This window comes from Chroicocephalus ridibundus, chromosome 2 (assembly GCF_963924245.1).
Source record: "Chroicocephalus ridibundus chromosome 2, bChrRid1.1, whole genome shotgun sequence".
In the NCBI taxonomy this organism is placed as follows: domain Eukaryota; kingdom Metazoa; phylum Chordata; class Aves; order Charadriiformes; family Laridae; genus Chroicocephalus; species Chroicocephalus ridibundus.
The window spans coordinates 137,300,825-137,372,913 of record NC_086285.1 but is presented as its reverse complement, the minus strand read 5'-3'; the positions used below and the strand labels follow the sequence as shown (position 1 = coordinate 137,372,913).

The 72,089-nt window shown below is 41.7% G+C and overlaps 1 protein-coding gene across 1 annotated transcript; it reads right to left on the bottom strand.

Annotated features, from left to right (window-relative positions):
* Window positions 1–18,370: 18,370 nt before the first annotated feature.
* On the bottom strand, window positions 18,371–58,210 carry STMN2 (stathmin 2). The gene is made up of 5 exons (XM_063327094.1): window positions 57,939–58,210; window positions 31,555–31,650; window positions 30,750–30,922; window positions 22,626–22,817; window positions 18,371–19,716 (listed from the first exon to the last, which is right to left on the bottom strand). Exons 1-5 carry the CDS (start codon window positions 57,955–57,957, stop codon window positions 19,657–19,659), a joined length of 540 nt encoding a protein of 179 aa, XP_063183164.1. The 5' UTR covers window positions 57,958–58,210; the 3' UTR covers window positions 18,371–19,656.
* Between the last annotated feature and the right edge of the window lie 13,879 nt (window positions 58,211–72,089).

The window sequence follows — 72,089 nt, the reverse complement described above, 5'->3', positions numbered from 1 at the left end:
TCAGCCTTTTATTTAAAAGGTCTGACGTTATTGTACCTAAGAAAATCAATTGTTAGAGTGGATGACATTCTTCCACGAGCTGCCTGTGCTTCCCAAAGGTGGGGCAAAGTTGAAGGCATTGGTAACAGGAAGCTTGGGCTCCTTAGAGACTTTCATGTTTTCTGGAGCACGCAATGACAAAATTACTCTTTTTCTTCACGAAAATAGCACCAGGAATAATAATGATTAAACTTTACCCTGTTAAGAATTGGAATAGGTGGAGATGCGAATGGTGCACATACCTGTTAGACAAAAACAAATATCCATTAAGTTGGCGTGGGCAGGGGTAAGGTGCATTACTCAGCGGTGTGTTGTGAAGGCCATGTAAGCAGAAAGAGCAGATCTTTTGAAGACAAACCCTTCCCTTCCATTAGGTTTCTGAGATCTGGCCCTCTGTACTACAGCTCCAGCTGCACAGACCTTTTCCACTGCATAAACCAGTACAGGTGGAGCAAGGGGCAGGTGCAGCCCCCACCTGAAGCCAGGGGCTGAACTGCTGCGTGGCCGCAACTGCGTCCCAAGATTTGGGGCACCACATCAGCCAAGGACACTAAGAGGTGTGATTGTAGACCTAAAGCTAAATGGTTGTCACTCCCTCACCTGTTAAATCCGTGCCTGTTTCAAAGGAAAGGGTTGAAATCCCACGGATCCACCCTCCAGCCCATCAGCCATGAAGCTCTGAGAGCCCTGAATGATACTCATTGAAAAAGCAAAATCTCTTATGGGGCTTTAAAAATCCTTGGGTTATTGTTGTTTTAGGCAAAGTTCATCTGATTTTTATCTCCTCCCTGGGAAGTAAGAAGAGAAGGCTCCCGGCTTCTTCATGGTGCTGACAGAGATCTGCAGGACTCTTTACGCAGCCCCCTCAGGCCTGAACTCATCCTGCCAGTTAACAGACTGAGGCCTCATTTTCCGACCCTGCAGCACAGCAACATCCGAGGCTGAAAGCACAGCGTCAATGGCAGGGCTGGCTGAGAGCCACAGGGGGCCAAGACTGGGAATTCCCATGGTCTGCCCCCAGGGACAAAGCTGAAGGAGTGACGCATCAGGTTTCCGGGTAGAAAAATCCCTGCCCTATTTTTTTTTTTTTTTTTTAACAGCATCAGTATCCTCATAATGTACTAGCCAGACAGTCTGACTTTGTGCATTTTTTAAGCAAAGAGGGAGCAATAATGAAATTATTCTTTAGCTTTCATTTTGGCTGTATACTTTCTAATGCAAAAAAAAAAAAATGTTTCAAAATCCCTTCTTATTGCCAGGCCCTGTGCTAGGAAGTGCAGCCGTCCCTCCATACTATTTTCATTGCCTTGGGTGAGATAGAAACCTAGGCTGTACCAAACAGTTGCTAAGAAAGCTGTGATTCAAGTTTTATATAATGAAATACTTTTTATATCAAAGTCTATCGGGAAACAGCCTGTTCAGCTCAGCTATCTGCATTGCATTAACTTTTATAACCCAAAACTCCCATCAGAAAGGAGACTTTTACGTGATTGTATTTGACACATCCCAAACAAAGTTCCTTTAACAACTGTGTCTGACTGACTGAAAAAGGCTAGAGAAGACTTTGCCAGGGGCTAGTGCCACCTCAGATTTCATTTTCTGGCAACAGTGTCTGCTCCTCACTCATTTGTACTGGAGGAACAGTTGCAACACTGCTGTTAATCCTATGGGACAGTGAGAGATGATGAAAATAAATTTGTATACCAAACTTGTAGCCGGCATCTAGCCTCGCTTTGTTCCAAGATCATAGGAGTTGCAGAATTAAGCGTATTCCGGGGTGTGAGTAGGGCACAGGGGAAAAGCTGAGTCCCCTTTTATCTTGAAGCCTGACTCTAAAGAGAAGATTGTTATTAATAAGCCTCCTTCTCCCTATCCCCAGGGCTTCTGAGTCTCAGCACTACTACATTTCTTCCCCCAAAGTTACGTGATATTTGCAGTGTCCTGTGGAGGTGTAGCACTAAGTTCTGGCCGGTGGGACTCAGAAAGTTGAAAATCAAATAGTTGATTGAGTTGCTTGTCTGAAGTGTTTCAAACTGGGTTGTTTTTTTCGTCAGGACTTCTGCAACAGTTCCTGGATTCAAAGCACAGCTGCTCCTGACTTTCTGGAAGCCACAGAGGGCGAGTACTTCTTCACGTCAGACTGACCTACTTCCCATGTCAGAGTTTCAGGCAATGAGGAGCACTGGGAACTTTTAGGGAGCCTTCTGCTAGTCTCCTACAGCACTTAAGCAAATGGAAGTGAAAAACCAGAAGAATCCAGTTCCCACAGTACCCTTCAGTACCCTTAGCTGTAAGACTGTATTTCACGCTCCAAAGTCTCTTAACACATTCAACTATTTCAGCACAGCAACAACTAGACCCCTCACTACTCCCTGATGAAAGAAAATCCAGCCAGTGGTTGGAAAGAAACAGATTTCTTAGGCAAAATGAATAGTCCCCTTAGATGTGTTTTTGTGTGCTTGACTTCACAACTCAACATTGTATTTTTAACACAGTCTTTTGTGTATAATGTACTAGGTCTTAAATAAATTATTTGAAGACACAGCTTCCCTGATGATGTCTCAGATGTGTAGGGTTCATCAGTAGGGCTGAAGGTCTCGGATTTGTTACTTAGACGCCTTCAGCTGGGAGGGGTAATTGAACACATGTATGTTATCTTCCTGTGGACCAGATCTAGAGAAGAGTGGTTTAAGGGGAAGAAAAGTATCCATCTGAGGAGCTCTGTGTGGGGGCAATGGTGGGGGCTGCACAGCTGAAGGCTCTGTTGAGATGGCACAGATTGCCAGTGTGGCGCTGGGTCATGGTAGGGATGTGGTGCAAGCTGGGATCCCAGTGGAAAATCACGCAGTGACAAAAATATCTTGGAGGTGAAAATTGGCAATTAGACTGCAGCTTTGGGAGGAGTTAAAGGCATGAAAAGAAACTGGTTGGGACTGTGGAAAGAAGTTAGGGTTGAGGAAAGGCTTGTGTGTGAAGGGGGAGGAAACTCCTCTCAATCCTCTTCATTTGCCAGAAATGTCATGGTGGTTACCAACCCTGCATGACTCATCAGTAACTGGGACACGAGAGGTAGCATCACCATCAGTTGGGCTGGACCTTTATTCTGACTGAAGCTGCCTCTATTCATGAAATGAACTTAATTACCTGGATGAGAAGCTGGCAATAAAACATCACTCCTTTTGCACAAGGTGGCCCAGAACCTGAATTCCCGCAGACACAGCTGTACTCTTACAGCCTTCCCTGGGCACAAGCAGTACTGTAGTAGATAATTTTTCCCCTGACTAATTGATTGTTTCCCTTCTGTTGCCTCTCTAGTTCTACTGCCTGATACCAGGAACAATCCTTTGTAAGGAGAGAAAGACTATATCTTCTTAGAGCAGGTTGGAAAACTCTTTTCTGGAGGACGCACAAAAGTACATCGGTTAAGTCTCTTTTTAGGGAGTGTACAGAAAACGCATTACAGATTAGTGTCTCTGGGACAATTTTGGTTTATGCTCTGGCTTTCACAAGACGGAGGAGGAAGGCTGTGAGGCAGCAGAGCAATTGCTGTATTCAGCAGCGTGGCCCATGGGAGCGAAGGAGCACCGTTTGGGGCGGGGGTCTTGGCTGCACAATAGCGATGGAGCTGTTTGGGAAACACTTTCTCACAATTTTATGAGAGAGAGAAAATAGACGCCTATAGAAATAACTTTTACAGCTCTGTTGATTTAAAAGAGAATGAGAGTGCAATGAGGGTGCTTTTGTTCCAGCAGAGGACTTTATAGCCTGTATTGTCTCCTGATGTCTCTGTGGCTTTCTCCAGGTTGGGGTGCCGTGGGCTGACTCCCCTTGGTTTTCCTTCCTGTCCCTCTAAGGCCAGCAACTGTGGCTGGGCTCAGTTCTAACATGTAGAGCACAAGGGAAGGAGGATTTCCTTAAAAAATCCCAAACCAACCAACCAAAAAAACCCACAGCTGTGCAGAGGCTCGGCACAATGGGTAACAGTTACAAGTTTCACTCTGCTGCCTTCATGGCCTTCAGGGGATGAGGTCCCTGTTGCAGCCCGAGTGCCGTTTCTTCCTGTGACCTGTGGGATTAAGGGTTACGTGGTCAAAACTGCAAAATAATAAGCACTGAGCACTGAGAGATCCCTTACAGAAAATAATCTAGTGTCAGAAAATATCTTTCTGCTCTGGAGCTGTACTGGCATCTCTGGAGCAAGAGCATTACACTCCTGCAAATGCCTATTCCAAATGAGAGGTTATATTTATGCTCTGGTGAAACAGTCACTATTAATAGGTTTGAATTAATTGTTATTAAAAAATGAGAAAATAGTACTGTGAGGCCCAGTCTGAAAAGTGGAATGTGGTGGGCACACTGAACTGTCGGAGTCCCGCAGGCTCACATACACAAGCATACCTAAAAAGTAACAGCAGTTGCAGGCATCACTGCAGATCCTCCCTCCTGCCCCCTGAACTTTCTATGATCTCACAGATAACCCAGCCTACGCATCACGTGCAAGGGATGACACACACACCTCTAAGGCATCCAAATGAGCAGGGAAGGACCAGCGTTAACCTTTATTTTCCAAACAGATGCTTCATTCTGGACAAATTGTTGAAGAAGTGAGACACAATTCAAACCACGTACACTGTTGGTATCGAAAATAAACCAAGTCGCTTTGACTTTTAAGAGGCAGTGATGCCTGGACTAGGGATGAAACCTGATGGCAAAGTGCAGCGGTGCTGGCCGGAGGATTTGCATCTGTGACACCTCTCATGTCGCTAAACTGCTAGAAAGTAAGCCCATGCTTCTGGGAGGGAATGTTTGCCATCTACTTCCCTCTGTTGACTGAGTTACTGTAGTACACTAAACTTGGGTGAACTGAAGGCAAACCTCACGGACATTAAAGTGGGGTTGAAAGGCGGACAATAGGCCAGATTCCTGGCATTTGTGATCTGGTGGAGCTTAGCTCAAAATATTGCAACGGCTGAGGATCAGCCCACTTTGCTTTTAGTTTAAGCAGCCCCTTTTACATAAGACTATGCTCTCAAAAAGAAAAGGCGTCTTAGTGTGTACACACTTTTGCAGGTGCTTCATCTTTTTCATGTCTAAATAATACCACCCCAACCTAAACTTTTCTTTACATCAAACTGTCAGTCATTGCTAGTACTTGGCTTAAAATCAGGGAGGAAAATGAAGCAGAACTATGGTTTTCTTGTTCCAATGGTGTTTTTAAAACAACAGCTTTGTATTAGTCACCACAGCTACCAAATGTGGGCAGCGGTTCAGGAGAGCTTTCCAAGAGTATTGCTTTCTGTCGCTGAAATGTTGGTAAACTCACACTGGCTGGAAGGCTGAGTTTCCAGTCCTTCCTGGAGTGCTATGGAAATGCAATGTGCATTATAGAGAGATACCTTTATTAAACCCTAACAGCTCATTTGCACTGGAGTCAAACTGCACAATATCTATCATCCTGTCCTGCTCTGCCTTGACCAGGGAGTATACATTTCCCTCTTCTGGGCAGGGAGAAGTGGCAGCAGTGACTCATGTTTGACGCTTATGTCATTTGACATGAAAACAATTTCCACTGGAGACTTGCAAGACCCTGGCTTGTAGTTTCTTTTGTTTTCTCACTACTTCTCTGGCATTCTCCTACGTGACATTGTGTTTGAAAATGCTAAAAGGGGTGCTCAATCGGCATAATATCCACATGATTTATTTTCTGCTGACGGAAGAGTGTTACTCAAAGGGGCTTCAGCTCTGTATAAAGCACCCCTCAAATTTGAACAGATTTATGTTTGCACTGGTTGCCTGAGACGCACTGCAAAACAGCATGTCTGTGCCCAGAAACAGATTTCATCCGTGACAACGGCACCTTCATGGTCTGACACGATCCTTCCTCTGGGCCTAGGGATGGCTTCAAGGTGCCCCCTGAATTGGTCAAAACAGCAGCATAAGCTCTACCTTTTAAGAAGTGAGCTGAAGTTCCCCATCACCTGCTGGACACTTTGTTGCAGCTTACCCTCTGCTGAGATGCCACTGTCTGTGAGAAAATTTAGAAATACTGTGGATCTCTTTAAGAGAGTAAATCTCTTAAAGCTTTTTGGCAACAAGACGTGATCATCTGCCTATCTGCAGAATATATTGTCTGGCCACTGCATGGTAGTTGTCAAAAATAGCTATGAGATCTCCTGAACGTGCCAAGGAATGCTGCAGTTCTTGCTTGGTGGCCTTTGATCAGAGGCACCAGCTCATGATTTGCTTGGCTCTGTTCAACAGATATATGTTTTAGGATTCTGGTTTTAACTGTCATCACCAGGCATCAATTGTTGTTATCTTTACTTCAGGCCTGCTCTGGTACACGCAACTACCAGTGGCTTTGCTCAAAGGTCAGTCATTGAGCAAAGGTCAGTTACTGGGATGAACCAGGTTCTTCCTTCATTCAGCTCCTGCATGGTGCTGGGCTCACTTCGGGTACCCTGCCAAAATCCTAAACAATCCTAAATGATGTGGGGTCACTATTGAGTTCTCCTACTCCTAGCAGTTTCTTCTGGTTCCCTCTAATGTTCTGGCTGACAGTCCACTGGGAGCACGCCCAAACACATATATCATTAAATCAAGTGAGCATAAAGGTTCTATCATTTACATCTCTCTCCAAAAGGGTTGATAAAGAAACTCCTCTTCAGGATGGATTAGAATAGATACAAGTCATCTTTACAGTCATCTTCACAGATGCCTTACTACAACCTATACAACATGTCCTTGACTTTAGGTTTAGCACCTAACATGATGGGGTAATTAAACAGGATGTACAGGGATGTGGCCTGACTTATTACTTTGAGGATAGGTTGGTTTGTCGCTGGGAGTTATGGTAAAGCAGACAAGCTCCTCCGTGCACATCTTCTTGCTGTCAACATGAGACCAGCGTTGCCTGCATCCAGCACACGAGGACTTGCCCTTAATACATGCCATGTAGGTCCTTTGTTGAGGTGTAGAGTCTGTTATTGTTTGTACGTCTTGTACCAAACCTACTATTCTGATGGCTTCATTAATAGCGTGACAAGGTTTGATAAACTCATGAGAGCTCTGGCAAGCAGGAAGGTAGGCAGGTAGCCCAACCAGAAAGTTCATCTGAATGGAGGGATGCAGCTCCTGAGCTGAGTCCCACATGGGGTCACAGGTACTTAACCAGGTAACTTTTTCTTTCTTTGTAGGAAGCCAAAGACAGTATTTCCTTTGCTGATACTGCTTTTTTCAGTTTGCAGGTTTCAGTCAGGTACTATTTGGGCACATGTGATGAATGAATAAATGACTGCCATAGTTTTAGATCGAGAGCAACATACTTTCCATTTTAGGGAAAATTGTGCCATAGAATCTAGATAAAAAGAGGATGTTATCTGAAGGGTCGTAGTATGTGCCTTTTCTTATTTACTCAAGTGACTCTAAATGTTTCCTTTTTACAATGACTCAGCTTTTCAACTGTGAGGTTTTGAGTGATCTATTTGGAGCCTGATTCAACATTTACTGACATTGTGGAACAAATTTGTGTTGGTATTAGTGAATATTGAGGTCAGATCCTTTATTAGCTGTGCAAAGATGAAATGAATGACCACACCTCTTAAGTGCTATTTTATCATTTTCTATGGAGTTTACAAGTTTACAGTTAATTTTGAACTGTGGTGGTTTTTTTTTTTTTTTTTTAAAGTATGGTCAAAAGACAAAGGTTTAAATCTATAACTAAAAAGATTTTACTTTGAGGATGTATTTATTTGTGACTGTTATAGCACCATAAGTTTCTCTTTAGGATAATAAAAACAGATAACACTTCAACACCAAAAATTCATTCAGCATTCTCTCAGGGATGAAAACATGAATGATTAAAACCAATTAAATGCTAACGTAATACAAAACATTCGCAGCACTTACTAGTGATGCCCAGTTAAAGAATTCCATATATGGTCAGAATGCCACAGCCGTTTCATTATAATCCATTCTCTTTTAATAGTCCATGAAAATGGTCCAGGTTTAAGTAAATCAGATTGTGATTAATGGGAAAGAAAAGGAAAGAAACTTATCCTGAAGTAATTTTGCAGGTCCACATCTGGTTTTTGAAAGGCAAAGTTAATTCTTCACAAAGTAAAACACTTCTTCAGTTTGACAACAAGTATTGGATTCGGTGCAATTCCTTGCGTGTGACTTAAACAGGTTTCCACAGGGTAAGCACTGGGCTGTTTTAAGAAGCGCACATGAATTGATGAGGTCCAAACACTCAAAATGATGTGTTACCTTATTATGTATGTTGTTTCATCCCTTCGTTCAAATCCCAAAGAATGACCTGCATTTGCCATGAAACACTTTTACCAGGACTTGTGAGTATTATCTTATTTTATGCTATGGTGAACAAAATACATAATACAGGGTAAACCAGACATGTTTTAGAAACTGTCTGCCTTCTCCTTTACATATTTTTCTCTACCATGGCCTCTGAGACCTTTTTTGCGAGAAAATATTGAGCAGTTTGTAGTAAGAGGGGGATGTGTCCTTTCTAAGATGTTCAATAGCACTTGAGAAGTTCATGGATTCACATTCTCTTATGACTGCTGTACCAAATGAAGCCAGTGCCACGCTCAGGCTTACTCAGAGGATGGGTAGCTTGTAAGGGTAACTAGGGCAGTTGCCTGGAGGACTTGGGTCACAAGAGAGGCCCAGAGGTAGCATGTGAGTCATCCAAAGCGGGAGTGAGAAGACAAAGTTAGAGGAGCTTTAATTTCTGTTTTGAGTTGCCTTGAATTTAATACTATTTATAGGAACAGTGTCTGTGCTTCCAGCAACTTTCCAAAGGCAGCTTAAAATCTGTCAGTGGTAGCCAGGTAATTGCAGCTACCTGAATGCAGGACATTTTCACCAGAAGCATGTACCTACCTGGCCCACTGTTTGCAGGAGTGGCCATTCTGTGACTGGCAGGTGCCCTCTGCTTCTTGAGGAGGCTGTTTCTGTGCAGGACTATAAACTATTTCTCCTCTTCTGCATGAAGAATCTTCCTTGCTGGTCCCTTGTCAGAGGGTACTTTTTTTCTGCAGCTTTTTTGATAATTATGTGATAATAATTTTATGATTCCATGTGGAGTTCTTAATGCTTCATAGATTGTGGTACTTCAGTGGCATATCATACCCAAGGCCTATGAAGACATGTAGGTAATGGTTTCTCCAGTAGCAGGCTAAATGATACACTTGCTATTGAAATTTGTAATTTCATAGTGGAGCTGTTCTTCAGATGTAAAAAAATATCTGTAGTTACCGACATGGTTACCTCTGTCGATGTGTAGCAGCTACCTTTTGCAACGCAATGAATACCATGAATATTCATAGTACCCACCCACATACCCACTTGCTTTTGTCTTGCTAAAGTCTGTTGCTTCATCGATGCTATTTATCTCCATCCCCAGTCATTTTCTCAGAAATAGCCCTCAAGATTAGCTAAGATTCATGAGTCTTAGCTAATTCTGAGAAAATCGTGGAGTTGTTCCAACCCTTCTTCAAGCATTTTGATATCTCAAATTCATAGTCTTTCTCTCAGACCAGCTGCTGAATAAAATTGCAACTGCTCTAGCTACTTGCAGCTGTATTTCCAGCCAGCCCTCGTCTGGCCAAGTATAATGGAGATAATTTCATATTTCATTTCTGTTTGCTTTCTTTTAAGACCACTGTAAACATAGTGGTCATTTGAAGAACGATACTGTCTTCATAGTGATGCAAAGATGTGAAATCATGTTTTAAGCCTTTTTCTTAGTGAGATAATATGCACTGTGCAAAAGCTTTTCTGTGCTTCAGTCAACTATAGCTTCTACTAAAAGGCCAGTGGAAAGAAAATAAGTCATTGTTAACACCAGAATAACGAATAAATCACTGAGCAGAATAAGGAGAAAAATCGTGTTTTTCCATGTTACACAAACCAAGAAAGATTCAGTTTATGGGTATAGCTATGCTGGGATTCAGTATGAGTTTTTGTGCTTGATTTCCACTGCAGAAACCAACATATGCTTAGAAACGTGTTGTGTTTCTTTTTTAATCATGCATTTTTGTTTACTCTCCCTAATCTGTACATCATCCTATGCTGGACTTTAGAGCTACAAAATGCATACAGTGCTTTTCAGCAAGCTAGAATACTTACTTGATTTATTGTTTTTGTCCTGCCTTAAAGTTCATTGGAAAATAGTCCGAAATGTGGTGGAATAAAGGAGACATACAGGCTACACCTATGCACTTTATTCCCCTGGGAAGCAATTATCTTTAATTTAGAAACCTCTTGCCTTTCTCTCTTTGCCTGGAGAATCCACAGAAGGCTACAGGTAAAATAGTATCTGACTGCATGGTGGTCCCCCTGTGTTACAGGACAGGGGAACGCAGGGATCCCCTTCCAGTGTAGGGAATTATTCTCCTCTGAAATAAAAAAAGGCTAATTTCTCTTGGAAAGGAGTAAAATGGGAAGATGAAAAAATATTCCCTATAGTTTATTGGTCCAAAGAAAAAGAGAGGATTTTTTCCAGTATTAAAACATAGAAACAAATTTATCCAGTTTTCCATACAATTTGGGACAGTGCTCCATACTTAGAGTAGTAAGCAGTAGCATCTCTGGGTGACCTGTGCTAGCTAGGAGGGTTTCCATGTGGCAGCTTTTCACCTTGGGCCAGAAGCTTTGAAAATATGAAGTGGGTATCCATTTCCAGTGAGTCGGAAGGGTCACTCCACTTCTGAGACCCCACATGGAGAGACACCCTCTCCTTAGGGAAAGGACTACCCTTTGGCTGGTGACTGCCAAGAACAGGAGCTGCCTTGTGCAGGTCAGGAAGGCACATCTCTTTGTCGGTTGTGTACTGCTGTGGAGCATGTCTGCTAAAACAGGCTGATCCTCAAGAGTTACGGTCCTTAAATGGGGAAGAAATAGAATAATTTGGGAACATAAAGACAAGTAAACTGTGCTTTTGAGGGATGGCTCTGCCTTCACGCTGGTGTTTGAGTAGGCGGTGTTTGACTAGGGTTTGGGGAGTTGAGGAGCTGCTGGTCTGGAGGAACGGAAGAACTTTGTCCAGGAAATTTCCGTTCTTTGCCAACAAATTCAAAGTTTCTTGCCTGTCTCTCTTTTTGTTTTGGAAAGAACTGATGAGCTTCTTGAAGATGTAGCAGATAGCTGATGTCAACACCAGGTGAAATCAAACGCCTGTGATCCTCACAGTCATGGGATGTTACAGATACCAGAAGTTTGCATTGGCCTCAAAAATTAATTAGACATATTAATAAAAGAAAATATCCATCAGGGACATTAAGCGTACTAAGTAACTCTTGCTCAGGAAGCTTCAGGAGTGCCTGTTGTTGGAGGCTGGAGAAGCATCACCATGTGCCCATACCGTTCTTACATTCATCTTTGAGCATTTGCCACTGCCCACCAGCAGCAGCCGAGTACTGGGCCAAATAGGCACTTGGTCTCGCCCAGTGCAGCTGCTCTTGCAAGTGAAGGTTCAAAAGATGTAATGAGGCAAACCTGAAAGACATCATTCTTGCAGTCAGGTACTTGCTTAATTCAGAGGCAAACAGCAGGAGGAGTCTGAAAAAGCTTGAAAAATTGGTGAATGCCTTAGGGAGCCCTGCTCAGAGCTACAGGACAAACCTGCAAGTCCTGCCTGCACCCTTCCCTTCCTATCTGCCTTTGGTAGAGGTGTCAGTGCAGAGGTGCAGCAAAGGGAAGGAAGTGGACAAGTGGCTTTGGAAGTCAGCCTCAGCACCACGGCAGCCTACTGGAACTTCCCTAATGCCTCCTGGAGGAGAGAGGGAATCAAATCCCTGTTAAAGAACACTCAAGGACTAACCCAAGGACTAACTGGGCTTTAGTAGGCAGGAGCAACCAGCTTGCTTGCAGGAAGAATGGGGAACCATGACATGGGAAGCCTAGACCAGAGGAACATGCTGCACTGGGGGAAAAATAGATGGAGTTTGGTGGAGGACTAAGTGCCAGGTTTGCCTTGACTCCAGGGTATGCAGGGACCTGCACAGCCATGGTGGGTCTGCCTACCCTCCATATCGGCTGAGCCCAGCCGGCATAGAGCTGGAGTCCATGTAGCTGTGCTACAGCAGCTGGGTGCTTGCACTGGCGTGTCCTGGGACTCCCAGCATGGAGTTGCTTGGCAGGGGAGATTCTGTTTTCAAGCTGGCTGAACTCAGCCGTCCCGGAGCCCAGTCCAGGGAGCTTAGGGCTGGTTTGGATACATCATTGCACATCTACTGGAGGAGCCAGCAGATGCCTTGGGCAATGCAAAGGACTTTGTATAGCCAAGACTGCTTGCTACATCTATGAGCATTAAACATGCCTCGGCATGGAGGCCAAATGGTGTCTCAGTAAACAATCACAGTGCCCAAACAGTGCAGCTGCGCACAGGCTGCCTGGTAGGAACGTGGGGCTTCCCAAACCTGCCTGGGACCTGCCAGGTACAGCAGCAGCTTGCCCCGGCCAAAAGTGTGCCTGGCAACACTGTAAAGTCTGCATGTTCCGGAGCTCTGGAAGAAGATATTAGGTGTCTTTTTTATTTTTAACGGTCTCCTCCTAGTCCTCCACAACTATGTAGCTTTGAAGGAAAAAAAAATCTGTCTTTGGCCTTGATGTGGAGAGACAGACCACCTTGGATAACCCAAAAATAAAGGTAAATAATGAGGAAGAATCTGTCTAATTACAATGTTGTAAATTCTGGCTTGGTTTGCTGATGAGCTGTATCAAAACTACAGAGGTAGTCTCCTGAGAGAACAGAGATGCTACCTGCCTTTTTGAATCCTTTCACAGAAAAAGACTAACTTTTTTAAAACTAGCCCAAGTGTTCGGTTATTGCAGAAAGCAGGAGGGTAAAAACGCACTGAAAAATAAAAAAGTAGTATAATTTCTACAGTCAGCTCTATTATGGAGCCATCAACTGGCCAGGTCACGCAGATAACGCCCAAGGCTGGTGGCCTGCTGTGAGCTGGGGAACACAGGGGCACACACCCATGTGGTGGTGTCAGTGCTGCAGAGCATCTTGGATGGCTCCAGAGTGCAGCTCCCAGCTTGCCCCATGACCCTGTGCAAGGCACACCTTCCCACAGGACCCTTCCTGAGGTCCCAGAGATGGCGGGGGGGAAACTCAAAGCAGAAGCGGCACCCCCGAATTTGCCCTCGCCCTCCCCCAGCCCTGGTGCTGCTGCCAATTTTCTGCTGTCTCCCAGAGGCAGCTGGCAGCCTCCTCCTTCTGTTCAGTTCCCAGGGGATGTCTTCTTTCACTCCAGCTCTGCTGCCGGCTGTGGCTGCACGGGCAGGCACCTGTGCTGACACACCAGGCTGGGTCGAGTCAGGCTCCTTCCAGCACTGGTAGGGTGTCCTAGGAGCGTGGCACAAGGAAAACTGTTCTGATCCCTCATGAGGATGTCTCAAGGTCTAAGAGAAACTGTTAATTGAGGCGCAGGCTGTGTTTTGCAAGCAAGCAGCTCTGCTGCTTCCAAACCTCTCCCTGGAGGTAGAAGACATGCATTTATCCGGTGCTGCTCTCAAGCTAATACCTGTGTCAGAAATAATCTTCAATCTGGGTAACAAGTTCATGGTTCATTGAGAGCTGTTCATACGCCACTGCGCTCCACCAGTTTTTAAATCATTTGGAAATGCGTAAGTGTAAAATGCAGTGCAGGAGGGGAAGTCCCAGCTGCTGAGTCTGGTTGCCTCTGCTGTGAGCACCACCCTTTCCTGGCCTGCTCGGAATCCAGCTGAAAAGCAGTGAGGTTTTCCTGCTTCCATCCTAGTTCAGACTCCCTGGCGGGTAGGATCCATCTTCTAAACTCCAGACTAAAAGAGCAGCTAATTTTAACCTGTTTATTCATATGACTACCTTATGCTATAGTCTATATGCCTGCCCAGTGCTGTATTCTTAAGGTTATCTAGCTGAAGTAATGAATTTTGCTCAAAGAAAAAGCACGATCTTTTATGTTGCATATGAACCCAAATCCAGATTTTAGGGCAAATATAGAACATCAATCTCCACGATACTCTAAAGTAGGATTTCAGGATAGAGCACAGCCTGTCAGGCTTTTCTAAGTAAAACTTACCATCTGTAGTTGCCTGTTAAATAATCAGAGCTTGCCCTCTTCTGGTCACAAGCAGTTATAGATGAGGATTTTTTGTGAACTTCTGAGAACCTGTGGAAATTGTTATCTAAAAGACTCTTTGGCAAATTGTATATTTTAAGAGTTGATGTTTTTAAAATGTGTTTTATTATGGTGTACTTGTTTTCCTAAGTTTGCTTAAAAGTCTGTTGCAACTATAATAGGTAAAAGAAATCTAAGTTGAAGCTTGGCTGTTTCCCTATATCACAACTGTCTAGGCTGTATCTTGGATAATGCCTTTCAAGTCGTTCATCTTCAGGAGCTGCCCAGGAGCTTCCTTTCCTGGAAGCCTTTTGACCAGGGCCAACCTGTTACAGTTGAAGTACAACTGTACAAAAGTACAACTGGCTTCTATGGTACAGAAGACATTTTCCAGCAGCTATTTGCTGCCACCCATAAGAAAGGGAGCATGGCCTCACATTGTAAACTTGAAGAAGGTGAATGTTTTCCTATGGTCTTTGTGGACATTTGAATAGAAAAAGGAACCTCTACTAATGTCCCCAGAGGAAGTTAAAGCTCAGATGCTATCAGAGCATCAGCGTAACACCGAAGTTAGGAATGGCTGAAGCACAGGCATTTTATTGTACATTGGAGAACTCCCTAATCCATGAGGAGTCCATAGCATAGTCTATTTTCTGCTGCTCACAGATCTATGGGTTACATTTAGATCTATACTGTAGGCTGGATTTTAGGCTCCTCTGTCTTGTGCCCTAATTCTGAGTATTGAGGTCAGGGTGGAGACCTCAAAGTTCAGTGTTTTTCAAGGGTGCCAGCTTCAAGGGTGACCATCCTCTCTCCTCTGCTGGGACATGAATTCTGCTTTTCAAATGTGAGAGTTGTTTCATGATTCATTTAGCCCCTGATCTGTTGATGATTTTTGATGCTATCTTTTCTTGCTCTTCCCTGTGTTTCTTGTACTTCCCTGTTGCCTTAATCATGTCCTTGGTCTTTCTTCTTAGCTGGCTGCTGTGTATTATCTGTTGCTTTCTAGACATGTCTGAAAGTTCAGTAATGCAGATATTCTCATAGTCATAAGAGTTTCTGATGGTGGTGTTGCAGGAGTTGTCATTCTGGCTACTCCTTGTTCCACGCAAAAATATCAGCCCTTTTTGATCTTACAGCTTTCCGTGGTTGTGCCACCCATGTTACAGTGGAGTTAAACCTGAAAATGCCTGGACTCAGTCTTCAGATTTCAGAGACACCATCTACCTTACATAAAGGCCTAGTGTAAACTATGCAGCAGACTAAATGGATCTCCTTCAGAGGAAATCCTTGCAATCCCTGGTGTATTTAGAGATGATCCCTGATTATTAAGACTGACCACTGCATGGCACTATTGCACCAGCATCACTGAGGCACCAGCCCTGAGGCATGGGAAAGATTATCTGAAATTCTCCCATTACCTCCCTTGCAGTATCCCTTCTGCTGCGTGTATGGCTGCCTCCTTCCAGCGCTGAAATATGCTCAGAATGGGGCATGTGCTGCAAGGTGGAAGCAGGAACTGCTTTTTCCCATGCAGTGCTCTCTTCTCTCCACCAAAAACCTGATGGGAGGGTTTGGTTTTACATGATGGCATCTGGCTACAGTTGGATGAGAAAGAAGGTGTTCATGCTTCCCTAAATGGGTTTAAAACCCATATCCTTCTTCTGGGAGACAAGAGAGAAGTATTTCTCTTCTCTGTATGGCCTAAGGTGCTGGGAGTGAAGCTCTTTCCTACACTGATCACAGTGACCATCCCTCTGACAGGACTGCTGAAGGGCAGATGGGTAGACAACTCCGTGCCGGTGTGTGCAGCACACTGCTGTATATCAGTGATGTGCTGGGGGATTCTGGAGCAAAGGAGCAGACAGACATTGCTATTTGGCTATCAATGGGTTAAGTGAAAAAACCTCCATGTGACAAGAAGTGTGTTAAAAAAGGGAAAAAAGGCATTGTTTTCAAGTTCTGGATCAGTGATGGGTTTCAACTCTACATCCAAGCCTCCTGACTTTGGAAATGTTTGGCTGGGTTTGAGCATAAATTTTGCAGCTTCAGGAGGACCACGTGAATTGTGACAGGTTTTAATTGTTGCTGTTTGAATATTTGGGCAGCCCTGACATAACTGACGGCTTAGCTAATAGGAAACTGAGCCCTACCCACCCTCGGAGGTAGTCCTGGTGGCACCTTTCTCTGATGCTGCACAGCCCTGCCCTGCTGCTGAGCCATCATGTACCTCAGTGAGAGGAGGAAGCATCCGCGTGGTGCAATGCCGACACTCCAGGCTCCCTCCTGTCCTGCGGGAGGTCTCAGGCAGCCTAAGGAAAGTGTTCTGCATTGCAGCATCAGCTGCTCACAGCTCACGGCATGTAGTTGGGCATCTACAGTTAATCAAAGAAGCAGCCTAATTTTTTTCATCTGAAAGTCCCGAGCTTGCTATTGAATTAAAAAATAAACTAAGGTATTTCAAGTAGCCAGAATGGTAATACTTTAAAAGTGGGTGTTTTGAATATTTTATTGCTTTTCAAGGAGATCTTTAATCTGTAACTCCACATGAGAGACCCATAGCACCAATGCACTTTTGCTAGCACAAGCAGGGAGGAGCTAGGAAGGCAGCACTAAAGCAAAATATAAGGAAATAGTATAAAGAGTAATATAAGGAAACAGCCATGCTGCAGCTCTCCAGATATTTCTTTTTGCTATTACAGACTAAATATGCAGTGTATTTGCAAACAGGCTTACAGACCTTAATAAAATGAACTCTAGACCCACAACTGTTAAAAGATCCAAGTGGACAGCAGCAGAGCATGGGCTCTCACACAGGTCTACAGGGCTCACACTGTCTTGTTCTTCACTCATTTCCCTCATGCAGTCTTGGTACCTGTGGAGAAGCATTTCCCAGGCAATGCGCAGGTCTGTGCTGGGGTGAACACGTGCCAGGAACCATCCCAACTAGTACTTTGGATGTGGACACCCTCGTTTGGGGGGGAAGGAGTTTAGCTCCATGGAGGCAAGGCTGGCTGCCCAGCTTGGCCTCAGCATCAGAGCTTTGCCTTTGGCCTGTTCTCTGAGCAAGTGTAGCCAGCAGGACAAACAGGAAAAGGGCTTGAAGCACGACCAGAGCTTGTTAAGTCAACGGACAGGGAAAACTGTGAATGACTTGCCATTGGGGAATGAAACCAAAATCCACGAGCCCTCAAACCAAGATCCTGGACCTTAAATTGAAATATAAACTTGACTGAATGACATTTTTTACTGGGGCTAAAACCAATATACAAACTTTGAAGGCTTGGCAATATTGAAGCTCATGACATCCAGATTCAAAGTTTGCTATTTGGCTCCTCTGCCAGGTGATTTTGCCAGAAAGACAAGTAATTTAGACAAGGAAACACAGCTGCCATAACAAGCTGAAGTACTCCTCTCATTCTGTGGTACAGAGCTCATTGCACACAGAGCTGAGCTTGCAGCCTTGTGTCTGGATCAGCTTCTGCTGCTTTTTGACTGCGGGCCAAGTCTTCCAGGGACATAAATTGGCTCTGAAATAAAATAGGCTGTGTGGGTCAGAAACTGATTGCTGTAGATCTCGAGCTTTTGGCTCATCTCTCCAGAAGAGCAAGTAAATGATGCCACTTCCAAGACTTTAAAGGAGAAAACTGATCCTAGAGGTAATTTTTGATCACCTGTCCACTTCTAAATGAAGCCCGATCCAATTTTATCTCTCAGCTCTACAGCTCATCAGCTTCCCTAGCGATTTTGTGTTTTTCAATAAATCCTGTAAATGAATCGCTTTTACACTGAAAATCAGCGTGTTAACAGCCAGAATCTTGCTGCAGCTATTCATTTATGTACCCGGAGTTATATTATTCACTTTTCTTTCCCCACATTCCTTTTTTTTTTCCCCAATATTGAGTCAGGATTAAGGGATACATCTGCTTATGTGTGTAGCTAGTTCTCCTTTTTAATAAACTCAGTGCCAAAGGTCACATTTATAGGCTCTGTTTAGATGGTAATCTTTAAAAGAAACCAGTCTTAACGCTGGGAAACACATAGCAGGGGTTAGTCCTGTATTAGCAGAGAAATAGGCTTGAGTTATTAATAGGTCTTATTTAAGTCTTATTTCCATGCTTTTAGGCCTACATTAGGTTTTCACCTCACATGGGCTCATGTCACAGAAGTAATGGAGCGAGAGAAGAGACAAGCCCTTTTTCAGTTCACAGAACCCCAATTCTTTATTAATCACAGCTTGCTCACAATGACATACAGGAAAATAGCACTAATGAAGAGTAGAATATGCAGGCAGCAACCTCCAGGGGGTAGGGACAACTTCAAAACTGCAGCTATTTTGGGGATGATGTGTTAGGTTTGGTGATACTGTACTTGGCACAAGCACCCTGTCTAGTCATTCCTCCTGCTTCAGGCCTCTTAGTCCTAGATGTCTGTCACTAGGTAGGGTTGGCTAACACTGAAGAGTAAATGACGAATGGAAGTCAGCAGTGTCAAAAAAAAAAGGTAACAACTGGCTCATGGGTTCCAGGTGAAATACTTGGTAGCCTCTTGTACTATTACACATGTAATGTGGTAGCATCAGATTAGTATCATAGATCATGGCATCTACAGATAAAGCCACTTGATGCTTTTAGTTGCTCCATCAATAAATTTTGAAGTGGAGAATTAAGCTCACTTTACAATTAGCGTTTGTATGGCTGTTTGGCATCATCCATAATAATTTGTCATAGCTTGATGGTTACGATGAGCCTCTTAAATTTGCCTCAAACTGATTCCACTTGCTTTCATTCTGTTGCACTGCTGTATTTGTTGCCTCACCTCAAAAAAACAGAAGCAACAAGTACTGCGTGTGGCAATTTAACCACAATTCCATAGCACACTACAGATTCCTGTAGTGTGAGTTGCATTTGGAGAAACTACATTTTAAGAGCCTTTAGTCTTGGACAGCTGAACGAGAAGTCACGGTACCTGTGATTGAGTCACTGTTTCAACAAAGCTTATTGATGGCAAAGCGGTCTAAGTTATTAGGCAATGACTGGTCTCTAGCACCATAGAACTACTACTGACCTCGTGGTGGGTTGGAATGAAAGTCGCAGGGGATGGAGTTAGACGTGAGGTGCTTCAAATGAACAGACCCAGCAAATTCAACCGAGTGGAAATAGACAACATCGGAAGCCTGTTACAGGACATGTAAGATTATGAAATAACTTGCATAATGCAATACTTGTATTTTTTAACAAAAATGTAAGTATTTACAAAATAAGATCCAAGTTTTTTAAACATCAAGCAAATCATTCTGCAAAGAGACCGCATTGTTTTTGTTTTTAGTTTTGTTTCTTTTTTAAAGTTTTTTATTGAGTTCTTGATTTTTTTTTTTAAACCATGTCATACATTTCCCATACTGATATCGCATGATCCATAATAATATAGGCAGGGGGAGTTTACTAATGGTGGGGATGGGTCACATCCACCATTGCTGTTTTCAGCCAGACAGTTCCACCTGGAGCTCCTTGTTTCTACGGACCTCTGCAGCATGCCTCTCCTGGAAAACATCAAGAAGGACAAAATCAAACCTCTCTCATTCCGTCTGCCCAGGGAGCCTCCCAGTGACAACCCATTTAGGTTGTGTGCATTTGATGCTTGTGCAAAATTTGTTTCACAGCACGACCATCTTTAAAGGATGCAACTCAGGAGAGGTGCACCACCACCAGACCAGCCTGAGGCATGTTCAATGCTTACATTCTACTTATGCTCAGTAAGTAGACCGGAGCTCAGTCTTTTATCTGATATGGCCTTGCAATTCTCAGCACCGCACAGAGTTTCAATTTAAAGACCCACACAGAGAGGTGTTACTTGCAGCATAAAATGTGCCACTTGCTCACATTTGCTCTTTGAATTCCTAGATGCTAAACTAAATATAGGGAAGGATGAGTTGGCTTGAATTAATTGCTTGCACACTGTATGCAGAAGAAGTGTTAGTTACTGTGTTATCTGTAGCATTTAGGAACCATAAATAAAGGTCCAAAAATTTAGTTCCACCAAGGTGGGTCAATCTGAACATCTCAAACATCCCCTTAGATGGAATGATGAAGCTAGCTGTCCTCTCCATTCTTTCTCTGGGATGCAGTTACCAAAAGTCAATGCTAGACCCTTCTGTCTGCATTCAGCCATGCTCTCTTCCCTTTTACAAAAGCATTCATAATTGATTTAGGCTTATTTGAGCCATTGTATATTCAGATACTTCTGTGGAAATGGGCCTGTGGTCAGGAACAACAGATGTCAAATGAATTTAGGAATGTTCTACTTGGGGTGTTTATAAAACTACTATTCTTGGCAACTTCTGGGTTTTAGTTTTTTTGGTGCATGCCTTTCTCCTTTCAACTGTAAAATTATCAGAGTTTTACCTCTTGTGTTTAGTCTTTAAAAACAACCCCAGACAACCAAATGGCAAGCACAAGGTGACTACCAAAGCAAACATCCATCCCTAGCTGACTTCAGTTTAAAGCACTCCCTAAGTATTTCCATGCATTAGAAGGTCTTTAATGGTCAAAAATTCACTGAAGTCAACAGTTATCCTTTTATTGTCTGAGTTGGACTAGGGATCCAACTCAGGAACCATATGGCCAACTCTGTGGATCTAAGGCCAAGACAGCTTATTGCATTTACTAACTCTGTAAATCACAGTTTCTTCTAAGATCCATAATTCTGAATGCTAGATTTTATATGGGACTTGTTCCTCACCCCTGTTAACTGCAGTATACAGTATTTATCTTTGACTGTAGGAACTTCTAGACACCAAAACCTTGGAGTGTTCATGGTTCTGTGTAACTTTTGAAGATTTGGACCCAGATATCTCACTTCTTCTTTTCCTGCATATTCAGGGTTCACTTTTGTGTTGGAAAAACTGTATAGTCATACAATTTTTATTTACTGGTCTGTACAAATATTCCCAAATGAGTTATTGTCATCTTTGTTCAGAAGCCTTCTTTGGATTCCATGTACATATGCCATCATATTGCTGTGGGAACAGGGCTTAACAGTCTGTTAACATTAACACAGGACAGAGAGATGCTTCAGCTGTCCTTCCCATTTCCTTGTGGACCTGAAGGATGGCTAATTGGCTTTTCCCTTTGTTTTCATAAGCTTTGCAATATATGTCTGTGAACTAATCTAATGCAAAAATGTCAAGTTATCCGGGTATAGCTCTTAAGCTCAAGAATTATCCCATTTGCATAGTGACTTGTAACATCATCCTTTGGTTTCTGTTGTTTCTTTCATGCTCTCCCAGGCTTTTGTCTCCATCAAAGAAGCAGAGGTTCTTATGGGGAAGACCTCACTGAAAACCTCTGAGAGCTATTTTATTTCTGTTAGTCAATTTACTAATATATTAGAAAGTTCATCATTGGGAGAAACAAGTGATCACTCATGGAGAACTAATTAATTTTTTCTTAACACTTCTAAATCTTTATTTGCATGCTTCCCTCTCTTGTGTGGAAGGGTTGTTTTGGAGAAGGGCACACTTGATCCCGCATGGTGGGGTTTGTGATTTACCTGTTTCTTCTGGCTGTACAAAAGATCTCCAGAAGAAAATTTACTCTCTTTTAGTTGCAGTTCTTGTGGAAGAACAGGGCCCTTTTGATGTACAGGAAATATTTTATTTCCATATTTTTTCACCTTTCTCCTCTGAGAAACCAAGAACTACAAACACAGGACAACTGATTTGACCAATGACTTCTCTTAAAAGCTAAAATTCAAACACAAGCGACCTTTCATTTGTTCACAGCATTTCTTAAAAGCTAGAAAATCAGCCTTTCTCTGGAGACAGTCCAGCAAAGGGCCATATGAGGATTAAGGAACTGGAGCATCTCTCAGTCTCTCCAATGAGGCAAAGCTGAGAGAGCTGGGACTGCTCTGCCTGGAGAAGAGAAGGCTCAGGGGGATCTCATCAAAGTCTATAAATTCCTGAATAGAGGGTGCAAAAAACCAAGCTCTTTTCAGTGGTGCCCAGTGACAGGACCAGAGGCAATGGACAAAAACTGAAACATGGCACATTCCCTCTGAACATCAGGAAACACTTTTTTCACTGTGAGGGTGACCGAGCACTGGCACAGGTTGCCCAGGGAGGTTGTGGATTCTCCTTCCTTGGAGATATTCAAAAGCCACCTGGACATGGTCCTGGGGATCCTACTCTGGGTGACCCTGCTTAAGCAGGTGGTTGTACCAGGTGACCTACAGACGCCTCTTCCAACCTTAGCTATGCTGTGATTGTGTGATTATAGAGGTTCAGTCTTTTTTGAAAGTGAGTGGTGGTTTAGATAGGCATCAGGGGCTCTGACTTAAAAATTGCTCAAGTGTAGCACCTGAGATAAGAGCTACCCAAAACATCTCTTCAAAATACTGGTTAGATTTTCCTCTCTAGTCTAAGGTGAGAGGAGTGATGGTGTGGTTTACCTTTTCTTGGAGACGTTCAATAAGAGCAGCTAAATTAGCTTCACGGTTTTCTTTGATCTGTTCCATTTTCAGTATCAGCTTTTCCTCTGCCATTTTGCTGAAGTTGTTGTTCTCCTCCAAAGCCTTTTGAAGCACTTCTCGCTCATGTTCTCTCTTCTCTGCCAGATGTTTCAGCACCTGGGCCTCCTGGGACTGGAAACAGAGAGACGTGGTTGAAATGAAGTACTCATATGGAGAAAAAAAACCCCATAGGGCAACAGTTTACTGAGTTCAGAAACTGTGTAACGTTTGTTGCTTTGTTATTACATGCACAGTTTGGAAAGATCACGTCTGTATAAACCAGATTAGCTTCAATATCAGGGATTTAGAGGCACTGGCTGAATATGGAGCACAAGCCTCAGGCAGCAGCAAAGAAGTGTCTGAAGCACTTCTGTTAGCAAGAAATGCTGTCATGTGTTACTCTCCTGGGTTGTCTGGGTTACTGCAGTGGTTGCTCAACCTCTGACAGCTGCAGTCTTTTAACTATGAGCATGTTATTTGTGGAGATATGGGATTGGAGCTGAAGGCATATATAGTGTTAAAAAGGAGGTTGCTGACACAGGAGATGTGCATTTTTCACCTACGTTGGACTAGCCATTAATGTGCTTGAATAGTTAACAGCAGGCTTTGAAGTTTGCTGTTACGAAAGACAGACAGAATCAATTCAGACAATGTTATTTCCCCATGATACTTTTGTGTGGCTTCATCTCACTGATTAGGAAGATAAAAAAGGGTTTTATTCTATAGAAAATCGCAAAAAAGTTATTTAAGTTCAAAATTCAAATTTTGCAAGGCAGATGAAAATTGCAGATAGGAATTAAGTGGATGCAGCCTATGCACAATACTGTGTTATTCTGCTTTGTAAACTCACTGCTCATAAGCATAAGCTTTGTTATTTATTTTAAATCAAACTACTAACACAAAACCACTAATCCTAGGAGGGAAGCCAAAGAACTTGCAGCATTGGGCCCATCCTCCAGACAAGTCTAGTTGAAAAGACAATATGTTTCAGAGGGGTTATTTGGAAAAGATAAACAACATTGTATGCTTTTGGATAAACTAAATTAGAGCGAGCACAAGGAGCAAACAGAAAACAGGGAATGAAATACGGCTCTGGGAAGCTAAATGTGTATTTCAGTGCAGACCACAATGCACTGTTGCCATTATTATCTGCAAAAATGAATTAGTTTAAGGCCTAAATTAAGGGCTTTAACCAATAATTACAACTAGTGGTAATGAATCCTATTAAATTCTATCGTGTGGCTTTAAATGGAGTGAAAAAGGCTGCAGTTCTTTCACATGAGTGAGATCCAACTAGGAGGAGAAAACAAATATTTTAACGGAGGTAAGATACACATAAAGCCAAATGCGCTGACGAGGTAAATTAAGCAGATTCTAGAAAAGGCTGCAAAAGCGAGGCGGAACAGCTTGCAGCAAGACACTGGACTAAAACATACCTGTCTTTGCGAGGCTGCAATGGCTTGCTTGAGATCAGAGGAAAAAGCTACTTTCATCCATCTTGGACACTTAATGTATTTGCCTTGACCTGTGGCCTGGTTGCCGTTAAGGGCTCATTTCTCAAACTCTGATCCCTGGAGCACTTGCTGATGGGAAGGGTCTAATTAAACGGTTGTTACCTTACAAAGTCTCCTCCTGGCTCTTATCTCCATTATAGCATATGCCTAACAGATAGTAATAGAGCAAGTGTTTTTCAGGTCTTTCACTCAGAGAAAATAACTGTTGTGCAGGCCAAAAGATGGTGCAAATGGGAAGAAAAAGTCCACAGACAGGTGCAACCAAAAGCAGAAGGGGTTCCACTGGTGGAGAATGGAAGGAGAATGAGCCAACGGGAAAAAGAGCTGGGCAATGAAGGAGTTCTGTAGACTAATTGAAAAATCATAAAAGTTCCGTAAATTTAACGAAAACATCAATAATTTTAATAATCGTATAATAAAAATAGGTTATTTTGAAACAAAGTATATGATTTCAGATACTTAGCATTTAACCTTTCTTTAACTGTAGACTATTTAAAAAATGTAAAAAATTTACTTTGAAAGATTTGGTACAATGTAAAACTGAAATAATTGAACATCTTCATCTTGCTTTACCATTTTTGGGCTAACTTGAGTGGCTCAGTTTGACCAGTGCTTGTAAAGTTATTCTGCATTTTCAGTTTAATTTACTATTCAATGGCAACCTGTCATCTACTTTTGGAAAAGTTATCATCATTAAATTTTGGGTGGTGATATTAATTTTGTGAACCCTGTTGCTAAGTCATCTAAAAGTAACTTTGATAATCTAAACCTATATTTCCATTCCTGTTGTGAGTTTCAATAGAAAAGATACTATGATACTAATTGTAATGTCCTTTCCCTAACATTTCATGGTGTTTCAATATGTGTATATAATGTGTTATAAAATCAAGAATTTTCAGATTTGGAAAACAGACATTTTCAAGGGCAAATCCAGGCTCCATGGAGATGCTATAATAAAAAGTAACATTTGGACTAAGCGGCATTTTTTAAAAGAACATTGGCTTTCAATGGGAGGCAGCAAAATGCCTTTGAGACTTTGGGGCTCTTGCCCATTTTTCAGGTTTTGTTTTCTTCCATTCAAACACTTTGCCTTCTGGAACTACTTCTTATTATCATAAATCCAGGAGAACAGTGAAATATTAGAGTTCCACATCAAAGTACACACAGTTCTGGAGGCTATGCTGGCAGACAACACATTCAAAAGTAATTTGTCCACCAATGGATGATAATGAAGAAGATCCTTACACTCTAATTCAGTATTTACTGGATGCAAATTGCATTGACACCAGTAAGAGTCTAAATGAAAGCTAAACCAGGCTTCAGGAACTGACTGCACACTCCTAATGCCATTTTCCTTTATGATATGCCTCAAACAGCATTCTTTTTCCTCCCTCAAAATGTTCAAGGTACCCAGGACTGGTTCAAAATAAAGGGACCTCCCTCCCTGCCACAGAACATCCACGGGGTACAGTCTCCTGTAGACTGACATCCCTCTTCTAATGCTGTGTTAACCCAGCTGGGAGTCTGCCTGTTTCCCTGGTGTTCAGAACATTTTTGAAATTGCCTTACAACAATTTTGGAAGGCAGTTGGTATGTTTTTGTACTGGATTGTCAAATGGTTTTCTGTTTCCAACACATTTGGCAAAAGAACTTGGCTACCCTGTCTGTTCAAAGTCTACTACACATCCAGAAATGACTAAATGAATGACCCCAGATACCTAGTGGGGCTGGAATTAATAGACTCCCTTTGTTGTTTGTGCTGGCTTTTAACTGCTGTGTTTGGACTCCTGTGGTCTTGATACAGGATTCCAATATACGTAGGAAGTTTTTATTCCAAGTTTATTTTCAATATTGTATTGTTTGAAGTGATAGAAAGGATATTCTCAAATCCTCGATATTCTAATCTAATCTAAACGATCCTCGATGTTCTAAAACACTTGTAAGTGGCTTACAATAAATGCTTCTTCTACAGCTGTTGTGAGAAAATGAGTAAAAGAGTCTGGAAATGGAATGAAAGACAAAGAAGGTCAACGAGGAAATTAAAGTATGGAACGATGGAGAAAGGTAAAAACAATACTCAATATCCAGAAGACTTCTTAAATATAACAAGGCATAATCAATGCAGCTATAGCTGCAGTCTTTAGGGCTAGGTGTGGAGGAACAAAATTGTTGCAAAACATGCTAGAAATGTACTTCTGTGCCAAAAAGATGGGTAATGCAGGCAAGCTCCTATGATATTCATGTCATATTTCTCATCATGTACACCTCCAGTTTTCAGAGATGAGTGCTTCGAAAGGAAATCCACATCTCATAGCTAGCTGACCAGAGACAGATGCAGACAAGTAAGCACTCACTTTATGAGCAAAATTATTTATGGCAACAGGCTTTGGAGATGCATATTTTTAATTATTACTCACCAGAAGAAACTCCTACTCATCTGAGTAAGAGGTGCTTCATTTTCTCACTATCTCACTAAAATTGATCTATTTTTCTTTGACATGTACATCCAAATATTGAAGCTATTTGTGCAGAGATAAAATTAAGGAATTACTTTTAAGGAAGAAATTGGTGCACACAACTACTTTTAAACTGGGAATTTCAGCTTGAATCCGTTCATCCAATGTTCTTAGAGCACAGTGAGCCTTGCCCAGACTAGGCTGCACAGGGGGCTTACCTTGTGACATTTCATAGTAATGGTATTAAAAACTCATGTAGCTATAAGTCTATATCCAAGACCATGAAAGTTAACAAATATCACTTTGTGGCACTAAGCACTAGGGAGGAGCCTGATTCAATTTCATCCCAATACAAAGCCATTAAGAGGATTTAATTACATACAATTTCTCTCCCATAATCCGAAGTCTAGTAGAAATGTGTGTCCCTTTAGTGCTTCATTTTTATGCCAGTAAGTTGAACATGGGCAATAAAGATATATAATTCGACACATGGCTCTTAAAGTCTGTATATCAAGTGTAATAATAGCTGGACATTCAAGGCCAATGGGTAAAAATTGATAAATGTTAAAGATGATGTAAGAAATAAACTTATGCTCCATACAATGTCACTGTGCTCTAATTTCTTCAGTGGGAAGGATGAAAAGATCTTTCTGATTATCCACCAAGGTGGGAAAATATAGCACACATAAGCCAAAAAAATAATGGGATAATAATGACATGCTGTAAAGAGGATTCTATAAATGGAAAGGACAAATCTGTAACTAGCCCAAATGGGTCTCGCTGCATGGTGCAAAAGGAAAAAATGCCTCAGGTGAAATTCTCATTTTGGTTTGAGAGTATGAGGTCACAGTGACTGTGAAGTGAGGTAGAGAAAAAGGGGGAGAAAAGGAAAGGGTCCTGTGAAAGCTTGCAAGGGAATAAGCAAGAACGCTAAACAGGAAACAGAGTAAGTAGGAGCCTGCTGAAGTGCACGTATTGCTGTAGATGTTCTCATGAGTTTGAAAATGAACACTGCCTAATTAACAGAGCAGAACCTAATTCCTAAGCAGTGTGAAATCAATTAGTATTTTTTTCCAAAAAGGCAATTCTCATCCATTAGTTATACTTGATTTTAATTAGAACTGTGCTGGAAGGACACGATCTAGAATGGTAATGCCTGATAGCTGTTGTACATAGATTGAAAAGTACGACAACAACTGCCATGCTGGGTGTCAGAAAAAGTCTGCCTGGGTTGTCTAGCAGCAGAAAGTGGAAGATGCTTAGGGAAAGTGCAGATGACTATATATACATACATATATATATATATAAAAATATATAAATACACACACATATAGCTTCCTAGCTTTAAGCAGTCACCAGGTTACACATTTTCAGAGCCAGAGGTTGCACCCATATAATCATTTTCTACAAGGTAGTGCTCTGTCAATTTTTCTATTATCTTTTGGAAATAAATAATATTTTAATAATCTCTAAATAGTCTGTGATAACAAATACAACTTGATTAAACAATGCACGAAAAGGTGATTCCCTCTCTCTGTTTTGAAATTGCTGTCTGATGATTTCATTGAGTGTTTCTTCCCCTTTGGATTGCGTGAAACAGAATATAATTGCTCCTATTCATCTTCTCATTACCATTCATGACTTTGTAGACTTCTATCTTATCTTCCATCTGTTGCCTCTTTCCAAGCTTAAACGTGGACTATTTAATTTATCTTCTTATGGAAGACGTTCTGTTCCTCTGATTACTTTTTTATCCTCCTCTGCAATATACTCTTTTTCAGGCCAAAAATGAAGGCAATAGTTGAGATACGGGAGCACCAGGGATTTTAACAGTGAGGTAACGAAGTTTTCTGCCCTGTTCTTTGTTCCTTTCCCAGCAATTTCTGCTGCAATGCTAATGTGGAGGATCTTGTCTATTAAAATAACTCAGTCATATGTTCATTCAAAATTAATATAGTACCAAAGGGAAGAAATGGCAGGTGTCTGTATTGCTATCACTGATTACCAGTTTATTGCGTAATGAGTTTTTCTTTAGAAATAAATTAACAGTTATGAAATCAATGAAATGAAATCGCTGGGACATTCAATTTCTATTTCCCACTAAGTATATGCATAATATCAGGCTTCTTAATTGCTGCCATTGCATTCTGTGTCCATATCTTTACTTGAGTACTTGTACTCGGTACAGAGGCACTTCACAGATGAGTCTTTGGGGCGTATCATCATTTGGGTGGGTGAAAGCTCATACTTCTGGGCAGGTGCTAGTGCAAATGCATACTCCTTTCACATACAGTCATGTTTTTTACTGAAATGAATACTCTGGCAGAAGTATTTCTTTGAAAGAAACAGTAGTGTGAATGCGTGTGCATTAGAAGCACAGTCTTGTGTTAGCGAGGCAGAAGAAATGGCAAAGGTGGCAACACTAAATAATTCCCTAAAATTACCGTTCCCTAAAATAATTGTTCAAATTAGTGAGGTCCAGAATAGTGAGGTTTTACTGCAAATCAAAACTGAGGGCCAGGTTTTAAGGATCTATCAGTAATACAGATCTACTGAATTCAATGGCCTTGCATCTCAGCATACACCGATGTAATCACTCCATTGGGTTTCTTGGAAGCTACCCTGACCTGGTCTGACAGGAGTGAAAGGAGAATAGAGCTGCTTTTGTTGGAGCTGCTCCATGTGCTGTCTCTGTCATATTTGCTGTCCCTGGACTTCTGTATACATTTTTGTCCATATCTAGAAACACTTTTAGTAACAAATATATTGTCTAAGAGATAAATAAAAGGCTTAGAGACATCTAAGTTTGTTTCACTTTCAGATATGCTCTACCAGGGTCTCCATGAGCAGGCGGAAGGGGTTTCTAACTCCAATTTAGCTTGTGCAGGCAGATTGGCCTCATAAGAACATTGTTTGCCTGGCTGACAGACACAGAAAGTCCTTCTAAGGCTCCTGAGGCTTCCCTGGCTTCTCTTTCTCTCCTTTTGTTCCATAGCAAAAGGAAACACGGATTAACAGAACAATGTGTTACCACATCTTGAGTTTTCTGTGGCCATTGCAGCCAGCCATGACTTTTCTGCAATGGTGCAACACGGCATCAACACTGGGCCCATCCAGAACACTGCTAATTTTCAGACTGGCAAATCAGTCTGGAATTGGCTTTGCCTGTCATCCTCTGACTTATCTGATCTGGAATTTGGCTTTTTATCTTCTGAAAAAAAAAAAAAAAGGCAATCTGAGCTAGCTCTGACTTAGAGCAAAGAAAGACCTCTTCAACGCATCAGCCATGATGAAAGCCAAATAAAGGGTTAATGTGGACTTCCTGCTGCATGCGCCCTGCATTTGTGCTCACCTTTGTGAAGAAGGTGTAACAACCCTTCCAAACCCTATGTGACAAACTTTTCATTATGAAACAGGGTTTTACCATTATGGATAAGGTCATAAAGAAGGGAAGGCTTAGTCTGTAGATAACCCTACAAGGCCAGCTTCCAGCACTATTGAGAGTATCTGCTAGAAATGCCTCTCCTTACTATCTGTGCTATGCTAGTATCTTCATCGAAGTGTGTGGTGAATGATCCAGAAGTCTGTTTATTCAGGGCTGACATGGCTCCATACTGCATAAATATGACATTTTAGCTGCCTGAGACAGACCTTGTGAGTAATCTCCATTGGCACTACAAGGAGTCAAGATCTGGGAATCCAGACAACAGCTGTTTGAATTGCACATCCACCTCTTAAACTTAGACACCAGAAGAATTGCACTAATTTTCAGCAACTATTACAGATGCTCTGAATGAACCAGTTACACTCGCACAGTAAGCGTACGTATTTGAACGCACTTGGACCTCCTGTCCAAAGCTATCTGCATTTTGTGACGCGTGCTTCCCAAGCATCAAAACCAGTGAGGTTTATTTGCAAGCTGCAGACAGAAAATAAACTCATTTGTTTCTTTAAACATGTTAATAATTTTTGTCCATGCAGTACACTGTTAGTCAGTGATGGCAATGGAAAACATACCAATGGACAGGAAACTTGGCTGTTATTCTGTACCCTAAGTCAGGTCTAATTACTAGCATTTTTTTAAGGAAAGATACCTTTCTCCTCTCCTCTGCAGCCTCCAGCTTTTTCTGGATCTCCTCAAGAGAGAGTTCTTTCTTCTTTGGAGAAGCTAAAGTTCGTGGTGCTTCCGAGATGGGAGATGGCGGCTTTAGGATCAGTTCAAAGGCCTGGCCCGAGGCACGTTTGTTGATTTGTTTCACTTCCATGTCTGCACAATAAAGTGAGAAATGGTAAGCCCTTCAATACCTCAGCGGTATTGAGGAGAGGAGCAGCACAGCCCTTAGTAGGACCAGAAGTACAGACAAAAGATTTAGCATCTGTGCCTTGGGCATTTTAATTGCAATGGCAGATTATGGGCTGAAAACTGTTCTCAGAAGCACATTCCATTTTGTCTGTAATAGCTTAATTATGCCTTAATCTCACAGAGATAAAAACGTACATCAGTTTTGGAAGCTTATTGGGGTTCTGTGTCTTTTCACACCCCCTGCGAGCAGTGCCCAAGCTGATAAATTTTTTAAGCATGCTTTCATCTTTTCTTAGTTTCCTTGGGAATTATGTCTGCTGTGAAGAGCTGTAGTTTTCAAATGGGTAGTAGGAAAAATACAGCTCAGTATGAGAGGGCTAGCTTTAAGAGTTTAGTTAGCTGCTATTAGGAACAATATCCAGCATCATGGGTAATACACAATCAATAGAAGGTAATAGCCAAAATCAGCAAATTAATTGTTAAATCAGCAAAACATCCACTGAATAACATTATGGACTGGGACGGTAAACTGAGTCATTTCCCAGCATTAGCACATTATCTGACCTGCGGGATGATTTCCAGTGAAAGTCACTTACCATCATATTTATAGATGTTCATGTTGCGAGGTTCAGGGTAAAAACAGGAGCAGATCAGAGAGAGCATGGAAAGCTCCTTCATCTTTTCCTTGTAAGCTGAAACGAGAGACATTGTTAGCATGCTTCACTTCCCCAGCTCCTCCTTAGTGAATCTCTGACTGAGGTCACTGGCTGGGGACTAGCAAATCTGCTCTGTCACCCACCTGGCAGATTTCTCTAGAATATTTACTTTCAACTATTTCTTCTGAACATTGAGCCTTTATCAAATCGCACAAGAGATGCTCAGTACTGCAGAGACTGCGTCTGGCCTCATACATGACCTCAGCCTTGGGTGTAATGCAGACAGCCCTTTCTGGTTTATAGAAAGTCAATCTAGCTACCAGGAAATGTATTTAGCATTGGAAGAGTGCCATGACTCCACTCTCTCCTGGCAGGTGGAGAGAAATGAAGCTCTTACAAATTCTCTGACGTATCCAAATGCAATTGAGAACAGCTCTGAAATGCTGCCCGTGTGTTGCCATAGGCAGATGCTAAAGACATTATCTGTTACAAATGAAAATGTCATCCAGATAATTAAAAATAAAACCAGAAATGAGGATACATTTATCAAGTCCTTTGCATAATGTCCTTAATATGCGTAACTACTTCAAACAAAGCTTTTCCTTCCTCACTTACTCTCCAAAATACATTGCTTCCATACTCAGGCCTAGCGTATATCAGCTGATGCAATAAATACCCTTGTAATTTACCTTTACGGTGTTCCCTTTACTGACTTTGTAATGCCTATAGGCTCCAGTCATGGACTGAAGAGAAGTTAGTCTAGAAATGGTGATACCAGTACCTAACCATTATACAATGTTCTGCATTCACCCTTTCTAATTGCTGTCATCCGTAAGCGTGAAAATAGACTTGTCGCTTGGCAGGTCAATGACAGAGCTCAGGCTAGACCCAGTTCCTGAGTCCCTGGGCAGTACCTTAGCCACTGCCCACACTGCAGAAAGTATACATGTTGAGGGGGAAGGTTGCTTCAGAATTTGTCTTGGCACACACAAATCCCTGCTACTATCAAAATCACATCTACAGAGGCAGACACACTTTTGCTGCTAGCACGTGAAAACATGGCTTAAAATATAACTGTGGCTGAAAGTGTTGTACTTAACAGATTAGAACAAATTAATCCTTGATGATACTAACGGAAAATCAGACAGCCCTTTGATCCTCAAATTCACAATATGAAATTGTGGTTCAACCTTTCTCGTGGATGCTCTTGTGCTTTTTTAATTTGTTTTTCCTACTCAGAAAGGCCCTTGAGATTGATGAGGGCTTGTGAGCCTTTGGGCGCTGCTCAAAATGGTGGTATTCGAATGATCCATCAACTCAGGAATGGATTTCTAATTGTCAGTGGATAAGCAATCTAATTAAGTTTTGCATGGGAGCCTCTAATAATGAACACTAAATAACCCACCCAAAGGACATACAGCTTTTCGGAAACCATTGCTGAAAGCCAGTATTTCAGGTCAAGAGCGTACTGAAGTTTTTTTCTTTGAACTGAGGTTGTCAAGGGAGCTTGTACTTGACAAGTTTTTTGGCTTGAAATATAAGTACCAATTTGCAAGGAGTAACTAAAAAATCCTCTGAAGAGACAACTCATGTCCAACTGTCTGTTAGGTTGATGGTTGGACTAGATGATCTAAAACGTCCCTTCCAACCTAGGCAATTCTATGATTCTATGGTTCTATAATGATATTTTCATTTAAGCCTCCATCCAACAAAGCATCTAACTTGCATGCGTAATTCTAAGAGCACAGGTGTGGTTGACCAGACTGTCCTTTGAGGAGGGCTTGCCCAGCCAGCTGCCTGCACCACCAAAATTGCATCCTTTTCCGCAGGGAGGTTGTGGAGTGGGTGCACAGCAGACCCCGCAGGCTGCCTGGGAGGCTGCTAAACATGTAGAAAATGGATGCTGGATTGAGTGTTACAAGATATGAAGCTGAAAGCTCAACATTCTTGTACAAAGTCTGCTAAATCACTGCTACAATGTATACCTTGAAATAGCTTTTTAGAAAGAGACATGCAAACCAGCGTCCTAGGAATCCTGCCTTTTGGGGCCTTTATTATTGTTTTTTATCTTTGACTGACATTAAATATGTCTTGTTTTCTATCAGCATTTAAAATAATTAGAAAAAGGTGTTTGTTCTCCCAGCTTGTCATCTGCAAAACATGGCTGGAGAAAGATAAGAACGTGCTCAGCTCTCCTTCCTTTCAGCACAATAACTGCACTGAAAGAACGCTGGTGAAATGATTGTCTTATTTCATTCTGGCCACTGACAGAATTAGGATGACTTTCCATGCTTTACAAGCATTGCATTTTCTTTTTTCATGGTACTGATTTAGTCTCCATTTGTCCTAGAAAGTCCTTCAACCACAGTTGGAACTTGGCTGGAATACTCACAGCAAGTTCTGGAGGTTGCTGCAACCTTGGGAAACAAACAACACGTGGATGATGCAGGAGAGCATGGGAAGGAGTCCTGCTCTGCCTCGGGTGGCCATTGGGAGAGTGTGCAATGCATCCCATTCCTGACTTGTTGACAAGTACCTCTTTTTCTCTTGGAGACCAAAGGGCTGAGGGCCTCAAAGGAACTGAAGGACCTCCTCAGCACTACGACTTGTTCCCCTTGACCAGGCAAAGAACAGCTTATTTGGCAGCACTGAGTAGCAGGAGCCCTGCTTTGGTCAGCTGTCCTTTCCTTAACTGCCATACATTTAAAAAAAAAAAAAAAGTAGTAACGTTAGTCCAGTTAGTGGCCTGATTATAGTGGCTGGCCCATGTCACGCATGTTGAACAGGGAGATAACTGTGCTTTCCTAAATCCCGAGGAGTTAGTGTTTTAGCCATGGAAGCCTGTTCTCTCCAAAAGAAACATTTTTCTATTTAAAGACAGCACAAACAGGCCAGAGAGCCAACAGCACAACACTTACGCAACCTACACAGGACCTCTTGTGTTAACTGAAATAGGCACAAAAATTATCTGTCTTATAGTGGAGCTTTTAAAAAAACTTTAAGACAAGCAGTGATTGCAACAAAGTTTATTTTCCAAATGTGTTTCAACTGACGTGCTAATTATATAGCTCCTTGTGCAGTCATGTAGGGTACATACCATTCCATTAACTGGGCAAGTTAAACGAAGGAAAGTAAATGATGGTAATCGTAATACTACAAAAGCTTTGATAGGGAAATTGCTACGAAAGAACAGTGTTGACAAAAGACGGCAACAGAATCTTCTTAGTTAAATGCAGCAAGATTTAAATGTTTAGATGCATTAAAACCTTCAGAGTTAGGCAAGAGCAGAACACTGATTTTTGCTAAAACTAGAAGTGAATATCCTAATATTTACAGGTCATCTTAATTTCTGAAGCTGTGTGATTATTTCAGAACCTCTTTTTTTTTTTTTAAATAAATCCTCATACTCAGAGTTGCAGAGAAAGCCTTAGAAATATTATCTAATGCCCCCAAAACCTTTGACTGCTTCAGAGAAGAAGAAACTCAGCTTTGAAACTCAAGAACGCATGATTTCTTTTTTCTGAATGAGTCACAAATGCACCTAAACACCATTGTTTTAAGCCAGTCTCACCATTTTCTCAAACTTCAGGCATTACTTTTAGCGGCTATGTTTAGGAACTGTGAAACCACTCCCTGTGTTGGGTGAATATTTCCATGCTCTTTCTTTGTGAGCTCTTTCCTTTCTGGTCCAGATAGGATCTTCTGGAGGCTTTCATGGGCACCAGTGGGCTTCATGGGCAAGCAGGGAAGCACAGCAGGACTGGATTTCTGGAGGGAAACAATTCCAAGGACTCTATGCCCATGCTGTATATATTTTGTGAGTCTTTTCTTTATGCTAGCTTGGTCCCATGATCTGACCAACCATCAGTGCCTGGAGCATATTAGATGTACTACTAACACACATCTTCCAGTTTCATAACCTACCAAGTAAACCAGTTTGTGCACTCTGAGATTGCTCTGCAATGTGAACCAAAGCATGGTCAGCTGGGGCGTTTTGGCGATTCTCTTTGAAAGTGCTTTCCTGATCTCAAATAGTATGCTTTTTCAGATACATCCCACATTCCTCCACTAACTTAAGAAAATGAGTCCACCGCCAGTCCTGCAGCTCACTTGTTCATTGAGTGAAGCTAATAAGGAAGAGTGCTATGGCTGCCTTTAGAAGTCACCATTTATTTGTTGCTGGGAAAAATAGGAAGATTACAGAAAACACTGGTAAACCCACCCTGTCTGTTCTCATCTGTTATTCAACAGCTATAAGGAATTTTTGACAGTTTACACTGTAAAATGAAAATCTGTCCTGACTGATGGGCCATGGGCAATTTGGGTCACATTTTGTTCCTTGGCAAAGTACAGCTAGGACAGATTGCTGTGTCACAGCAGAGACCGTTATTCATAAGCAAGACTATTTTTATCACATGAAAGCAGAGAGATAAGTGTAAATGTTACTTATAATTAACATCTGATGAAGGCAAATCTGTTGATGCCTTTTGCCTTACTGAATCCAGTCTGCATATAATAAAGCATTACTGATTTTTGACACTTCAAGTCCCACTAGCCAAATAGTTCTTGAAGTTCTGCACACCTGGAGGGAAACAGAACCTGGCACGTTGCCCATGATCAAAATGTGCAACGTATAACATGGCTCAGCCCGTGTTCCCTTGCCAGGTGTCTGTGAGACAGACAGTTTTCTGAGACTGAACAGAAATCCTGCTTTGTTTTCTGCTTTGGAAGAGACTGCAGGAGTGAGAAGTAAGATTAGGTGAAGCATGAAACCCAAGGTACAGAAGACCTACCACAGCCATCCTTTACATCGATTTCTCATGGATGTTATTGACAAAGCAGTTTGTTACAAATTTCACTTTGTTAATGTTCCCTCTCAGGTGCTACAGTTTTTGGTTCGTCAAGACAATGCTTTAAATCATGAAACACCATGTCATTTTGTGAACACCCACAGGCACATTCTGTTGGCCAGTAATTTTTTTTTATAATCCATTTTAGTAGTGTGCTGCATGCTTTCCTGTCAAATGAAATGGTGTTATATGATCATAAATGTAATTGTTTCCCCATAGCTGGTATTTGAAAAAAGCTGCATGGTAAGTGCTTGTAAAGTAGAGAAATAGAATTGGGACTAGTACATGGGATTCAGGGAAGTAAAACTCAAGGTGGGGCACGAGTCACAGATATTCTACATGTCATTTAGTTTTTGGCTCTCCTCTGAGATGTAAGTCCGGGATTCACTTTAATTAATGCTGGTTATCTAATATTTAAGACATCTAGTTTGCAGCAGTCATGAAAGCTTTCTTTTTGGTCAATGGAGAGATAAGCACCATCGGAGAGTGACTGGTCTCATTCCAAGGGAGATGTCTAAGATAAATTCAATAGGTTGTCTTAAGACCAATGAACGTCCCTCCGTTGTCAGAAAACATGGGGATGTTTATAGGCTTATGGATTTACCAGTGATGGAGGGAATGAAAACCAAAGCCTGTGCAGTGAATGTATCTTAACCACCCCTTATGCCCGGTCAGGAGTGACATCTCATTTTGGTGGTTCACACAGGTGGGGCTTATTTTGTGACTGTCTCTCTGAATGCAAAACACTGCTCAACAGAATATTTGGAGCAAGTCCATCTTGCAACCTTATATACACGTGCGCTTTACCACTTTCCACAACAAAAATAAGGTTGCTTTAAATTGTACTAACAGCTCATGGGCTCAAAGCAAGGGCACTTCAGATGAGCTGGACAGAACTGCTTCTTTAATGCCCTATAGTGCTCACCTATTTCACTGCTGGGAAAGGTGGCACAGGACCCCCACTCACCTGGGGCCATCCTTTGGTGACCAAGTCTTTAAAATTGCTCTCTTCATATGCTGCAATGCAGTTTAATATAAAGATGAGTATGGAGTTTTGGTCATGTCTCCTACCCCTGAATTTTGTGATATTTCTGTATCTAGGCCATAGAGGGAGCAGGTACTATGAAAAGGAAACAAGAAACAGACAACGAGGAAAAATTGTGAATTATTGAGTTTCCTCTGTCAACAGTGACTCTAGCATTGCTTACCATATGTCCAGAAAATGAGAAAGAACAAACTTGAACAGATCTAATCTGCTTTTGTGGCAACTGCGAATTTTAAAAAGTAGCTTTAGGCCTTAATTTCTGTAACCTTCATGACCATTCCAAAGTCACCGAAGCTACCTAGGTTTTGGCAGAATTATTAGCAATTTTATTCTCTTCAACAACAGATCTGTTTAACAAACAGCTTTAAAGTGATTTGGGATGGAATCAAGCATTAGGGAGCACTGTAACATCAGTTTTTCAAAACACAAAAAAAGATGCAAGCGACAGCTCTGACCCTTCAGTTTCCTACTAAGACTGTGTCAAATTGTACCAATGAACCCTGTCCTCTAGTGCAAGCCCTTGCGTGCCACTTCTACAGCACAGTTCAAGTGACAGCACAGAATCTGCCTGGAAAACCCACCCCAAGGAATACACAAGCAGCTGTTTGTTTATGCAAGACCATCCAATAATGATTTTCTTGCATCTATGGTGTGTAGATGCAAACACACGCAAACATGCAGATTAGAAGGTGGCATAAGTCTGACTGAAAATTGCCCCTAAATTTACAGCTTAATCACTGATGATGACTACAGATTTTTGGACTAAAATGGATTACTCCAGATGCCATGTCTATGATTTTTACTTCATATGTGTGATTGGATTCAAATGTCTTCATTCACTTTATTTTCTGATGTCAGAGTGTTAAGAAGTGAAGTTACTATTTTGTACTATTTCAGTTTATGTAATTTTCACTGCTGAAGCAATGAGAAATTCCATTTACTGAACCCTGGCTATTATGGTCATCTGTGACATGAGTTAATGGGACTACTTCATCAGGCTAATGCAACATTGTCATAATAATGGAAGGGCTTTTTTTTTAATTTGGAAAAAAAAATATCTTGTCATGGTAACTCAAAACAAACAGTGATGCAGATGTTTTGCCATAGTCACTATTAGAGAGCCTTGGGCCAGATTGTGCTGTCTGTTTACAGAAATGCGAACAAACACACACACACATTTCCTTCCAGTGTGGAAGGAATACAGACCTGTGCCTGTCCAGAGCCTGTCAGTGCACTCAGGGCCCTGATAGCCTCACGACATTGCACGCTGGTGGAAACATGGAAAGAGCAGAAGCCAGACAAGGAAGCTGTGGGTAATCCTCTCCTCCTTCTCCAGCTCTGCAGAAACTAGTCTGTAGCAGTGGCAGAGCCAGGCGCTAGACTCTCCTCTGAGACAACCCTTTGGAGAGCCAGTGCATCACATCAGCGTGAGGAAGCTCTTGGTAGCTGCGTTCCAGCAGTCCTTCAGGACTGAGGAGAAGGCAACAGAGCCCAATGCTAACACGGAGGTCTGCAGCCCTCCTGAAATCCATTTGAACTTCAGGGAACTTCAGCCAGGATGAAAACAAAAGTTCCAGAGATTATTTTTTCACAGTGGGAGAAGACCTCCTTCTTTAAGGTCTGCCTTGCCTTTGCAATTTTTTCAAGGCATCCCCCCCCCCATATTTCCCTCCTTACCCCTACACCCCATCTCATTTCCCTCAGTTTTCTTCTCATACAGCTCTTTACGTAGGAAAGAATGTGAGCAACTAAAACTGACTTTGAAGACAATGGAGAGGATGAACGCAACGGCCACAGTATTCCTAAGACAGCTTTATTTCCTGGTGGTTAACTGAAACCAGCTGTTTAAGTTTTTGCTGTGAGAAGTTCTACTCCTGTTCTTCAGATGCTTTGGCAGGATGCTGATGTTTAAGAAGCTGAACTTGTACCAACCTTCACAAGGGGCCATCACAGCCATAGACAGTTCCTGATACGCTATTATCACCTAAATGTGAAAGTCATGTAGGCATCAATATGTGAGCTGGAAGGTAAAAGAAAAGGGGAATAGGCAGCAGCAGCTGCAGCAGGAGGAAAAAACCCTCCTTCCTTGGCTTACCTTACTTGCTTGAGAACTGTTGTTGGTTTTGTTACATACCTGCACATGGGGAAATCACTCTCTTTTGACTGGTATTGTAGCAAGCTTTGCTCTGTCGTGTCTTATAGAAAAATCCTCAATTTTACTTTTAGTTTAGGACTACTGATAGAGTAGTAGTAATGATTCTGCATGTATCATTCTGGGTCTGATCCTATCATTAATTTTCTTGTTCTCAAGAAAAATCTCTATCCCCTGAGCTATCACCCAGAGTCTTATATGAATGATTTAAGGATCAAAAATCTTTTGAATGGGTGGATTTATTTTCCATGATTTAATGCTCACTGTGTGTAATGTATTTCCTTTGCATCGTATGCCTGAAGGGTTGTCACATACTCTTTTGCCAGCACACAGAGCTGTAAAACTCTTACTTCTGAGACAGCTTATGTATAAAATGGCTTAAAACCCCAGATATTTCACTCAAAATTTTCCACTAACATGGCTTTGAAGATCCCCCTGGTAAGCAGCACTGAACCAGAATCTGAGGCTAAAAGTGGTGTTTTCAGGAATGCTAATGTTCATGTGCAAAGGTCAGAAAAGCAGAAGGCTTTTTAGAGACTCTCCTCAACACACCCACCCCAGCCCTGCCGTACACAGGTTGTCTTGTCTCAGCATTTCTGAGACTGGGGCTACCACTTGTACTAGCCTGCCATAACAGACACCTAGTAGTGTTTGCTTCAGGACGTTCATGCAGCAAGACAACTCCCAGATTTATGATCTTTCCATCAGAAGTGACCTATGAGCCTCCTGAGCCATGCTGTTTCCTGGGTGCAAAGCTGTGATGCTTGGCTTGGTCCTGTGGCCACACTGGTGGCTGCAGCACCAGTGAAGGACTTGTAAAGGAGATGGTACTTCTTCTGTGTCCTTGTAACTGTTAACAAGTGAGGTGTGGAGTGGACTGGGTTACGGCTTGGAAGGACAGAAGTTGCAGAGCCTGCAGGAGCCTGAACGTGCAGGAGCCCTGTCACGTAGGTAAAAGACACCACAATGGCAGTGTGCCTACATCTTTCTGCTTAGAATCATAGAATGGTTTGTGTTGGAAGCGACCTTATAGATCATCTAGTTCCAACCCTCCTGCCACGGTCAGGGACACCTTCCACCAGACTAGGTTACTCAAAGCCCCATCCAACCTGGCCTTGAACATTTACAGGGATGGGGCATCTAGAGCTTCTCTGGGCAACCTGTTCCCTCACAGCAAAGAATTTGTTCCTAATATCTAATCTAAATCTACCCTCTTTCAGTCTAAAACTGTTACCCCTTGTCCTATCGCTACAGTCCCTCATAAAGACTTCCTCCCCATCTTTCTTGTAGGTCCTCTTTAAGTACTGGAAGGCTGCTATAGGGTCTCCCTGGAGCCTCCTCTTCTCCAGGCTGAACAACCCCAACTCCCTCAGCCTGTCTTCATAGGACAGGTGCTTCAGTCCTCTGATCATTTTTGTAGCCCTCCTCTGGACTCAATCCATGTCCTTAGGTCCTAGGTCCTAGGTCCTAGGTCCTAGGACTTAGGTCCATGTCCTTATGTTGGGGGCCCCAGAGCTGGAAGCTGTACTCCGGGTAGGGTCTCACCAGGGCAGAGTAGGGGGCCAGAATCACCTCCCTCAACCTGCTGGCCACACTGCTTGCTGGTGATCCAGGCACTGGGTGGGAAGCGCAACTTCTGGTCCTTGTGCTGAGCACACTCATTTCCCTTGGAGCACCCAGCAGTCAGGGACTAGGCTATTGGAGATGGCTGCTGTGTCCCAGCACGCTCTTAAGGTCACCTCGTTTATTGTACTGCAGGACCATGTGGAGGCCCAGCTGAGATCTGCACTACTTTCTGTACAAACATGTCGGATGCGAACACCCTGTGCCAAAGAGCTCATGGTGTAAGTGAGAAAGACAGGCAAGGGATGCCAGGGGAGAAATGACCCAGAGGTGAAAAAAAACTGCCTCAGGTCACAGGCCCGCTCTGTAGGAAAGCTTCGTGGAGAACACAGGTCTCCTGATTTCTGGATGAGTGACACCTCCATTGGCACAGGCTGTCTCTTTGAGAGTGTTGCAGACAATCTGGGTGCTGGCTGGTGAAAAAGCCCCTTGAGTGAGGATGCAAATCAAGGATGATGAAATAGAACAGCAATGGTATAGTTATGTAGCTTACTATGATCAAACAGCATCTTTCCAAGGTATGAATCGTGCTGCCAGTTCTGTTTCAGCACAGTAAGACTGGGTTACTAGAGCAGGGTGTGACAGACAGACTGCCAGCACTTCTTTTATTTTTCTGAATCCCGCCCTCAGCCATGTGTGTTTGGAATGGTGGCATTTATTCAGTTTTTCCTGATGATCTCTTCAGAGGCTTCCACTGACTTAATTTTGCATCACCCTGATCCCTTTATGTAGGCTCGACAAACTCTTCCTGGTCTTGCATCACCCGGCCCTGCATCACCCACTGACATTGGATGTCATTTTATTCCATGGCGGCTGTGTATTATCATGCTTAGAGAGTATTGACATAATTCTGGCATACTGTTAGTTTTCACAATTGGTAAATGAGTTCTGCTACTGTTTCTTTTCATCTGGACACAGTAGATCCTTTCTGGGCTTGTACGGATATTTCTTCAATTATGTTATGAAATCCCTCCTCCTCATGTTTGGACTGACTTTACAGTCAAATTATTTTAAGAGCCATATTGACTTCTCAACAGAGCACATTTTGGGAATTACCCACACGTTCTGAAAGCAAGCCATTGATACAGCAAAGGAATGGCCCTAAACGCTTCAGCGAAGAAGGCAATTAAGAAAGAATGGGTAAAGAATCTAACTTTTTCTGTTTTCATCACTCAAGGAGTGTCAGCTGTTCTGGAGTATCTCAATCAAGGGAACAGAGCTGCACTGCTACCAGCTTCCATGAACAGAAAGTCTGGTCCTTGCCACTTTTCTGGGATCAGATATACGTGTGGTTTTAATAGAACTGTAAGTCAGATATAAAATGTGACTTTTTTTTTTATAATTCATATAGGGGTTGTAACCACAACCCTCATTAATACACATCCTGTACAACTCCAAAGTGTATATATCTTTGATGTCTTCCAATATTTTAAAAATTGTGCTTTGAACTGATGAAAGCCAAAATATTAGTAAGTCATAACTTAAGACTCGAAAAACAATAAGCGAATTTAATTGCAAGGTGCATTTTTTTTTTGCTTTAGGCAAAGGAAATGCTGAGGGCAATCATCTAAGTAGACATTTATGTTTATATTATGTGGGATAACTGCAATTAAAATTTGCAGTAGGGTTGGACTCTTGATCTTTATCTTCCAGTAATTAAATGTATTCCTTGCTTACTGAGTCATCTCGCTGCTTCTGGAACCTATTGTAATTATTTTCACACCATAATTATCAGGAGAATCCATTTTAGAAACAATGTGCTGCTGTGAGGGCTGTGGAAGGTACCTGTCAAACTAATCATTTCATATAGCCTAGAAAACCCATTTTACAGGGTCTGAATAGGAAACACGTAGACCAATTTATTATTTAGTTTATATATATGTGTCTATACATGAAAATGTATATATATAAAGTTTTTTTAATGTAAGTTTATTGGTTGATTTTGAGCAATCAATATGTATTTAATGTACTTAATCCAACGCCAAATATGTGTAACTGCATCTTTATGCTACGCAATCATTCTTACTGGCTGCCACGATTACCGAATAAATGTCAAAATGCAAAAGACAATGACAGGAGACAGTTTGAAAAATCCAATTTTCTTCTGGGTTTTGAATGGAATTTTAATTCTGTGGGACATTTTAAAATAAGGATGTCTCATCAGTTTGAATAAAGGCATTAGTTTGCTTTCTGTACACAATTGCAAATGATGTGTGTAAGTAGATTACTTAAAAATGAAGGGTTCCTATCCTTGCAATAATACAAACAATGGCATATACATTATAATTGTGTTAATTAACAATGTTATTTTAAATTTGAATGCCAGAACAAAATAAGCTCTCAGTAAATGACTGTTAAGTTTCCGTATAAAAATGTTTAATTAGAGTATGCCTGTCGACGTAACTCGTATTTGTGGTGGATTGTGTTTAAACCCAAGGAGGTGTGACAATGGAAACTGTCTTGCAGATGCCCTGATACTCTGGTTTATATGCCGGTGTTTTACATCATATGTCTTAATTCCCTTTTTTCATAACAAAGACTATAGAAATTTAAATGCTTTTATAAAAATTTTAAGAGTCTACTCAACTGGGTATATGTGGGATTACAAAATATTCCAAAGGATTGAATTTTTAGTTTTAGAGAAATTTAGTCCCTAATTTAAGAAAGTCTGCCTATGTAGGAAGCCTATCAAGGGTGTGTTTATCCCTGGAGAAATCCTTTGGTTCAAACATAATGTCTTTAGGTTTTGAAGGACTTTGAAAGCACTGCACAGAGGAAGCAAAAATGACAGCAACTCCCTGATCAACCATGTTTATACGAGGCAGATTCTGTAAAACTCATCTTTTCGTTTGGTGTTATCTCCTAACAAGCAGGCAGCAGAATGACTAGGAAAAGTATCTTTTGGCAGGTCCACAAATCTAGAAACTTGGGCTACTTCTAGACATTTCAGTGGTCAACATGTTCACTGTGAAAATCTATTTTCACAGCATTTAAAGACATAAGAAAATTTTCTGCTAGTTTTCTACACAGTCATAAAGAGAGTACAAATGCCCAAGTGAGATTTCAGATGATGTTTCAGTGTGTGGCTGCATAAGCCCATAAGTGTCAATGCTGAAAGACGAAGTCTAAGCAACAAAATAGGAACAGGTACTGGGGCAGGGACTGTTTTTTTTAAAATAAATTTACAGAAATAAATTGAGCATATGTAGGTTGGCCCTGAAAGTCTCACAAGGAAGGGTTTTTTGCTATTTCTTCCACCTTTCTTTTAATGGGGTCAGGTTGGGGAAATGGAGAGAAGAAGCAGGCCAGAAGCAGAGATGTGTGTGACTAAACAGGAGGGAAGGCTGGATTCACCAGTGACTGAAGGTATTTGGTGCTGTGGAGCTGCACTTGAGGTACTGCATCCAGTTTTTGGGCCCCCCAATTTAATAGGGACATGGAGGAACATGTGAGGGTTAACAAGCAGGTGAAGGACCTGAAGCATGTAGCCTGTGAAGGGTGGTGGAGGGGGCCAGGTTTGTTTCTTTGGGCATGATATGCTAGCTGCTTACAACTGCTTGAAGGAAAGATCAATGAAATGACAGACTCAAACTCTTCCAGTTAAATAAGAAGGAACAACAGCCACAAATCACAGCTTGGTAAGTTGTGAGATCATCCATTAAGGAGTTGGCTATGCAAAGTGGTGATTGTCTTTCTTCAAGAAGGAGGACAGGCTAGATAACCTTTAGATGTCCCTCCAACCAGTTTCTTCATAGTTCAATTGAGTGAGCTCAATTTCATGTGTGCTGTTGTGGGAGGGAGGGCCTGCTAGCAACATACAACCCCAGCTCCACTCCTCTTTGCTATACCCACCTTTTAGTGCTTGCTCTCCCCAGAAAAATGCATCTCATCTCACTGGAGCTCTGCACTATTTCTATCATTCAGGATTTGTGCATTAGCTGCAGACTCTTGGTGAGCTCATCCCCAGCACACTGTAGAACCAAACCCCTCGTGCTCCTTTCCTGTCTCTCTCCCCAGTCACTTACTCACTCACTGCCCTCCATCCGACCTCCTTGCTTGACAAAAAACCTCATGGTTTCCTTTTGCCACGTTCTGAGAACACCTTGTCTTGAGAGATCCCAGCTGTCCAGCTGTTGGACTTCAGATGTGGCCGTCACCATAGACCACTTCCCCAGTCATCTTACATCTTTTGAAATGCAACTATTCCAAGTAACTTTTCAGATTTGGTAAAAACTCTCTCAGCATTTAAGCTTGCTTGCAAAGCAAGCAATAAGCCATACAGAATAGACACAGGCAATAAAAAAGATACATAAAAGTAAATAAGGAGAATTATTGTCACTATCCTTTTAAATTCTGGCTTTGCCCCACTGGGAAGATTTTGTATCTAAATGATCATTTCATTCTTGGAACGGTTGCAAATAAAATAACAGTCTGGTCATCAGTGAGTATTACTTTATGCAGCACAACAGATCTGGACTCTCTGCAAGTTTTGTTATTGAGCAAAACCATAAAATTGTGTTGGAAATAGAGCATGTGGATATAAACGTTCCTATTTTAACCAGAAATTGGCACAATTGAAAACATTTATATAGGTCAAATTTAAGATCTAATCCAGATCATAAAATAAATCTGAGAGATTTATTTAATTGGATATTCTTTGGAGTTTTTTTAGTAAAACTGATTTGGGCAGTGACAACAATCAATGGAGTGGCTTGTGTGAAGTGATGGATGAAATTTTCAATAACTTTGACTCCTGCTAGGTGACAAGCATTTTCCAATTTGTCACATCCTTTCTTAGCCTGAGGAAAAATGCATGCAAAACATGTATGCTAAAATAAAGTTTCAGCTTGAGCATGCCCTGAACTGTGGCCATTTATCAGTGGTCCTCCAGAAGCCCACGTAGAAGATATGGCCCATGTCCTGCGTCATTCTACTGTCATGAACTTACCCTAACTCCCAGTAAAATTAATTACAATAGTTTGAAGTTTTTGTCACTCCTGATCTTGAGTTAACTAATACTGTTTTATTAGCAATCAGATCATTCATGGATGAAATCACAGCCTTGTTTTAAGTCAGTCGGAAAGTCCTCTTTGACTTCGGTGCACTTAAGTTTTATCTAATAGATGCTTTCTGGGGGGCTTTCTATTTTCTGAACTATTCATCACATGTCTGTTATTCTGTGGCTTTCAGATTTTTCTGTATGATCTTTAACTAAACTATCTATGCAGCTATTATTACTAATTATCTGATTTATACTTCTACTATTGTATCCTGCCATGTCTTTATGCATATATTCAAACATTTGATTGCCTCCATTAAGAAAATAACGATACCACTCAACAGCATATTGCTAAAATTTATCACAGTTAGGCATAGATTATAAATATTATTAAGTACTTTAATAAGAAGATGTGCAAAATGAATGAGAAAAAAAGAAAAATAAAAAATGACAGCCTCTTCTTTGAAACCATGATGATTGTTCAAAGAAATTAGTATATTATTCAGAATTGATTAAATTGTCTGAGATAGAACAATTGCTGGTAGGATATTTTTGTTACAGTTGACATTACAATAAAACTATAACAAGAACCACTGGTCAGAGAAAGTGACCTGTGTTTTAAATAGCTTTACTCAGATTTGCATAAAAGAAATGCATTTATTTTTGAAGATGTAAATTTGATGCATAGATGTCTAAGCTATAACAATTTATATGGACTTTCAGTAATGTGACTGCTCACAATTAAGTCTTTCATGATCCACTTCTGTTTTTCATCTTTCTCTTCTCCTTCCCTCTATTATACTGTTTTTTGATTTATTGATTTTTTTTCCCGTTCTGAAATATTACTGAAGATTTCTAGAATTCGTTTGCTCTGTCAGTCTATTTATCTCTCTGTAGCTGTCTATCTCTCTGTCTCTCTGCCTCTCTTTTTCTGCAGTATTCGCCTCCACTTACACAGAGAGGATCCTGAAGAAATCGGAGGCACTGCTCTGCTATTAAATTAACCACATGAGGAGTCAATCCCTGCAAAGAAGCTCCATTGATTTCGGTGGGGCTCTGGTGTGAGGGTGCTTGAATCATTTAGGATAAAAAAGGGTCTTGCAATAGCTAGATTTCCAGGGCGCTGTGCACCAGCATAACCCAGCATCAAAAGTTTGTCATTAAAGGCAAATCAAATTGTGTTGTTCAGCCTGTCCTTTATAACAGACTTATGGAACTTCCAGGCCTGGCTTGGTCACATCTTCAGTGTGTTATAAAAGTAACAGGAGCTGGAGATACCCAAATGACAACTTATAATGGCCTGTTTTTTCTCTTTTGTTATATAATCAAATTCTTTTTCTCATATAAAAAAGTCTCTTTTCCTGTATAATCAAATTCTCCTTTATTAGCATAGCTGGCTTTCATACGACTCTTCAAAATAATGGAGATGTTTACTTCCTAAGCTGCCGCTTCATCAGATTTAAAGGAAAAAAAGGGGGCTCATCAGACATAAACCAACATGGGTCTACTACCATAGGTTTGTATTACTTTAGGATCTAATTCCAGCAAGACTGGTGTTCCTGGCCTTTGCACACCTTAGCCACTGAAATGTGTGACCCATACGCCACCATGAGCCATCGCTATTTGCCATCTGGTGTCACTTTTTTTTTACTTGCACTGCATTAGAAAATATGGGAGTCCTTCCGCTGAGTATTACTTTGTTAAATTACAACAATTTGGCCTACAGTTTTCTTGGCTGGAGGGCTGCCTCTTGCTGCATTTTGGAGAAGCTTTTAGCAAAAATCATTTCACTATTTCTGGGAAGATGACTAGGGAAAAATACACAGCTTGCACGTGGTAAACTAAACGAGCACTTGTTGTATTTGTTTGAAAGGCTCTAGCACTTCGTGCCAGGAAATCATTCCTCATATGAAAAATCTGCCCAGGCCTGGCTGTGGAGTAAGTCATTGAAACATCTGATTTCAGGCTTCAACCATGGCTGGGACAGACATGTTCAACCTTTACAACTAATTTCTCTGAAGGCACTTTGTATTGGACATGACTGGCTCCACATGGGCTGATAGTGATGCTTCATGCACTGCTCCTCCTAGTCACTGTGGACCAGAGGAGCGCTGGAAATTGGAAAGAGAAAACTCTGATTAGGATGGCAGATTGTTCACAAGAAAGTTCAGAGTCATATGAAATAGAAATAAAAGGATGATAGAATCATAGAATACCAGGTTGGAAGGGACCTTAAGGATCATCTGGTCAACCTTTCTTGGCAAAATCGCGGTCTAGACAAGATGGCCCAGCACCCTGTCCAGCTGAATCTTAAAAGTGTCCAGTGATGGGAATCCACCACTCCCCTGAGGAGATTATTCCGATGGCTGATTGTTCTCATCGTGGAAAATTTTCCTCTAGTGTCCAATCGGAATCTCCCCAGGAGTAACTTGTACCCGTTACCCCTTGTGTTTTCCATGTGACTCCTTGGAAAAAGGGAGTCTCCATCTTCTTTGTAGCTACCCTTTAAGAACCATAACACGGTGTACTTTACAGTACTGTTCACATCTTTCGTGCAGAAGAGATCAGGATGCCACGCTCTAGAATAGCATTGGCAAGCTATGCATACCAATAATTACAATTTTGCAGAGCACTTGAAAGTACTTCTCTCATATTTAATTCTGTTTTTCAGACCTTGCACACTAGAAGGTGAACTTCTTTACACTGTTAACCTAATGCACTATGATTCTCTAAGTAAGGTTTTTCTCTTAATGTTTCACTGCAAAAAATGTGAATGTACTTCAAAAGCGAATAACCTGAATCCTCAATGCAGATTAAAATAAATATCTTACTATTACTTTTCCTAAGAAGTCCTTATTGATATTCTACTTAGAAAATAATGATGTTTAGAGGTAGAACATCGTTTCCCCAGCAAGAAGCTTTTTGCCTTGAGAACAAGTATTTTGTTGACAAATATTCAACATTTTGGTTTTCCAACCACCATGAGTATGAGCTTCTTTCCTATCTATCTACAACATATAATAGCAAAAGCTCTGTGACTGCAGTCTTGAGAGCGTCAAAAACTATCTAAAACACATAGAAAAGATATTAGCTTAGAAATAGTCTTTTGTGTTACATCTACGTAATAAATTGAATAAAAGCCGGTACCTGGAGACAAAGACTGTATATCCAAGTGACTGTAAATACGACTGATGAGTGACATCAATTGGTCTTTCTTTTCAAAGGAATGATGTAAGAAACAAATATATCAAAATAGTTAAATGTGGTATTTAGTAAAGGCTAATAAAATGGGTTACAGAAGGGAATTTCACTTCCAAAAAATGTCTTTGAAAAATTATAGAGCTTGATTCATGCATTCATTTTAATTTAAAAGATTTCCTAGGAGTGCGCAAACATTTCTTACAGCTCCATCCAGGTAACTGGAGGATCTGCAGTACAAATATACTAGCAAACCAAAAAATTTAATTTTTGCTACATTTTTATATATAAATGTAGGTAAAAATTTTTGTTCATCTTTGACCTGGCTTTGATTTATTCAGTCTTTTGAAATGGAAAAAATAATAACCATAATAATACTAGACACTTCAGGGAGCCCTGCCAATGAAATCCCATTAGGACCCATCCTAGTGGAAACCTGAGGATGAATTTTAAGATGTGTCTATCAGAAATCTTAGGCAAAAAGGACAATTTGTGTTTTCAACAACTTTAGGAAAGATCAAAAATATTATCAAGATCAAAAGTTATAGTTACATAGTCGCTTAATGACTAGTGAAAATATTTAAATTTAATGTAAAACCCTGAAACATTAAGAAGTGCCTTAGCTAGCTTCAGGTAAAGTATATCTCAGCTTAAGTTAAATTCTCAATTTGTAGATTTCTACGCCAATCCATAGTATAAAATAAATGTATCATTATTTTTTCTTTACCTATGAAATTCCCTAAGGATTATAAAAAGTACCTGGATAGCACAGAATGCTAATACAGCCTTAGAAGGTAAATTGTTCTGTTTCCTAATCTGATTGGTATGGATTTTTGCAACTTCTATAACGTTAGAGCATTGTTACACATTTCAATGCAGTATGGGACATAACCTCTTATCCCAAATCTGAGGTAAGTATAAGATATTATCCCCATCTTAATGAAGAGAAAGTCAGGTCATAAAATGATTAAGGGACAAATCCAGTAAAGGAGCTAGATGCCTAAAATGATATTTAAGAAAAATTCAGGCTTATAAAGCCAAAATGCGATTCTGCAAATTCCTACACAGTTGCAGGGATGTCATGAAAATCCATAAATACCACAATTTGTGTTCTTCAAATTGGTGCTGCATTGTATGTAGGTTGCTACTTTCTTTTCTACAAGCAAGGATGTCTCAGACTTGAAATGTTTAATCCCCTAATATTGGGAATTGCGTGTTCTTCCAAAACAGTCCTGTCCTCTGAAGAAATTAGTGTAGCCTATTTTCAGAGAGTATGTTTCACAAAGAGATAGGACAGGGTCCTCCATAAATGCAGGGACAGCTGACGAGAAACATTGCTGGGTGTCTCACTCCTGCCCTTTGGTACAACTGTGAGCACCTTGGACTGGGAACTGCCAGACTTGGGTTCAATGTCTTTCAGAAATGAGGGATTCAAGCTGAAGGGTCCTAATTGCCACCCAATAAAACTTGAATTTTATTTTCTGTTCCCACAGCTGTTTCTATTTTTTGTCCAGTAGCTGTATCGTGCAAAATCCAGCGATGGTCCTATAAACCAGAGCTTCCCAGTTAGTAGGTGGAGGTCATGGTTCCTCTTGTGAGTTCTCCTGTCCTCTCTCCAGCATGATGCCATTCCTACGGAAGGGAGGGAAGGGGCCACAGCTTGGTGGCTCTGCTGTTGTCCAGGGAGGGAAGACATGCAGGGACAAGGGCCACCACATCCCAGTGCCACACTTGGAGACCAAACACCAAATGTTTGGCTGAGTGTGAGGACCTCATGCATTGCCACCTCTTCTTCCTCCCACCATGATGGTGAAGACCAAATAAGGGCTTCTCTGTGGCTGCGGGTAAAACGCCCAAGGGACAGTTGAAGTCTCACCATTCCCCCCTGTATTTCCCTCTGGTCATAGGGTGATGAGTACACCTACTCTGGGAAGACCTTAGCAATGGCCGGAAGAACTGACCTTTCCCGACGTGTTGTGGAGGTACAGTCACACCTGCATTCCACCACAGGTGCCTTAGAGCTTTACTAACTCTATCTTCAGTCACCTCCTTAAACTAACCCACCTCCTTGGCTCAAAACTGGTGAAAAAAACCCCCACCAAACCCCACCAATCCTTTTCCGTGATTGTGTACGTGAATGATCATGATTTCTCCACACAATAACTGCTACAACAGTGATGTTTTGTGTGTTAGAATGAATGCATAAATTATAATTTATTTATTAACTTCTTGGATTAGACAGCTACACCTACAAAAAATAACATTGCTAAATGTATTCAGCAAAGCCTAATGTTTCGTGTAGACGCTGTGCATCAGTTTAACAGCACATCCTGTCACAAAGAGCTTAAATTCATTTCATTTGTTAAATTATGTATTAGCAGACAGGAAAAAGAAAAACATAGTAAGTGGAAGAGAAAATCAAATAATTACTGAGCAGCTTTGTATGCTGGTATTACTCGGATGCAAGATGTCTTTAATATTTTGTTCCCAGGGGCCAACATTTCTGCATTCATCCATTTTATGGACCGAGGATGCAGGTCTCTGCAGACTGAGGTCTCCAAAGCAATTTTTTTCTGTTTTTGTAAAGTGCTGAGAACTAGAGCAATAGATACTGCCTGCACGGTAGTCATGGGTGCCCAGCACCTTTCAGGACTGAGATAATGTGCCCCAGGTAGAATTGTCGGCTGATGTTCACATGGGAACACACATTTCCAAGTGGAATCAACAGTATTTTCAAACTGAATGAAAATCAACACCACCTCAGACTGTATCCATGGAATTCATAGCATGAGGATTGCGTGTAGCCTAGAAAGAATTGTGAATAGCAGCCATTCCTCCAAATCAGCTACGGATTTTTGTGTCCCCATGGGCTAAGGATCAGCTGGTTTTGCTGAGGCCAGTGGCTGAACTCCACTGGCTCCAGTGAGGCAAGACTCATTTGCAAAGTTGGTTCATCTATCACCCATTTTATGGATACTGCTGAAGAAGACATGTTCTCTACAAGCCACATGATAACAGCAACAGTTTTAATTTATAAAGGTGACTTGTGTGGAGAACTAATGTTGGATTTTTTAAGGTAGTTACTGCAGAGGTAAGCAAGCACTGCTGGTTCATGATGTGATATTTTCTCCTCCTTAAAGCATTGGGCAGAACTGCGGAGGGTGCCAGAATAAAGGGCTTTGAAGTCTGATAACATAATTTGAAAGGTAAATGTACTCAATCTATATACAGCCTGGGGGGAGCTGCGTGGTTGCCCACAGGTCACTGGGCAAGGAGCCACCCTCAGTCCCTTACATTCAAGTGGTGGCTTTCTTGCCATACAATCTTTAGCAAAGCTTTTAGTGAGGTAATTTTCCAACTGTATCAATTATTTGGAGTGACGCCATTTTAGGATGCCTACTTAAGACACCTAGGGCTTGATGTTCTTCAGGAGCGCTGAACATGTCTTGTTCCTTTTGACTGTGAACTAATAAGGTAGTTAAATTAGACCTACATGAAAATGCTGCACAGGTCAAGTATTGCCCAGACCTCCCTGTCACGGGAACCCTCTGATCTCTGTGTTTCAGACTACATAATAATGCCTCCTCCTCACAGAAGGCTCTTAGGAGAACTAATTAGTTAATTTTCTACAGTCTTCGAAGGCTAAAATGCTATCTAAATATATTGCTGGATATGAGTGTCCCATCTCTCTTCTGTAAAGAGTGGTTTTTTTTAATTAATGCTATTAATTTGAAAATGGAGAATTCTTTTCAAAAGAAATGAGTATAAATGTCACCTGAGAAAAATCTAACCATGAGGTTAGATTGCACATATATTTATAGTAAAAAAATAGTTGTGCAAAGTGTGATCTAGAGAAATGTACTACTGTAGAACAAATACCAGAGAAATAAAAAAAAATAATTTCCAGGCTTAATTAATTAATGAAAGGAAATTCAAATTGGCAAAAACTAAGTGAATGAATTACAGGAATACATCATTAAACAGGGAAGCCTTTAGTCTAAATAGAGCTTATATTTGGACAAAGAGGTGATGGAGGTGGAGGTGAGAGAACATTTTGGAAGTGTTCAAGCTGCTGAATTTTATTTTTATTTCCTCAGCATGTTATGGGATCTCTTCCATAAGATGACAGAAGAGATGACGCTCCATCCTCCTGCTTGTACACTTCACAGGGTAAGTAAAGAACTGCTTTGAGGCAATATAAATTCTTAGCCATATGGGCTGTTTTTAAAATTATTACTGCCTCAGTTCTCAATAGCAGAAAGAGTAATCCACTCTTTAAAAACAGGAAAAGAATGTGAATAGGTGTTAACCTTCAGTTCTCTAGTGAATTGTACTTGCCAGCAACTCTATATTAGCTTAGTAATCAAAATTCTCAGAAAAATAAATTAATTGAAAGGTTTCTTCTGCTAGATCTTGACAAAATCTGGAAAAATGGTGTCTCACTCAAATCACATTTCTGCTAACATTATGAGACAAAAACTCTTTTCTGAATCTTGTCTACATATGTTCTCATCTTAAAGCAATTTCCTATTTGTCTATTCAGATAAGTAGTTTTCTGACTGTTGAAAATAATTCACTGCTGACTTGTGTTCATTTATTTATAGAAGGGGAAGAATCGTATTTATTTATAAAAGAGAAAGGTTAAAACCTTCTGCTAAAAACTGCATAATATGGAAAGGAGAGTGTTCAGTCCAAATTCCGGCTGGTGCTTAGCCATATGTTGTTTAACTTGAAGCTTGTCGCTGCCATTGATGTCCAGATGACCACTCATGTGCACTTGTTGAAGATCAAGCAATTGTTTAAGTGCACTGGCAGATCAGAGGCAGAATGCTTACCCCTTTGCAGTAAAAAAAACCAAACTAGTTATTAAAATAATTGAACCAGTTAAACTCAACAACCGTACACTTATTTATCGCTTCATATGTATGTTTATATACCAGATAAAACAATAATGTAGTATTCATTTAATAGACAAACTTAGGAGTGACACTGCATCCATCAAGCTAAGTATCGAGGTCTGAGCTTGTAACTAAAATGCAAATGACAAAATAGAAGAACAACTCTGAAGTACTTTTACAACAGTTTAATCAGTCTTACTGAGATATGCAAAGGAGGCATCGTGGGGCTGCCTGAATTCCCGTATCCTCATAATCCCACCCATTTATCAGCTCACAGAATTCCTGACTACCTCAAAAAGAGCCCGAATTAAAAGACTTCCTTAAAGCATTATTAACACATATCCCATTTATTTCTGTTAAACAACTTCCTATAAAATAAACAAGAACCATAACCGTGACTGAGATTTTCTATGTGGTAATTGTCTGAAGATGTTTTCATAATAAATATTCCTTAAATTAAACACTGCAAGGAAACGATGAAATAATGGTTTCAGACACCTTTTTTAGTTCCAGGGGCATCACTAACTGCTTCACCCTCACACTGCCATGTACATACCCTAAGAAAGTTTATCCAACCAGGTTACGTGGCCTATCAGGTCTGTAGTGACCCCACCTGCAGGAGCTGCCCATTTATGTTACACACATCCCATATGGTAGGGAGCATAACGTATGAATGAATCCGTCCATACAATCCAGACTTCATTTGGAAGACGGCGTCAAGGGGAGGACGCAATATAAAAGTCCCCAGAATTTCTGTACAGTCATACAGTCATGTTAGATGAAATTTTAAAATAAGACACCCTTAAATATAAGTTAACTAACTAACTAACTAGATTTGTGCATGTGTGCCTGGTATGCATCATTCATATACTATGTAAACTAAACAGAAGGAAGAACTTAATGGGCGTTCAGGTTGTACTGAGCTCCAGAAGTTCTTGCAGCTGTTGAAATTCCTACATAAGCCAAAGGAGCTTTCCTTGAAAACCTTTTATTTAACAGAGCCTAAGAGAAAATGAGGCTTAATTTTGCTTTCTATGGCAGAATATAAACACAGGCTTATCAAGGTATTTAGCATCTGCCTAACCTGAGTTATGTGAAGAGTTCTGCCCAAAGCCAGCAGGACTATTGACATGCTCAAACTCAGACACCTACTAAAGTGCCTTGCTGGACCAGGGCCAGAAACATAATAACGGGCCAGCTTAAGCTGATTAGAAATGTTCTGTTGGCTCCAGTGGCAGCAGGATCTAGCCTTTATTGCCACTTTGCAAAACACAGTGCTCAACGGGGGAAAAAAAATCAGGCACTCTGTAATTCTCTCAGTGGTCTATTGGGTAAAGCTAGAGTACAAAACAAATGTAGCTTATTTAGCAGTAACTGGAAATGTGTATGACTGAGGACGTATGACTAATATACTGTCTAGATCCTTATTTTCTCTACAGAAAACTACAGCAAGGAAGAATAAGATTCAAAGCAGTGGTGAAGAGAATCTTTAACCTTTCTGAGTTTAAAGAGGGAAAATGCTTTTAATAAAATTTCTTTCATTTTTTTTTGTAATTGAATGCTGTTCTAATTAGTATTTTTAGAAACCTGGGCAGTTACACTGCTTTTTATTGCCTGTATATGTAGCTTGTTAACCAGGTATTAATAGGCAAACTGGCGTGGCATAGTCAATCCATCTCTGGGCAAAGCTAATGATTCCAGGCATCTCTCTTGCTGCAGGAACCTTTATGTTTGTGTGCTGCGAGATCATTAATCAACGGCTGAAGAGTCCTTTCTTCCCTAGTGACAGAATTCCTAACAGGGCCTTCTGCAGTGATAAGTCTCCGACCGACTACAAATTATCAATACTGATTACCAGATTGCTGCAGTGGGGAGGGGACGGCGTGCTCGGCACTGCAGGGCTGGCCAGACTCCCACAGCCGTTGTATCCCTCCTTTATTTGCACCTACAGCTGTCTCATGCCTTGTTCCCAGTGGTGCCACAGCCAGGTTTAAATTGCTGTCAATCCCCACCATTCCTCGGGAGCAGAACATCAGCATTCAGATAAAGAAATGTATAATGCATCAGTTACAGCCAGCACCAGGAGGATTCGATATAACTTTGTGCTACATGATTAAAAGTGATAGCAGAGCCTGCACAGAATGGGAATTTGAATGGGATTTGCTTCTTGGGGAAGGGTAATAATCGCATTGGAGCGCTTCATCCTCATTTTGTGGGATTTGTGTGTGCATGACTTTAATGATGAGTGATTGTGAAAAACTTGAATTTGAATGCGTCAAGCGCAGGTCCTGCCTCATCCCCCCCCACCCCAAAAAAAGAAAAATCAAGGAGTAATAGGGTCTGGATGCTTCCAGCAGCCAGTTGTTTCCCATCTCTCGCTCCCACACCCTCCACTGCGATTTTCCGCTCCTCCACCCACTCCAGCAGCCTCCCTCGAACAAAGGGGCCGCAGCCGGGCTGCTGCCTTGCGCCCCCGCCGCCGGGACAGGCGGGGGGGTGTCTGTGGCCAGAAGGGACCCGAGGACAAAGTGCTCCCCGAGACCCGCAGGATCCCCGGGGCCAGGGTACGGCGGGGAGCGCCCCGCCCGCTCCCCGGGGCCCAGCGGTGGGGCGGGGGGCGGCGCAGGGTGCGGCTCCCGGCCAGGGATGGCGGGCGGGGGAAGGGAGCCGGGGCGGGTGGGAGGATGCTTTGCTTGCAGCTGAAAAACGCAAGATAACAACCCCCTGGGAAAGAAAACCAGGGTGGGAACGCTAGAAAATACCAGCTATCCATGATGCAGTGACCTACTTCAGCCCCCCCACCTCCGCCGCCTCCCTTCCCGGTCTCCCCCCATCACCCCCCCCGACAGACTGCAGGTGCGGGCAGCGCCGGGGCAGCAGGCAAGAGGCGGCTCCTTCTTCCTCGCCCCCCCGCAGCCCCCGCGCCGGGCTGGGCGCGGCCGGCCCGCAGTGCGCGTCGCCGCAGGTGCCCGCCCAGCTGCAGCACCCCCCCCGCCCCGGCACCACGGCCCCCCGCCCGGCCCGGTGTCTCCCCCCCAACCAAGGGCCGCCGCCCGCAGCCCCCCCGCCCCCGCCGGGCTCGGTGCCGCTCGGTGGTGCCGTTCCTTTTCCCTCTTCTCCTCCCCACGCGGTTCGTTTCGGAAGCAGAGGGGAGCGCTGGCCCCGGCCGAGGAGGGGTATCGGGGCGATGGGAGGCATATTTATAGCGGGGATAACTTTCCGGTTCTTTTTTTTTTAATTTTTTTTTTTTTAAAATGCCATAATATATATATATTCATCTTTAAAATAATGAAAGCCGTTTCAAAATCAGGCTGTGCTCATGTGCTGACCTCCCCCATCAGTAAATCCTTAATCTGATCTCAGGTTAGGACTTTAAAAGAGCCCCAGGATCACACACCCCCTCCCTTTTTTTCTGATCAAAGAAATTAAAAATATGGTCAGCGTTGTCTTGATTTTTTCTAAACTTCAGGGGCACTGAGAAGAGCACCCAGTGTAGGTAGCAGTCCTAGGAAATAGTGGCCATTGTACTGGCTGAAGAAAAAGAGATGCGTTTTCTTACCCATTGCTGTTTTAGCCATGGTGGGATGTGCAGGCTCTCAGAGGTGGTGAAGGCAAAGGGGTCCAGCTACAGCAGTGGAGAGAGGGAGAGAAGACTGAATAAGGCACTGAGTCAGCAGAGTGGGGCTGTGCAAGAGAAGGAGCAAGAGGCAGGAGCCCATGAATAATTATCACTCCTCTACCCAAGCAGATTGGCTCTAGAGGTCCCCTGACATGACTCCTGCAGAGCCAGAATCTCTGGGCATTAAATATTGATCCACCAATGGTGCTGGAGTACAAAGTGCCAGAATGCAGTTTGAAATGGAAATCAGTCCTTGAATGCCTCTCCCCCCTCGGTCTGGCTTTAATAGTACATTCCATGTCAAATGCTTTATGTCTTACATGAAAAAAGCCTATTGGTGTTGAAGGCTCTGCTGTTGCTACCTGTAAAACATGCACAAATTCATTTTAACACATCTTATTCCAAAGACATGACAAAAAAGAAAGGATCAATGCAAGAGGTTTTCTAAACCATTTCAGCAAAACAGATGCTCAGATTATTTTTACCTCTGCATCCTATTTCCTACAAATGTATACAGATTCCATATACAGTTGTTTTATGCTGAATGTTCCTGCATTTCAGTATTTATTTTAATATCCCCTGACCTAATCCTGGACAACTCGAACTCTGCTAAAACTTGGGGAATGGCAGCTGCACGTGTTCACACTCTCAAAGGGTTCTGCAAAGCCAAAACCAGGATAAATGTGAAAATAAGTCAAAAACCACTTCTCTGATGTACTGTAACAAGAGCCACTGGAAAGCTGTGAGCTTGATTCACATGATAAAGTGTGCAGAATGGGACCTGATATGGTTATTACATGAAAGGGGATAGACACATTCTAAGGATTCTCTACATTAATTTTAAGGATTCTCTACCCCAAGCAAGAGGAAAGCCAGTGACATGACTGACAGCCGCTGAACAATTGTGGGTGGCTAATTGAAATTTTGGCTAGAAACATGGCAGTGATGGGACCTATTTGTACACCCCCTAGGGCGGGAAGTAGTTGCTGGCTTAGAGGAGATAGTATTCAAGATAGTGATACAAAGAGGAGGACACTCAATCTTTACCTTCTTATCCTCACACTGTCCAACTGGAGATCATTTGCCTCTGCCAGGGCAAAACCAGTCTTTTTGTCAAAAGCTTGCGTTGATAACAGACTCCCACACTGCTTGCAGACAGACAAAACATATGGCAAATTTTCAGCTTGGAATTTGGAGGGCACCACTTGTGGAGTTCTTTCATGGTGTATATGGGTGGATGAGAAGAGTAGGAGAGAGTGGGCAGAAATCTGCAGGGTGGAGGTGTGTTCTCCCAGAGCAGGCAGGGCATTGGCACTGTTCTCCTTCCTTCAGTAGTGCCATTTGCAGCTGCACAGACTGTGCAGTGTGCCAGCACTAACCACGATGAACTTCCTTTGTGTCTGCTTCCCTAGAACAGGTAATGCAGGATTATGCTTTTTGAGCTTCCTTGAGGTCAGTAAGCAGCATCTTTGAGTAAAGCAGGGCCCAGAGTCTGAGGGTAGCTTTCTCTTTTGAGTCACTATTGATGATTTCTGAATTGCAGGAACTAGGCTTTTTCTTTAAATGAGAACAGTCAAGACTGGAAGTGAGTTAGGGGAAGGAAACATCCCCAAATTGTACAGCATGCACAGAGAGAGGCGTGTGATTCACCAGTGTGTGAGCTGTGGCACAGCAGATGCTGTGATGGCTCCTTGCTGAGGACGCTTTGGCTCAGTGGTGAGAGGGGGATGAGGCAGGTTTGCTGGGATGCAGGGGGTGTTCTGTCTTTCTGTAAGGCCCTGCCCTCACCAAGAGCAGGAATACATCTCCAGGGGCCCTGAGGCCTTTTCATAGAACCATAGAATGGTTAGAGTTGGAAGGGACCTTAAAGATCATCTAGTTGCAACTGCCCTGCCACATGCAGGGACATGTCTCACTAGGCCAGGCTGCTCAAAGCCTCATCCAGCCTGTCCTTGAACACTTCCAGGGGTGGGGGCAACCACAACTTCCCTGGGCAACCTGTTCCGGTGCCTCACCACCCTCGGAGTAAAGAAGTTATGTTGGGGTGATACAGCTGTGTGGTTGTGTGTTGCAGGGAGGGTGAGCAGGAGACGGAGATCTAATTGTACTGGGATGTCTGTGGAGAGGGGAGCTTATTCCTGAAGGGAAAATGGTGAGAAAGGACTGACTGATGTGCGCATAGGGGCGGAGGGAAGGAGGCGCCTTAGAGGGCTGGGGAGCCTCGCCCTAACCGAGAGACACCCCCTGGGCCCCCAGTAGGCAGGGGTGTCCCTCCGTACCGTGATGGGGGCCTGCCCGGCGGGGCAGGCGGCGGGGAGGGCAGAGGGCGGCCGGGAGCTCTCCGTGGTGCTGGACGCGGGAGGAGGACTGCCGTGCGCTCTCCATGGTGCTGGAGGAGGAGGCTCTCCCCTGGGCAGCGCCCGCCCGCTGCGTCTCGGCCAGGGCGGGCAGGTGGGGTGGGGGGCGGACAGGCAAGGAGGGGGCGGGCAAGAAGAGGGGCTGGGAGCAGCAGGGAGGAAGGGAGGGATGGGGAGCCCCCCCCGCCGGCCCTGTGGTCCCTCACCGGAGCGGGTGAGGTGCCACGGTGTCGGCCCCGCCCGGGCCGGTCGCTCCCCACCGCCCTGCCGCCTTCCACCGAGGAAGCGACTGGGTTGGGCTTGGCTCTGCGGGGCTCAGCTGCCCGGGGGCGGCGGGGACAACCGGTGCTGCGCTGTCATAATGCATCTTGGCTCGGCTCGGCTCCCCATCCCCCGCCGCGGCACCCGGCACGCCCAGCAGGCAGCAAACCCGCCCTGGCATCTGTCTTTTTTAATTTAATTTCATTTTTCCTCGCCTTCGAGCTTAACCAGCAGCAACGGGCGGCAGGCAGAGTGGGAGGGTTCCCGCCGGCGGTGGGTTCCCACAGCCCTTGCAAGGAGGGAGCTCACTTTTGGCTCTCCGTTAGCCACCGCCGCAGCGACCGCAGCTTTTCCCCGCTCCCTTTGCCGCCTCAGCCGCTGCCACCCGGTGGTGCGGGAGCGGCTCCTCTGCCCGCCCCGCTGGTGCCCGGGGCCGGGGCCCGGACCCGAACCCTCCGCCGCCCCTTCCGAGGGAGCCGGCGCGGTGCGGCCGTGGGTTGTCAGGCCGTGGGCGGAGGGGGGACAGTTCTGTTCTCCCCCAGGAAGGACGTATCGAGCTCCTGGGGCAGGGATTGCTGAGAAAGCGGTGCAAGAAATTGCATGGCAATCACTGTCATGTCAAAACCTTGGCATATACAGGAGCAGTTATTAGACACTCCATATATCATTTCTGATCCACTGCCACCTTTTGATGTTGTGTTTCACATCAATTTTAGAGAAGCATGAATTAAGCTTCAGCATGTCCTAGCAAGGCTAGGACTTGTATTTTTTCACAGGCTGGGCCTTCTTTTGATTGACATTAAAATGCATTTGCAGACAGCCTACCTCCAGGTCTGTGGATGTACAGGCTGTAAGGATGTGCTGCTGAGCAAAGAACTCCTGAACTGCTTCTAAATAGCAGTGGACTTTCATCCCACTTTTGTTGGACATTTCTTCTGTGGTCTTGGCCAGATGATTGAAAAGGTTTTGTTCTTTTTTTCCCATTTGTTATTTTCTTCATTTGTTAGAAAGGATCTTACTTTTTACTGCCTTGCAGACAAGAGAGAAGGGGAGGTGATACTGGAAAGATAAATGTTTATGCAGCACTTTGGAGACTATTGTTGCTAGGTAAATGAACTACATTGGCACTGAAATAATACAAATGGCAGAGACGGGAGTAAGTCATGAATCTCTTACTCTTTGCCTGTGCTTTGCGTCTCTGCTGCACTGGCTGGGAGACTGTGCATCCTTTTTAACTGCCTTAAATAGCTTGAGAAATTCAGATTTTTCTTATTGACTTTTGGGAGACTTGTTTACACTTAGCTTTTGTCATTAGGAAAAGTAATGGACCTTATTTAGAGAAGCTGATTTTTTTCTTTGGTCACTCCTAAATCTTCTTTAGGCCTCCCGGAGCAATTTCTCTTTGTGTCTATGCAATTTTAGAAAATTAATTAGTAATTAGTTCATGATTAGCTTGTCTTCATCCCTATTGCTTCCAACCCGTTACCCAAACCTATGGTAAAAGATATTATTCAGACTGTATGATGAAGTCCTCAAAAGTCAGAGAAGAATAGTGTCTGTGCAACTTTAATTACTCCTTCTCAAGCATATGTATCACGATAAAGTTTTTAATGCTATTTTTTTCCACCAGATTCTCCCTACATGCATAACAAGATGGATGGTATTCCCTTGGTGAGCACTACTTGATATTTTATTTTCATTCTCTTCTCATAAAACGGAACCTTGACATAGTCCTCTGTGCCCTTGAAAGCATGGGAACAATAAAGATTTTCTTGCAGGAATGTTTGCCAGAATATTTTCATAACATGGGCGAAAAAATCTTTTGTCTATCCTTATTCTTCACAGCAGGCTAAGTACAGGTTAGAAAATGTTCGCATAGTTTGAGTTTTAGTAAGCAAACAAAAGCTGCGTATTTTAATGTGAAATTTATAGAGAGAAGACTACAAACACATGCATGTGTGATTTTGTAATTTTTGTAATGTTTTTGCTTTTTTTGTAACTTTTTTCTGAAATTTTCTACAGGACGCTATAAATATACCAAGCGGATGAGAAGATTAGCTGTGTACTGAAAGCACAGGGAGAAAGAAAGAGCACTGATACATATATGTAACTGTGCCTTATGTCTGAAGCATGGTCACCTTTTTCTTCTTGAATTATATTTTTCTTATCCTTTAATTTTCCTACCTAACATTTGAGTTACAAAGCAGGAACGTGCTGTTACGTTTCTATCAGCATTTCTCTGCTTCTGAAATTGTGCTTTTTTGCTAGGTATAGGCTATCTAAAAATCATCTTGTTAAAGCATGATAGTGTCTTGATAAGCCAGCTGCAAACAACGTCACCATTAGTGATTGCAGTTGCCGCTCATTCCACATCCACGTTGGAATAGTGCAGCTTTAGTGCTTGCCTGGTTTCATGCAGGCTTTTATACTTGCACGGCTGCACATGGTGTTCCTTTCAGCAGCATTCAGGATCACAGCAGGGAAGCTGAATAATGGTATTATTGTACTTGTGGATATTTTTTTCCTAGAAATCTGTAAGCAATGGCTTAATGCTAACACAGGGATTGTGCATAATGAGATCTCCCTCATCACCCTTGTCCATGAGACGTGAACTAGAGCTGTGCACACTCCGGCATGATGGGAGTGACTACGTTGCATCTAGACTTTGTCCTGTGTTGCAAATACATAACACACTGTAGGCCTGGTGGGGATAGATGGGGGAAATTGAGTCAGAAACCAATTGTGTGATTCTCAATGAGGACAGCATGTTCATGAAATCATGACGACTGTTGTCTGGGATCAGGCGAAGGGGCCATCTTTTTTTTGTGTGTGTATGGTTGGACTCGATGATTTCAAAGGTCCTTTCCAACCATGGAGATTCTATGATTCTATGATTCTATACCCAGTAGCCTGTAAATTGTATATCCTCCCTTTCTAAGGCCCCACCAGATAACAGGATTTTCTTCTGAGTGACGTTCTTACCTTGGGTGAACCTGTCATCAGCAGCTCTTAGAGGAGGCAACTTAAAGGGGAATCCTGGTGTCTGTGGATCAATTTCAGTTTTCAAATCCTGACCCATCTCCGGGTAGGCCACCACTGGGCACCTCCCCAGGTCCTTGCATACGTTCGGAGCGCTTACAGAAGTGTTGTTAGCGATGATAAGCTTGATGTGTCCCGTGAATCCCTATTTTCTTTGACTCTCCCTTGCCTTCTTGTTTCCACTTCCATATTCCCTTGCATTTGTTTTCTCTAATTTCTTTCTTCATTGTTCACTGTTCACAGGTGAAGTCTTCGGGGTATTTTTAGGGGAGAGCTGACACCTCTCTCTGAAATGGAAAACCAAGTAGGAACAGCAGCCATAAACACAGGCCTAGGAAGAGCAGCAGAGGCCAAGCATATATGATAGAACTCCTGTTATTCTCCCAGTGTATACAGTTTGAGACCTTCCTGTGGTTTCTACACATTTAGTAACCCTCTAGTAGTCCAGCCTCTCCTTATTATCACTGGCTGTTGGTGAATGCTGGGGAAGACTAAGAGTAGGAGAAGCACGTGCTGTACTCTCCCAGGGATCGTTCCATCCACTGACTGCTCTCAGGAGATGCCTGAGCCTGATACAGTTTTCCTACACAGTAACCTTTTGTGGATCTTTCTTTCTTCTACGACGTCCACGATGTCCTGTGGCAGTTGCTGTGTAAAGAGGCATTTTCTTTTGCTTATTTTAAGCATGTGTCCTACCAAGACCTACTATGTTTATCTCTAGTTGTGGGATGCTAAGTACACTTTAAATCCTAGAATCATAGGGTTCTTCACTCTTTGAAGTAATGGAAGGAAGAATACCAGATCCAGTTCTCCTTTTAAAATGGGAGAAGACAAGGAGATGATGCAGAAGGAGCTAGATTAGACAGATGGCGGAAAATGCCATCCGCTGCACCTCAGAGGTTCACAATGAAATTTTCGTAGAAAACCAAAAATGCCAATATTCAGCAGATCTAAATCACAAGTCATTTCAAGACCAAGAGGTGTAGTTAGAAAGTGTCTTCCAAATATCTTGTTGAAATGAGGTATATACTGGCACATTTCTGATTTGGTTTGCTGACTGCAGTTTTCTGAACAGCAAAATGCCTTGTGTAACAAGAAATAGACAAGAAAAGTATGCTGCAAAACACCTAATTCACTTTTCTTTGCCTCCCTTACTGTTTGCTATGACGTACACGATTATTTTAACTTTTTTTTTTGCTGTTTTTGCTCTTCTTTGGATTGACTATTTTAATTGTGACTGTTTGCTGGATATCAGCTGCTTCATCATGGCTTTTGTCTCACACCCCTTGGAGAAGACCAACAGACCGTTTGATGCTCCAAGTATATTCTAGACCATTTTTCTCTATGTAGTCAGGCATATTCATAGATATGTGCCTTTTAGGACAATAAGTGCTATGCTATAACTGGGTCTCAAACAAGGATCCAGTTCCTGATATCAGGCTCATCATCTATTCTTTTTGCAACTAAAATTTATTTTTACTTACTCAGTGATTTATCACAGTAAAGACAACAGACGATGATAAAGGAAAAATGTGCTGAGAATAGATAAAATAGTCTTTGAAGATATTAGTTGCATTTGGGTGAAATTCACACTTAGAGGAAAACGATAGCAGAAGACCACTTTGAGAATGAAGTGTAGGAGAACTTTCTTATTTCTAGTCTTGCTCTTAGCCCATTAAAAAATTTAAAGAAAATTTAATTCAACAAATGGTTTTGCTCACAGCTTTGCCAGACTTCATTATCTTCATCTGACATTTTCAGTGTTGCATGCCCATTGATTGTTGTTTGTGTTTGAAAAAAGTCAGTAGAGATGTCTTAGCTTGTTTTGAGGATAAACTTTATACAATATGACAATGTTTTGTTCATTCTGGTGATCTTTTCTTGGAAAGGCAGTAACATGCCCTATTCTGCAATAGATAATTGAAATCTGCCAGGCAATTGTTTTGGTAGCGGAGAGGTGGACTGTCTTTTCACTGTAAAAATCCACTTAAACTTGGCAACTTATTAATGCTTTAGAAAAAAAGTGCTTTATACTGCTTTTGGAGACACTTGCTAACAGCTAAAATCTCTGAAGTTTCTCTCCTCACTGAACACACTTTACTTTTTAAACAGCATCTGTCTCATCTTTTGTAACTGAGAGCTGGTCAGGCAAAGAGGAAATGGAACGGACCAAATGGACTAATCATGAAGAACACAAAGACAGAATAACAACTGGAGTGACAAGGGAAAGCTGGTACTGGCTGGACAAAGAAACTGCAATGAAGAAGCCTTTGGGAGCACAGGTAATTAGGGTCACAGAAGCAGACTGGGGAAAGAGTAGGGTTGTGAGACAGGGCCTGGCATTTGTTTGCTGAAGAGATGAAGGACAGGGATTTGTGGCATAATGTGGGGAAGTGGTTGCTTGGCAACCTTATTTCAGTCCCCTTATGATACATGCGTGATCACATATTGTTTTTATGCAGGATTTCTGGCTCAAGCATTGTGCAGGATGGACCTGCTCTAGGGATGTACTAGGGCTGTGCAGGAGAGACGAGTGATGCCCGCGTGACTCCTGCCTCATTTATTGCTTGAGCTGGGAAGTCATTAATGAATGAAGAAAGGGAGGGGAAAGGAAGGTCACGTGACTGAAATACTGCACTGTTGCACTGGACTTTTCCTACCTAGTGCTAATATAGCCACTTAAACCAGTTCTGTGATCTCTGCATGTGGAACCTTTAATAGTCTAATAGCTTCTAATTATCTAATTTTTAATGACCACCCTTAGAATCCTAAATCCAATTTGCTCAGCAGTCACACCTGTGACTCATGCAGCAACCTCTGTGCTCGAAATACTTTTGAGATACTGTGTTAAATACTTTTAAATTACATCTATGATGCCTCAGATGGGACATCAAAAATCAGTGAATACCTCTGCCCTTAATCTTTCTGTGCATCCACACCCTATATTTTAGACAGCAGTACTACCTTTTCTTTGCCACTGTGGATTTTTGTGAAGCTAAATTAATTTGCATTTGTTCAGCACTCAGATATTGAAATGATGAGCACCATGAGAAGCCCTGGAGGAAATTAATAATTTTACTGTTATAACACAGTTGAATAATGGGCAATAAACAAAGCATGGGCCACATGGTGAGTTATGAGGTGAAAGCAAAATATTGATTAGCTGTTTGGTGAATGAAGCAGTGGTTCTGTGCAAAAACAGTGGTGAAAGACTGTGTCAAAATACATAGATATAAGATATGATTATCACCCTTGTACAGGAGAGATTTCCAAGAGCGGGATTAAACAACATACTGATGCCCCATGTGCCCTTTTCTGTCTCTAGGGCAGGGTTGTTTGTTTGGCTGGTATGGAGTTTCGGGTTTGTGATGAGTACTTTAATGCTTATGCTCCTATTTGAAGTGTGTAGGGTTCATGAGTGCACTTTGTGCTGAGAATAGAAGGTGATGGAGTTTTTTCGAGGTTCTTGTCTCTTGTGAGAATTTGATCCACGCTATGCCCCACATAGTCACTGCCTCCGAGTGGTATGGTTGAGTACTAAGGGTACTAACTAAGGGTAAATAGTGCTTTGGTAGAGATTTAATTAGTGCCATGGAAGATAGCAGCAATGCATTAACAGCTTATGCCTGGTTGGAGATCAGCTAAACATCTTTAATGCTATTGTTTGCAAGGGAATAAGAGTTCATGCAGGTAGGGAGCTACTCTCTCAGTAACCCACAATAAAAATCATTCAAAGAGAATAAAGAATTGTTTCCTTTTGTATTGATCTTTCGTTTTGATTATCGATACACATAAAGTGGATTTTGGTAGTGTCTGCTTGTAGGTACTGTAGGTATGGGGCTCAATAGGCACCTGTTTTTTGGATCACATAAAATTTCTCTCCAAGTTTCTTGGTTTATCTCTGAACTTACCAAAGCCCATGTACCACCTGAGTTCCAGCTCTGTGACATGGGTGATGGTTCTGCTGACTGTTCTGTCCCTTTTTGCCTTTTCTTGTTTTTATTTTTATATGCAACTCTACAAAGCCCTTATGGTGCCATGTTATGAAGTGCCCCCTCAGTTTTGACCTGTAGCATAATTAAAGCAGAAGCAGACCTCTGTGTTTGCCACATGGAGAAGGTGGTAAAAAAAACAGTGCTACCAGCAGCCTGTACTATTTATGCTTTTTGCTTTGCATAGCTGTTTCTTTTTCACATCTGGAGTTTGGATGTAATCACTATGTCCAGGAGGAATGCATCTTTTCCAGTAAATCTTCAGACAAAGAAGTAAAAAGGAGTCTTATTAAACCACAGAACTAGAAAAGACCACGAGCAATTATTCATATGAGCTAATTCAATAGCCAATTAAAGCACTAACTCACTTTTATCTTTTCTAGGGTTGAAAAATTCCTGTCTGACTTTTGATTTCCTGTTCAGTCAAATGCTGTTAGATTCAAGTCATGTAAAGGCTCTAACTTTATCCAGAAAATTAAAACAAAAAAGAGCAAAAGCAACCTTCCTTTGCCAATGACTCCCCGGTATGGAGCCATTGTAATAATCAAACATGGAAAATCATATTAGATTAAAACTTCCATTTTGGCAGCTGAATGGGACTGGCTAGGACTGCATTTTCATACTGTTTTTTTTTAAACTGAAATTAAAATTGTTCAGAAGTTCTCTGAAGTGTGGGGTTTTGGAGTGTACTATTCATATTCCTCCAGAGAAGCTGCTAGATGGAGAAGCCTGGAGGGGTCATAGTGTTGGCAACTTACAGATTACAGCTTCACTCAACACAAGAAAGCTTTTTTTTATCTGAAGGGTGAAAAGGAGAGATGAAGGGAAGTTCCTGTGGAACAAATGAGGTTGTAAAATGAAGAGTGAAGCACTCCCTTTCTAGGGAAGATTCAAGTTGGAATCTACACTGGCAGATGTATATGTACTGCTATTGCTAGCCACAGTTACATTCTATGGACTACTATAGGATATCAGCTTCCAAAGGCTGTTAGCTTTTAGAATTAAGTCAGTTTTAGAAATAGAAATATTTCATTACCCAAAATTTCAGAATTTAGAATACCACATTTATATGATAGCTTGCAGTAGAAAATCCATCTGTTAACCTAAAACTTTTTGTTGTCCTTGGTATTCTAACACATCTCTAAAGTATAAGTAACATTTTAGTGCTGACCAAAGATCACAAACCCCAAAAAACGAAGACTGTAAACTCATCTCCTTTTGAGGCTGTTGCATTAAAATATTGCAGTGTATATGTATCATGAGATCATGCAACACGAGGAGAGTGCTACAAATGTAGCAATGGATGACAACTTTAAGATCCTGGATTTATAGATTGAACAGTTAGGCAAGGATCAAAATCCATTCTTTCAAGATGTGGATCTTCTGAAGTTGCTTGTTAGATGCCTGGTTAGCAGTGAAATTCTAGCAACAGGATTCATTGAGCCAGAAAACTTTGATGTTCTTTAGGTGAAATCCTTGCTCCGCTGACCTTTCTACCTTTGCAGATGGACAGAACAGAATAGTAAATCATAAAGTTGATTTCTTTCATGTATGGAACAAATATGCAGTTAGTCTTACATTCTAACAACCATTTGGCAAAATGACTCATATTTTCGTAAAAATTTTCTATAAAGCTATCTAGTCTTCACATGAAGGCACTGAGAGATGAAAAATACATTAATGTCTGTAAAAAAAAAAGATGTCTAGTTTTTAATTTGAATTTCTCTGACTTCTGAGTCCAACTTCTAGTTTTCTTTGAGTCTTTTTCTGTTTTAGTTTCCAGTCTCTTCTCCAGTCCTTTTCCTGAAAAACCAAGATGATCTGGCCCCTCATATTTCTTGCAGTAAGGCATTATCTTAAGGCCTGAGCTTTATGGCCCTTCTTATTCCATTTCTGTCCTCCTTTTTTAACACCTTAAAAAAGAAAGGTAGTAGACATGAACATATTATTCTAAAATGATCTCTTCAAGTGGTAAAAACTGCCTCTCTGCTTTTGCTCATTTCTTTTCTTCTAACCTGTTCAAAAATTGTATTAGCCATTTTTTTCCATAATGTAGGTTCTTAAGAGTTCATGCCTTTTCCCTGATGAGACGTACAGATCCCTTTCAGACTTTGCTTTCCAGGTTGTCGTTCTCTGTTATGATGTTAGACTACCTATTTCTGGATCTATACCTTTGTATTGGAAAATATCAAAATGCAAATGTGTATTATTTGCAAAATATAACAAATCTATTTTTCCAGATCTGTGACACAGGTTCCATTGTGTTGCTGTGACCATCTACATTGCTGTAGTAATGATTTAAAGTCAACTGATACAAGAAACCAACCAAGTATTCTTTTACATCTGATTTTTAACAGTGTTTTTTCATTAAATATCACATCCTGCAGTTTTGATGTCTCATAAGTAGCTTTATATTCATATGTAGGTAAGCATAAGATACCTGAAGTTAAAGAGAAACATTCCCTGACTTCACTAGGACAATCAGTAAGCTCCTCAGTAGACCACTCCATGAACATGAAAATGTTTGAATGTGGAGATGCTTGCAAAGAACTGGGGCATAGTGTCATCCTGCTAAGTGCTATGTTTAATCCTGTGAAACATTTCATTAATTAAACTTATTGAAGGTGCAGTAAATGCTCCAATCAATAGAGTGTCATCAGTTCATAAATTTTTAAGTCTGGAAAGGGCTATTACTTTCTCTGACTCATTCTGCAAATAATTATTTATGAAGTCACAAATTTTATTAGTATTTTCGTATCTACTAGCATCAGTTTAATAATTCCATTTAGATTACTGACAAATGCTGCTTCACATCTGATTTAAAGTAGATCCTTTTTTGTGAATCTGTCTAGAAAGTACCTCTTTGGATAAAGATGCTCTGCTTGCGATTGTTTTCTTCAGTCTGCCTGGTTAATCAGCCTTTAGACATTTAATGTGGTTGCATTTATTTAGGGCCTTTCCAAAAATCAGAACATCAAATTAGTTGAAGCATATATTCATATGCTATATGAATATAACAAATTGATTTCCCTTGTGAGCTTTTTCGTGATATTGCTCAAGTTTTAATTCCTAAGACTAAGTAAATACAAATTTTTTTGTTGGGATTTCTAAGTATTAATATGGATCAATGAAGTATGCCTGTATTGCCAAAACAGTTCTGATTCCAGTCACTGGGTTTTACTTGCAATCATTCCTCAGTAATAGATTTTACAAATGGAAGAAATTCAATTGTCTGAAAGGATGATAAGAGTCCTGAGCAGCCAAAGAATGCAGCATCCATCACTTCTGAGAAACCACGTATCTCTATTGCTAAAAAGGAGTAATTTTGAAAGTAAATAAGGCACATTTTGGAAAGCTAAAATTTTCAATTCAGTAATGCATTTAAATTGGTGTTATTAAACATCAATTATAGCAGCAGTGGTTCTAAAGTGAGAATCTTCATCTAAAAGTTTGCAAAGTTCGGTAGGTTTGAACTAATATAGTACAGCCCATGCCCTTTTTTATCTCAGTTGTCATCTATCTCACCATTGTGGCAGTAGGGTAATAGTTTTTCTAGTGGTTTTAGGGGCTAAGATTTTGCTTTGAATAGCTCCTGGAGAAGAAAGTACTGTAGCGAAAAATTAATTTTTTAACATTAAGGTGTCATAGTTATTTGAAAATTTCAGTTGTGGTGAAGAACGGAATTGCTATGACAGCAATAGAGCAAGCAATTTTTTTTTCTTTTTCCTGGTGTGTCAGGGTTAACAAGATTTTGTCCCAATTTTATAGTTATGGAAACTGAGGTCGGGTGGTAATGTGACCTTTGAGAGGCCACAGCCTGACAGTCAGCATGTTTCACTGAGAAATTTGCTTTCTTTACTCAGGAATCTGGGTGCTTGACTAAACCTTCATAGATCAAAAATCCTCTCATATAGTAACTGTCAGTCTTCTAGTATGAATTTATTTCATCCAAAGGAACCTAGTTTGCATGCTCCAGTCAATGTCCATTGATAAATGGATTCCTGATAGGAATGTGGAGATGTCTTACTTCTCTGCAGAGAACTGGAATATTGTATCTAGTTCATATTCATATTTTAAAAACTGCTCAAAGATTGAACATGCAAAGGAAAGAACTACTGAAATGATTCATGAGCTGTAAGAAACACCTCAGCCCATGAGAAATAAAGAAATTGGTATGTTAGTGAATTAAAAACAAGACTCAGAGGTGACCTGATTAAAATGCGTGAGCATTTTCACAATAAGAAAATTCTGAGTTCTACAGAAGCAATGGCTGGAAGCTGTCACCAGCCAAATTCAAATTATAAATTCTGTGCCCGTTTTTAACAGAAGGAGTGATTAATCATTGAAATACATGATGAAGAGAAGAGATGGATTCCCCATCTCTCATTTTCAAATTAAGACGGGATGTCATTCTCAAGATATATTTAAGTCAAACACAAAGT

What these genes read in the sequence shown, in the direction of transcription:
- STMN2 (XM_063327094.1), bottom strand. An exon ending in CTGCAGAGGAGAGGAGAAAG is followed by an intron (nt 22,818 to 30,749) that starts GTATCTTTCCTT and finishes CTCTGTTTCCAG; the next exon opens with TCCCAGGAGGCCCAGGTGCT. An exon ending in TTGAACGTCTCCAAGAAAAG is followed by an intron (nt 19,717 to 22,625) that starts GTAAACCACACC and finishes GATGTTTTCCAG; the next exon opens with GAGAGGCATGCTGCAGAGGT.